Below are 72089 nucleotides of genomic sequence, written 5' to 3'. Positions count from 1 at the left end.
ACAGAGAAGCATCAGCGAACTTTAAGCCAGACCTGCTGTTTAGGACCATAAGATGGAACATAGAATCATAGAATGTCCTGAGTTGAAAGGGGCCCACAAGGGCAATCGAGTCCATTGAACACTACAAGTACAAACCTGATGGACAGGTTAAGTTTAAGTAGTGCAGAACAAAGGCTAAAAAAATGGTGATTTGATTATAACCTGTTGCACTTCCACTTACAAAAATGGTATCTGACACAAGACAAGTGTAATACAGATCCAGAGGTTTTTAACTGATTAAAAAAAAAAATGCAGCAACAAGGAATACTTATCAGCCAAAAAATTGTTATAATCTGGTAAAATATGTATGCCAAATGGTTAGTTTTGTTTTGTGAAACTCAATTGTAATTGTAGCCTTACTGGCTAGAGCAGTGATTTTCACAGATAAACTGCATGTTTCAACAGCACTTTCACCTCCCAACTTCAAACACTTCAACCCATTGTGCTGAGCTTGTAGGAAGTGATGTGAGAAGTCCTCAAAGTCAACCTGAAGTAATGGGTGGTGGCAGCAGCAAGCTTTGCTGCCATGTCCCTTGTGTAGCTGAATCTTGCAGGTCTGTGCCAGGGCTACTCTAGCAGTATTTGTGCAAAACACCAGATGTCTGTATGATGTGATGTTCTGAGAAGGTGCTGGAGCCTTATCACGATGTAAGTGATAAAAAACAGCTCCAAGACCCTGTGCTGAGGGAGTGTACTTCAAAATGTTGTTTCTGGAGTAAATTAGCCTTCCAGATGATACTTTGAGAGTCAGATGGGGTATTTCTCTGGGTGTGACAAACATTGGCTTCTCAATAAACTTATTCACAGCTAAGAAGGCTTTTACTCCATAAACAGAATATCACAGATTCAAGGTCTCACAGCACACATACATGAACTGCAAGTGTTTAGAATGGGGTGTGATCTCTAACCATTTACTGTTTTAAAAGAGGATATTAAAAAGTTGAGACAATGAGCATAAAAAAATTCACAGAACTCATTTTACAAAAGGAAAAAAATGGAGCTGCCAAAAAACAGGAAGTTCTTGAAAATGCTTGAATTTGTAACTGCTATTCAAATTTAACAATAGGCTCTATGAGAATGGCATTCTTGGTATAATAGCTGTTAGGACTATCAGATACAGAAAGGAAAATGCACTGCTGAATAAGAGATCTATCCCAATAATTTTCAACACATTAGAGGATTCAAGTGTTCACTTTTGAGCACCCCTGCTTGACATCTGCAAAAATCATTTCCTATCTTCTGACCTAAAAAACAATGAACATAGTTTCCTTGTTACTCACACCTGTGTCATATAGGAACATGCCCATTTGAAGTCATTTGAGAGAGGCTGATGTAACTGAAATGACAAACAAGTCCAGTGTGTTTGTGGCTATAACCAGAGTGTATTTATTGGCTTAACCCTGAGCACTCATATAGTGTCACTGTCATCATTTGTAACCTACTTTCTGTGTGTTTAAGCTGGGAATGCTTTTGGTACTTTCACTTATCGTATTTTCACAGCACTTCACAAAGTTTTCAGTTTCTTGATGTTTTACTACCACAGAAAGAAGAAAAATAAATATTGCATAAAGCTGCAAAAAACCCCCTACACATTTCTTAAAATGTATTTAGGTTGGTATTTTTAAAAGTTATTTTTCTCATTTTGTGCCTGTGTTCCTTGATTCACAGGTTCTGTGTCTCATTCTACTGTTGTATCCTGAGTTATCATGGGCACTTGGACCTGGGTTCAGCCTCCCTTTGCTTCCCACTGAGCAGAGATGACACGATTGGGATATCTGTACAATGGAGAGAGGTGAGGAGTGTGCTTGAGATCTCATGTCTGTCTCTGAGTAAGAATCTGATGAAGTGACTTCCATTGTCCTCTACCATAAAGTGGATGTGATAGAGTTGGTAGGATTTCTGTTGCCCAAATTTCTGTTATCAATAGGTAAGTGTAGTCATAATGAGGTCAGAAACTATGATTCTCAGAGGATTTTAACACTGGGAAATATGACACTGCTGCAAAACCTAAAAATTCTTAAATTTTTTTGCAAAAGAATGTTTTGGATCAAAGCTTATTGGAACATCGTTTTGATTTTTTTTTTTACTAGGTATAAAAAAATATTTACAAAATAAAAAGTCTTCAGAATATGTTAACCAAATATTCTATGTTGAAAGAGAAAATTAGGCTAATTGGAATGTTTTCCTTTTTACGCAAATTATTTGGTGCAAAAGCCATCTTTTTTTGAAACGTGTCCACTCACAGAAACCAAATTATCTGTTTGAAAGAGTTCCTTTGAATACCTTTAGCCTGTTCTATCTAGAAGACTATGGTTTATGCTATAGACAGGGAAGAAATTAGTTATTAGAAAGCTATGTCAGAGCCACTCTGATAAATTCATGCTACCATACTCAAATTTCAATCCATGGGAAAGATAATCAGTTGGGAAAGGATGTAAAGGAAACTAAAACCACAACTCCACTGTCATCACTTTAATGTCTGTACCTTACGCTGTTTTGCTTGGTCAAAATAATTTGCATAACTCAGGCTGTTCATCACCAAGGCCCATCTGGCTTGATTTCTACCTGTTGACAGAGGCATATCAAACACTTCTCCAGTGAACAGATTGCCTCTGCAAGCCTATAGCTTTCTGCCAGATTAATTTGTTTTGGGTAGTTTATTTGAAAGCAATGAATGTGTTTCCTGAGGCCAACGCCATATTTCCAAACCCAGGAGGCACAAACAGGTCTTATGGCACTTACAAGTAGGACCATAGACCTGATAGAAATCGTAGGGTTTTGCCAGTATTTGGGTTCACGTAGCTGATGAGGGTGGGGATCCCAGCTTCGCGTGTCTGAGAGTGTCTGGTTTGGCTGAGGCATCGTGAGAGGCATTGCCGCCGCCTCGCTTTGTACGTTTAACATTAGGAAGATGGTTCTCCAATTGTTCTGATATTCAAGGTAAGAGGAACATCCACAAAGCAAATCAGAACAAAACATCTAATGCTTTGAGGAATGTGCTACATTCTGTTACTTTTTTTTTTTTTTTAATTTTCTGGAAGTAAAACAGTGAGATAAAGCTCAAGGACTACACTCCTTTGATAATATCCATATTTCTTCAGTTCAGAATATTTAATTGAAAAAATCCTAATCAGCCCTATCGAAAATTCACAGAAGGTCAGGATAAATAAACCGTGGAACAAATTTCTGGGGCAGGTTTCTCATCATTTGTTGCCTTTAAATCAAGACAATTTTTCTTGCTAAAAGATATATGATTTTCCGTCTGCAATTTATGGGATTCGGTGCAAGAATTGCTGGGTAAAATTTGATCGCCTGTGGTGTGCAGGTCAGATTAAATGATCACAATGGCCTTTGACCTTTGCAGCTATTAATCTTTCATGAGAGCAAAGCCATAAAAGACAGATGAACTGTAATGAAAAGGAACTGGAGTCTCTGGAGGACTATTTAAAGGATCACTTGAATTAGCTAATGCAAGAAAAAGACTTCTTCTGATAGAAAAGCTTTAAAACCTCTGACGTTACACAGATTATTTTTCATTTTGGCAAAAGGAGAAATTGCATTTTGGTTTAAAAAAAATGTTTGTTTATATTCTTCTTGTTTCTCTCCATTTGGGGTGTGGTCATACAGGGGAGGAAATTTAATGAAAAATAGGAAGTTGAAAATGTTGCAGGATGTGCCGTTTCACAGGTTTAGAAAAGGTTTTTCACTGAAAAAGCCAATTTCCTTTGAGATAAAAGTAGAAACATGGTGTCTCCTCTGGTGTGGCCAGGATTTATAGCCCTGGTTAAGCCAGGGGCAGTCCCTTGGGCCTCCCCGTCTCCATCCAGGATGCTCAGCTGGGGCTTGGGCAGGAGATACACTGGCAGTGCTGTTCGGGAGTGTGACCCAAATGCTTTGCTCAGGTGTTGGTGATACTCAGCTAGGAATGCATCATGCTGTGCTCAGGGAAGGCTTGGTGCTCAGGAGGTGCTCAGATCTTTTGTCCTGTCACAGTGAGCGGGAGGAGCTGATGGAAACCCAAGGTGATGCCTGGAGCCCCGTAAGCCATGTGCTGAGGAAAGAGGGGGCCTGACCTCTGGGCCTAGGCCAGGGAGCAGAAAGACTTTCCAGAGATGCCTGTGACTTACTATGGGAGGAATCTGGATGTGAGAGGACTAAAGAAGCTTCCTTCTATTAAAGGGAATTATCAGCCAGCAGGGCCATGAATCCCTGTCCAAGATGGACTGAGAAAGGTGATGACGGAACTGAGACAAATAGGAGATGTGTGAGATGCCTTTCTGAAAGATCAGACCTTTCTTGCTAAGAAAGTGCTGGAACTCAAGACTGAGAAGGACAAAAGCATCAGAAAATGAAGGGACCCTATGAGGGCTGAATGCTGCTTGTAAATACTCTGCTGTGTATGAGCTCCAGGGAACTACCCCCAAGAAACCGATGCAGGGCTTGCAGTGCAACTTCAATGTGGTTGGGCTGAGTAAGGGAAGAGAGTAAGGATATGCAGAATGCAAAAATGAGACCCTGAAGTCATTCACTCTCATGTGATGAGGAGGGTTGGTGGAATGGAAAAAGAGGAGAGAGCACAGTGAAAATCAACACCTGTAGTTTAATGTATTTTAAGAGTGCAAATAAATAATATGAAAAAGTAATTCAGTTTTTCTGCTGAATGAAAGCAACTCAGAAAGATTGAAAAATAATGTGATAGTCTCTTCTTGCGATTGTTTTCACAGAAGAGATATAGCATTATGTGCATTTAACAACATACATTAGCGCTGACAGAATAAATTGCTGTGTAGGGCTGAGAAAGGCTGAGAAGATGATATGAATTGATCAGGGAAAGTTATACCAGCAGAGAAAGGAAAAACAGAAATAAATCTAACTGAGCAGTTTCCAAAGTACACAGGATGTCTATCACTAACTGCTAGGATGTTTCAGCCCTTAAAAATATTCCTGATACCTGCAATTAGAGACTTATTAATTAAGTTGCTACTGTTACTATTTGTCCCTTTTAGTTGTTTTCTCTGCCATGAACTACATTATAATTTGAATACATATACTGAAATTTAGTAGAGGGCATAGTACAGGGTGTTTCAAAAAGATGGATGAAATTTTAAATCACTGTTGCTTTGAAATTGGATCCACCTTTTTGAAACAACCTGTATGCTATGGTACCTGGAAAGAAACAATGCATCTCTCCCTAAAAAATATCTATTAATACTTGGCTGTTGAGATTAATTTCCATAATCTCATGGAACTTTTATAACTCTGTTGAAACTCCTTCTGAGGTAATAAATGAAACTCCTGGATCTACTGATAACTTGAAAATGAGTGCTATATCCCAAGCTGGTGCAAGTAGCAACAGTGAAACTGCAGCAGCTGGTTCTCCCTGAGGATCTCATCTGACTAACATACAACTTTGTCAAATAACCATGGTCAGCGATGAGTGCAGGAAAGGCAAGTCACCATCTCTGAGCTCACTTTCTGACAGATGAGATGGAGCTAGAAGGAAATTTTTTTATGATAATCACATCACTGGCCAGAGAGCAGAAAGGGACAGCCTGTGATGCAGTCCCACCACCAGCAGTTCAGGTCATTGCAAATCCCAAGGCTGGCTCGTAACCCATATGTTGGTTGGCAGAGCAGAACCGTTCTTTCTTTTCCAGTTCTACTTGTGGTCCTCAGCCACATAATCCCCACCATCATTCTTATAATATGCATTAAAGAATTTGTGGGTTTTTTGTTCTTTTTTTTTTTTTTTTTCTGATATCTGTGTGTATTTTTCAGTTATTACACAAATATGGCTTCTCCAGATAACTCTGGTTAAGGTGTTCTGCTGGCTCACAGGTTAAGCTGTTCCCACAGGGCTGTTTAAATTAGGTGAAATGAGCAGACCATGTCAGGTGAACAGCTTTTGTTTTCTGCCTGGTTTCAAGTCAGTCCCAGCTACAAGCGCACGCTGGTAAGTGCTCAGCTCCTCATTGCAGCTCGTGTTCCTGTTCCTGGGGTCACTGACTCACACTCTCCAGCTGAGTCAAGGTGTAGGAATGGGTAGTGGAGGCTGCCAGATGGGCTCGCAGGAAAAACACTTGGGCTTGAATTTTACAACAAATGGCAAAGCAGTTGAGCTTAGCTGGTCTGTTTTATTTCTTGTCCTCAAATAAAAGTTTTCGTTGTAGTCTCAGCTGCTGCTCTTCCCTTTTGTATGTTTATTCGTCAAGGTTTGAGTGTCTGTTGTTCTGAAACAGAACTAACCTGGGCAAGCACATGATGAAACTGGGAAAAAGTCTCCCTCCACCAAAAATCAAATAGTAATTTGAGGGTGAAGGAAAGTAAGAAAAACTATAGCTGGAATTCCCACACTGCAGCATCCTTTCCTGGCAGAATATTTACTTCCACTGTCCAAGTTGCCTCCTTTCGTTCAGCACCTCATTCTGCTCTTCCCCACACAATACGCAGGGATGGGGACATGATTGTATGCCTGGATATGTATGTCTGTCTGTGGTTTTACTCCCACTCATAGGTTATTGAAACAAAGCACATAAAGAACAAGGTTTTTCAAAGAGTGGCAAAAGACTGTCATTTTTCAGGTGGGCAGGATTTTTGTGAAGCACTTGTGACAAGGCTCATTCCTCAAGATACTCTTCATAACAGGGTGAAGGCTCTGTCATTTCATATATAATCCATCACCAGCGGTTTGTGTTTCTCCTCTGCAGGGAAAACATGTATTTTCAGACAAGCTTGTGTGAATCTTATCTTGGCTAGAATCAGCAAATAATCCCATGGCTTTTTCAGCTAAAACATGGAAGTCCTTGTCCTTTAGGTTGAAGAACTGGTAAATTCATAATTTGTCCAGGCTTACATCCTCTGTTATTTGGGAACAGTTACACACATACATACAAGCAGCTTACACAAATTTAAAAAAATATTAAAACATTATTCACATTCACTAAGAATTCTAGATTATTTCCTTAATTTTGGCATAGTAGCATCATTTAGAGTGGGCAGAGGCTGAGTACTTGTAACAGAATTTATAAACTGTACATTAATCTTCAAGACTGGCATGATGTTACTAAAGCTGAACACATGATGTAGCCAAAAGATGTTCCTTTACCTTGCAGGCCATAAATTACATGTAGATGGTCTTCTCATGCGTTTATACAATGCTTTGCACATGCAGCATTTGGGCCAATAAATTATATTGCTCCAAAATTGATGCAAGTATTTAGAGATCTTGCTGGGTTAGTGCCTTTGGAAAGTCAGGTACTTCCCAATGGCAACCTAGTTTGGTTGCAAAGAATGCGTGAAAATTTCTGTTATGCTGAAGTCGATAAGGAACAAGAAGGGCCAGCTTTAACTCTCTTTACAGTGAGCAGCTGCTCTGAAAGAAGTCTTGTCTGGCCTTTTCTTCCATGCCACACTCCCATCACTCGTCTGCCTCTTTGATCCTGGCTATTTCTATCATATAGACAGAGTTTCTGAACAGACATACTCCAACAGTCGATACTAATGCTTGCCCTGCAGAAGCCTATAACCAAGCTTCTTCCCCCAGCAGTGGTTTGCACTTGCTGAGAGTTTGTTTTCATTCTGACAGGTGCTTCTCAGAGTCAAAAGCAGAAATATGCTCAGGACCTGATCAATGTCATCAAATAGTCAAAAAAAAAAAAAAAAAAAAAAAGTAAAGCAGTCTCTTTTTTGTGCTGCTATAAGCTATAGGTGGACACATACTCGATATTTTATTAAGGATCAATTCTGCAGAAAAACAATATCAAGTAGAAAAATCATTTGGCAGGAGCCATCTCAATAATAAATAGTGATAACAACAGTAATCCATAACATTATCATATTCCATTAGTAATTGACATTGTCATAATATTATTCAAAGTTGGGTTTAATTTATTCAAAGTTGAGTTTAATTAGCTCCTCTCCTCTCCTCTCCTCTCCTCTCCTCTCCTCTCCTCTCCTCTCCTCTCCTCTCCTCTCCTCTCCTCTCCTCTCCTCTCCTCTCCTCTCCTCTCCTCTCCTCTCCTCTCCTCTCCTCTCCTCTCCTCTCCTCTCCTCTCCTCTCCTCTCCTCTCCTCTCTCCTCTTAGTTTCTTACCTTTCTTCTCTGTTCCATTTCAATTGCACAATTTCCTGACCTCGAGCATATTGAAAAAGCTAACATTACCCTCTTTCCATTTAATTTGCTTAAGCCAGGAATTTGATATGCCATGCTGTATTTTTCCCTTTCTGTCCTGTTTTCATTTGCCAAGAATCCCAAAAGAACCAACTTGACATATTGCTCAAAGGCAAGTGAGACACAAAAGCACCAAGAGTAAGAAACTTGTAGGCTTTATGCTGGCTTTATCCTTCTCCTAAGTGAGGCCAGACTGTAGGGAGGGCTGGTAACTTAGTGGGTGGTAATCACACAACACTCAGACAGCACTTTGCTCATCGACTTAGGCTGTTATATCCACAATGGCAGTACTGTGGCTGCCTCCCTGCACCTTCCCCTCTCTTAAAGAGCAGGTCTTGAAGGTAGTTCTCAAAGTTTCTACACCAGCACTGCATAGAGGTTGAAGAACATAAAAGCTTGTGACCTGTACAACCTCTCTTGGCTTGGAGAAAACCACGCACCATCAAGCAAGCATTTCACTGAGAGCAGTAGATTTTATACTATTACCCCTTCTGTTGTGAATGTTACTCCAAACTCTCCTCTCTGATCAATTCATTTTATTAAGGTTTCTGGGGCCTTGCTACATCTCATATAGAGATGTAATTTACAGTTCTGCAGAAAGAAGACTGTATTCCAGCAAATTCTTTTTTTTTTCCCTTTCCTATCTGTCACAGCAACCTTCTTAACCTTGATGGAAGGAAACCATCAGGCTGCTTGTATTAGTCTTTAGGCTGCTTGTCTTTGAGCCTCATAAACTGAGCTCACTCTTCAGCTTCTCTTGCTCCACAGTGCTCTCCTGCTCTTTTTGTTTGGACACTGGTTGCGTGCATTTCTTTCTATTGACTTCTTCCTGGTGGAAGGTGGAGGCCTCTCAACCACAGAAATCCAGTAGTAATCAGGTACCAAATCCATGCACATGGCTTGAAGCCCTCCAGCCTTGTGTGTTATATCTGGGCTTACAGTGCAGCTCTTTAGAACCTTACAATAGCTAAAATAAACAGTAGCCTACAATTTCTAAAATCTATACTTTATTACTCACTCTAGATAACATAAAAGCACATTGCCATTCACACAATGCTGTAAGTCTTGAGACAACCTTCTCTGTTTCTGGCATTTTGGCTCATGTCTTTTCATACTCCCAGGTCTTTTCTAAGTTCAAGTCAGATTCCTCTCCGTGTCTGTCATCTTGACTCTGCAAATGTGTCCCTCTGCCAGGCCCTGGGTTTCTCTGTCTCTCTCAGAACTGTCTCCACTGACTGATTTTCTACCACAGACTCACTCCTTCAAAGGCTCCCAGCCTTGTTATGCTCCAGCCTGCTCTTCCTGAGCAGCCCGAGACCACACATGTGTCTGTTTGGGGAGGGGGACATGGGGTGGAAAGAATTTTTAAATTTCCAAACAGACACAGAAAAATTGAGTCTAAGAGGCTGGGATCTACAAAGCAAGAACAAGATAGTGAAAAGCAGAAGTTTTCAGTTACTTCTCTTCAGGTCAGCTTCTCAGCAGTAAACCCATTGCTTAAGCCGTAGGTCATACATACATACAGCCAGGAAGATGAAATTTGAAATGCATTTAACTAGCATCATTTTATTTCAGCCAGTGAATCATTTTTATCTCCCTACTTATTTCTATGGCTCCCTTCACCATTGTATTTGTAACCCTCTCAAATAATTATGGTTTTGTCATCACAACATTTCTCCAAGGTAAGGAATTTTTATGAGTTTATTGGAACTGGAAAATAGAAGTGCAGAAAAATTAACTACTTACTCAAGGTCAGGTAAGGAGTTTCAAACAGAGACTCAGTCCCAGTTCACTGACTTTCCTTCCCCATTTGTACAGGTTTGTATATACATGTATGTACATATATATATGCTTTTTTATATTTGAGAGTTTTATAACCGTCAAATGACTTATTAATAGCATTTCACTCATTTATAAAAAAAAAAAAAATTAGAACATTTAGTACTGCTGACACACTGAATTGGAATTCCTGGCATGAGAGTCACAAATTACATGTATTATTCAGAGGCTTCATAGACAGCAATACGACTACAGTTTATAACCCTGCTCTCCCAAGGGACAAACACTAATTTGTTCTGACGGAATCACCAGGAAAAAAAAAGTATGTATTTATATACAAACCAATGCTAGGCAGACAGGTGCTTTTGGTATCTGAACTTCCTCTCTCTTTTTGTGACTGTATAGGCCAAATAGCTTACTGTGCTTCTCTCCATGTTTCTTTATATTTCATTACATATCCAATTGTCATTGTTGCAACAATGATTGAATGTGAAAGGTTGCAATTCTAATAAAAAAGTGGAATGACCTACTTTGTAAACCTATGGTTTTCCATTCTACTACAGACCAAATTATTAAAGTAAATGAGTTTTAATATGGAGTTTCTGGATTCTGTAGAAAGGTCACTCAATCCAAAGTCAGCAAACGCATGGAGCTGTGCAAATATTTTTTTTTAGTTCAAAGGTTGAATTAAAATATTTAATGAACAACCCCACTATCCTTAACATATTAATTTCTAAAATGGTAATAATAAAAGTAATTTTAAATATTCTGATCAAACATCTTGCTTGATCAGAAAAATGAATAATTTATAGCATTTTAAATAAAACCACATAAAATTCAGTAAAAAATAGTATACTATTTTACAGTTCAGCACTGGTAGCCTTACTCTCCAAATGTTATAGCATCCAATTACAGTGCAATAGGGAACACAGAAATACTTTCTCTAACCAGTTTTAAGTAGAAATTGCAACTGTTTCAATCTGAAACAGGTCAAAGCTTTTTAGATCCAGAGAGGGTCTAAAAAGCTCTGCGGGTATTCACATTCCTCCCTGTTCATGATTAAGTGTTTGAGGACAGCACCATTTTCTTTCTTTCTTTTTCTGACTGGGACATCATCACCAAAATAATTTCTAATCAGGTGATTGGAGAATTAACGTAATCTATGGTGATGTTCTAATTTTTATTTTTAATAAATAAACCCCAAATTTAGGGGCTCAGCTCCATGCTAGGTTTTGCTGCACTTGTGCTTACCTGTGAATTCACAACTGCTTTAAACTGCAGATGACTGTTATTTTTTTTCTCATTTCATATTAGTTCCCTTTAGATGACTCTTCTTCCATGTAGTTTCTGAGTATTATCCAGGGACCCTGAGCATGCATGGCTGAGGATGCAGGAGAGCTAATTCTGTGAATTAAACATAGCATTGCTGAATTAAGGAATGACAAATGTCTTCCTTATCTCTCTGAAGACAATTTCTGTTAGGTTGCAATGTGTCTTGATGGTAAAAGCTGTACTTAAAAACAGAAGTCTTGGAGCTTTAAACAGTTTTGATGAGCTACTAAAATATGCAATTAGTCGATGAGTGCATTTGGTGAATTTCTTGCTCAGTTACCTTCAACAGGAATTTTGTGATTGCAATGGACTACCAAATTCACCCATTTAAACAAAATAAATAAATGGACGATCTCCTTTTTCGTTGTTGTTATGGTAACACATTTTTCTTATATAATTTTCAAAATATTAAGGAATCATTTAATTTCATCCAACTTGCATGAGCCTCTTGGAGTATACGTTCCCCAAGAAGACCCAAATTCAAACCCTAATCTTAATCTCAAAACCCCTGTCTTTCTCTGAACTGGCCTCTCGTCATCATTCAAGTGCATGTTGCTGTCTCTAGGAAGAACCTCTGGTTACGGCACGTTCTGAAGGCAGCTCACCCAGAGCAGAGGGAGGGAGGAGATGTGGGTGTTTATTTCCATAGTGGCTAATTTCCCAAATGAAGAACCTAATTATTCAACTCCTCCACTGGGTTTATGCCTGTGAATACAGCAAATGTATGTCAGTAGCTGTGACAGAGAGGGCTCCTGGTTCTGGAGAGCAGATGCTGGCGGGGTCCCTGCTCCCCAGCAGCACCTGTTGGACCAGAGTTCGCTGTTGAGAAACCCTCCTGCAGCACAAGGGGAGGTTATGTTGTTGGGTACATTTTAATTCTTGCTGGTATTAGTCACAGCCTTGGTGACTCATCAATCTGGCTCGCAAAGTAAAAGCAGATTTACCCTTTATAGGGTTTGGCAGTTGGCAGATTATTGTTTCCCCTCTGTGAATCAGACCTTTATTTATTTAGTGTGTAATCAAGAAGGAACTGTCTGTTTTGTGACCTTCTAGGTTAGTGAAAGGGAACAAAGGATTTCTCTTTATTATTATTATTTTTTGGCATCATGCAGTTAGCAGAACAATGCAAAACTATGATAAAGGATCATACTCTGGTTGGCTGGCTGTTTGGACTGTAGCTGCATGTCATTATTAATCCAGTTGGTCTGATGAGTTCTTTTGCGTTAGCAGGAACAAATATTTTACTATAAATAAAGCAGAATCCATACTCTTTATATTCAGTCAGGAAAAATTACTCCCTTCCAGCAGATACCTGGATAACCATTTAATGTGAAGGGCACTGAAATTTCCTCGAATAACTTTGCTAAGCTGGACAAAAATAATAAGAGAGTTTTGCAGCTAGCCTGGCTATTGGACAGAGCACATCATGCCTGATTACAGACATAACTCATTCAAATTACAGAAAAAAAAAAATCAGATGACAGGCAAGGACTGTGGCAAGCAGCTCAAGGACAGCAATCTTCATTACAGACCTAAAACACATACAGAGATTGCTCAATGACAGTGGAACTCAAAGAAATTATAAAAAGCTAAGAAAAATTATCTAGAAATAATTAATTGGTTACTGCTGCTTATCTGGATAAAGAGAAAATGCCATTTGTAAAGTTCATGCAGTTCCTAAACTCTGTATTTTGTTTAAAGAAAATGGCTTCACCAGCATGAAGCACACTAATTCAGTCTCTGGCACCCTGTCGGCATTTTGCTGAGACCTGTAAATGATCTGCAATATGTTCAGGGAATGCCAACAAACATCATTCATCGCTACAGCTGCATTTGTTGCATAGTTTTCAAAGCTGGTTATTTCTAAATGTTTTTCCCTTCTGTGTTTAGCTAGTAGAAAGGTTTCAAATGCGGTGAAAAATGTTGGTGCTCAGTGAAACTAAGCTAGATTGAACGACGTGGAAAGAATCATCACCAATAGTAAAGTAAGAAAGAGGGATTTTTTTTTCAAGTTTATTTCAAGAAATTTTCCTGAGTGTCCCCTGTGTTAAGCTGCAGCAGGGCCCTGTGTCCCAGTTGGGTGGGTTGGCCGCATGGGAGGTGCACCTGCCGTGTGAATCACTGGCCTCTGTGGTGGTGGTGTGTGGGCTCTGAACAGTGCACCCCTCAGGGGAGGGCTTCTTGTCCTCCTCACTGCATTTCTCGGTGGCCACACTGTGAAGATCATACATGCTCAGTTTTACTAAAAGCCTTGGTTGAGGAAGAGTATATATGGAAGAAATATTAGGAAAACTTTAGTTTGTCCGGCTACATGCTTGAGATGGTATATTGCAAAATAATCTGGGCTTTATATAAATAACCACTTTCTAGGACAATAAAGGGCTTCAACTTTGAGATGGGGAAAAATTCGTGTTAGGTATAAGTAAAGCGTGGCTACCTAATCAGTATAGCGAGATGGGGGAATTACAATGAAAAATCCTGTGTGCAGTTTCTTTTACAAGCCAGTCTTACTAAGATTAAATTACCAAATTAAGGGTCTTTCCAGCAAAGAGCATGCTTTGCTTAGCAGTCTGTGATCAATGAATTACATCAAATGATGAAGGGATCATGCAGGTTACTCTTCTTTGGGATCTATAAGGACAGAACAAAAAAATCATCTGTGGACAACGGTTTTAGTGGAAGATGGCGTAGTGATCTCTTCAGGTATCTTTCAACCTTATATTTTTATTTGTTAAAGAAAAGATAAAATGATGGAAAACAAAGTCTGTTTATGAGAATTCAGAAATGCATAATTTGACCTGAAAGAAGATCAGATCCATGTCTGTTAAAGTCAGTGGAGGAATAGACCACAATTCATGCTTTAATCTATAGTGTTTTTTTTACTTAAAAGAAGACTTAAAGAAGTGCTTATCTTGAAAAATGTACTTGAAACACATTCCCAAATTCTTTACTCTGACCCCAATAGTACTGAGACACACCACTGTGATCATTATTGTTGTGTGGCTTCACCTGAAACACTCCCAAATAAAATGTTACTGAATTTCATACTGTGGGCTACGGGATACCCTCTTGTAAATAAAATAGTCAAGTATACAACGAGACTGAGGAGAAAATTACATTTGAGACACAAAAGTGTACATTGTTCTTCCACTTTCTTTTCCTCAGAAGCATAATTCTCCAGAGACCAGTGGCTGTCAACAATTGTAAGAGTAGAAAAAATACTTGATATTAGTTACCTATTGTGCTGGGTGCTGTGTAAAGATACAGTAACTGAAGTTAGTAATATTGAGTATTTCATTACAGCCTTCAAGATTTTTAATGTTCTTCAAGCCTATTTTCTCATTTACTTGTGCTATGCAAGAGTCACAACTATTGCTTAATGATAATTAAAAAATCTAATCACATAACTGTGCAGGATAGCATTAACAGTTAAAGAACAGAAAAAAGATATTATTTTTTCTTGTTCATTTCTTAAGTGTTACAATTTTAAATTCAACCTTGAAGTTTATTTGTGCTTGCTGTGGATTTGGGGGTCTATCAATACTAAGAAAAAAGCAGACAGTCTGCCAGACAAACCATTATGTCTACATGTACAAGATAAGCAAAGGGTGAAGGAGGTTAACTATTGTTCAGAATGTGGAAATGAAGCATAAGGAGATTAAATTGCCAGTACTTTCAACCCTTGGCTGTGTAGATAAGGTCAATGCTCAAGAGAGCACAGAGGCAGCCTGCGGGAGAGCTGGGCACAGACCCTGACTGCTCCCCGGGGAGACAAGTGGCATCAGGTGTGGATGAAGCAGAACTCACCAGTGCAAACGCGGAGTCAGCTGCAAAGCTTAGTACCTTCTTAATGAGAGTCACTGTGAAAAATCTCAATTAACTGCCACAACCATCCATATTATTGTCTTTAGGTTAAGGGAGGTAGGTGTGAAACAAAGAAGAGCACAATTTTTGTTCTTCACAGAATAGTTCAGCTTTGGAACTGCTTGTCACAGGATGCTGTGAATGTTGGAAGTTTACACAGTGTTACTGGAGAACTGGAAAAGCCCATGGGTAAGAAATCAGTAAATATTACCAAATAAAACCAAAACCAAACCAAACCTAACAACTGGCACGTATCGATTTCAGGAAAATGAGTTTAGTTTTATCTGAATATGACTCAAGGGTGAGAATGCATTTCATTGAAATATCTTCTTTTTCCCTGTTCTCACACTCTTCCTTGGACACTGACTTGTGGTAACTGCTGGAGACAGGATGTTGGTCTAACTGGGTTTTTGATGTGACCTGCTACAAATGTCCCAAGGCTATGGTGGTATGAGGGACACTTCCTGACAGAACCTGAAGATCTAACCCATCAGCTGTTGAAAGTTCTCTTAGATGTTATGCGGTTTTTGTGGCTACCAAGTAATTTCCAGAGACGCCTTTTCCCAGAATCTCTTGGCCCTACAAATAAAGCAATTCTGCATGGTTCTAACTACTTTAGGCTGTTTGTGAGTCACTTGTTGGGATTGCAGCTCATGGAAGGGGTCAAATGCTCCATTAGCAAGGATAGGCTCTGTCATACTGGAAAACCCTTTTTTTCCTCACTATACCCTTGATAGCTCTAAAATGGAAGAAATAGGTTTCTACAAATAAACAACATCTGTGTGTTATCAGTGTTATCCATCTTCAGAATGTAACACATTCATCTGGGTAGAGCCTGAAAGCCCTCCCAGGAATATTTTAAATCCATTTCCTAGGTAAGGCAAACAGATATTTATGCTCCAGCCCTACATCCCACATCGGCTCCTGCATTCACAAGGAAACCCGGTGACCTCTTTGGGTCCACACAGGCTAATCATAACGTAGGACAGTTCATTACCTTTTATAATTAGTACAGTATGTTTTTTTGATGAGTATACCTCAATTTTGTCACTCCTTCTTAATGAGAAAATTAAATTTAAATTGGTATTAATTAAAATGCGCAAAGGGTCTTAAATGAAAAAGTGTTAAGTTTCCATGAAAGCTTAAATCAGCTATCTAAACTGTCAGATGAGAAATGCAGCTTTTGAAAACAAAGGCAAATCAGTAGATTTATTTAAAAAAAAACATTTTGGTGTGGTTGAAAGAAAGATCTGGAACTGATATAAATAGTTTGGAAGCAAAATAAACCATACTGTAATAATGTACTAAGAAGAAATATGTGTGAATCTCAATGACTTGTAGAAATATAGTCCAAATTTGTGAAAAAATATCAATTTTGCTAGAAATGATATTTTTTCTTTTTAATAGCATGTTTAGGGAAAATACAAGAAAGAAAAGGTAAGTGGTACTTCTATTTTCAGTATTCATTCAGCAGACGAAAGTCTATGATAAAATAAAAACCTAGAGAATGCAAATCAATTGGTTTCCTGAAGCCTTTTAACTCAGGTAGGAGTTACTCTTCCAAGAAACTATCCATGTGTGAATTATTTCTTCAGCAGACTGGCTGGTGGATTTAATTTAATCAAACTGTGGCTCAAACTCTAGGGCATGCTTACATTGTGAAATAATTATTTGCCAGCTAAAAGAAAAGGAAATGTAGTAAATGGGAAAAATCTTACCTTTTTATTCCTCCCCACCCACCGATCAATTGGCAAAAGACTCAGTAGTTCTTCAGATTGCCATTTCTAATTCCCTTTGCCTTTGTGACTGCAAGATGGTACCAGCTTGCAATTATCTGGTAGTGATTGACTGCTCCAGGCACACTCCTAGCCTGTTGCAAATGTGAAGTAAAATAGGTTTATAAAAAGTCACCCATGAAGACTGGTGAAGCTGCCTGTTTGACTGTGTGTTTGCAATGGGCCAGTCACTGTGCCCTGACTGAAAGGCAATTAAGATGTGAGAACTTGTGCTTGTGGAAGCATATCATTAAACTGCCTTATCCATTACTTCACCTCATGTATTGTCTCAAGGTTGTGACAAAAGTTATTGATACTGCATGTAAATTCAAACCATGTACCAAGGTAAATTTTCCATCTATCCGCATTTTACCCCAGTTTCTTATGATTAAGCTTTCTGTATCTTCCTTCCAGTACCAAGTGTGCTTCCAGAGAAAAAGACATCACATATTATCACTTTTTTTAGGATTTTTATTAGCATTCAGAGGATCTCAGGACCACACAAGAAGGTCTTTGGCAAACGTCAGATAGAGTTTTCCACAATGCTGGGTGGCTGCCTTTCTGAGAATGTTTAGCTGCAGTTGCGAAAACATTTTAATATGTAAAAACTGAAGTGCTGTGCTCTTCTGTCTCAACAAGATATTAATTCATTGTTAGTGGAGGCTCCATGTCTAGATAAGAGCTCCACTCCTAATATGCAGCTACATCTCCCTTCCAGAATTATTTCCATCAGAGAACTAGATATAAATTTACCTTCTCTTTCATCACTGTGGGTGTGAGAGTAATCTGCAGATTCAGTAATAGATAGGAAGAAATTGTTTCTCTCTGACAATGTGGTGGCCAAGTGGTTTCATTCCTTGTGTAATCTTAAAATAAAAGTTTAGGGGGCTGACAGCATTTATTTTCTCCTTCTGCTTACATGTGATAATGGAGAGATTCAGGCCTTGATTTTGTTGTCAAATGATTTCAATGTTTTAATCTGAAAAGGTCTAGTGTTTTAAACAGAATCCGTAAAAGATGTGGATTACGTGTTAAATCAGTACATATTCTGCAGAAATTAATAGATATTTAACCAGAATTACTTTGACTCTCTGAGTCAGGTGTCTAGTCTAAGTTAAATAGCTACCATTGAGAGAGACTGAGGAGAGGAATGTGCAGCTACAATTCAGTTCGTTCAGAGATAAATGTCTGAAAGAGAATCACCCTCTGGAGATGCTTACCTTCTCTTGTTAGTATCAGGCTTAGCTTTGATGATTAGCTTCAGTTTGACACCTTACTTTGCAATGGTTATAATTAGGGGACATGAACCTTATCTGCCATTATCTGTTTCCACCCAATACAGCAAAGCGTTTAATAGCAAGCTTATACTTCAAAGTAAGACAAGTGCCAGAAATCTTTCTAAGTTTTGCTGGAGGAGGTCCAGAGTGCTCATCAGTTTGCAGGTTCAAACACTGTATCCTTAATGGTTTTTAGCTCTTTCATGGTGTCTAGCACTTGAAATTCCTATTGATATCATTGCTCAAATGTGCAGTTACAGATTTGAAATGTGAAGGCCAGACTCATTTGTTGTCTTTACCAGAGGGAAGTGAAGGTGTAGAAAAAGAGCTTGCACATCTCACATTTGTCTAAATATTGAGTATCTGAAAATTATTTTCATTTGGGATCTTCTTAAAAGGGCAGGAATAGATTTCACACACAATTATTAAATTCACTTAAGCTTACTTTAGGCATCTACTGTATGTGCAATTCACAGAATCACAGAATCACAGAATGTTAGGGATTGGAAGGGACCTCAAAAGATCATCTAGTCCAATCCCCCTGCCAGAGCAGGAACACCTGGATGGGGCTACACAGGAATGTGTCCAGGTGGGTTTTGAATGTCTCCAGAGAAGGAGACTCCACAACCCCCCTGGGCAGCCTGTTCCAGTGTTCTGTTACCCTCACTGAGAAGTTTCTTCTCAAATGTAAGTGGAAACTATTGTGTTTCAGTTTGAACCCATTACCCCTTGTCTTACCACTGGTTGTCACCGAGAAGAGCCTGGCTCCATCCTCGTGACACTCACCCTTTATATATTCATAAACATTAATGCGGTCAACCTTCAGTCTCCTCCAAGCTAAAGAGACCCAGCTCCCTCAGCCTTTCCTCATAAGGGAGATGCTCCACTCCCTTAACCATCTTTGTTGCCCTGTGCTGGACTCTCTCCAGCAGATCCCTGTCCTTCTTGAACTGAGGGGCCCAGAACTGGACACAGTATTCCAGGTGTGGATTCAACAGGGCAGAGTAGAGGGGAAGGAGAACCTCTCTGGACCTACTAACCACGCCCCTTCTAACACAGTCCAGGATGCCATTGGCCTTCCTGGCCACAAGGGCACGGTGCTGGCTCATGGTCATCCTGCTGTCCACCAGGACCCCCAGGTCCCTTTCTCCTACGCTGCTCTCTAATAGGTCATTCCCCAACTTATACTGGAACCTGGAGTTGTTCTTGCCCAGATGCAAGACTCTACACTTTCTCTTGTTATATTTCATTAGATTTTTCCCCGCCCAACTCTTCAGCCTGTCCAGCTCTCTGGATGGCAGCACAGCCTTCTGGCGTGTCAGTCACTCCTCCCAGCTCAGTGTCATCAGCAAACTTGCTGATAGTACACTCTATTCCCTCATCTCATTCGTTGATTAATATATTGAATAATACCAGCCCCAGTACTGGCCCTTGAGGCACTCTACTAGAAACAGGCCTCCAACTAGACTCTGCCCCATTGACCACGACTCTCTGGCTTCTTTCCTTCAGCCAGTTCACAGTCTACTGACATACAGGACATACAAGTTTAGGAATTCAAACTTCCTTTACAGTCCACAGGAGAAGACACTCAGAGGGCCAGTGGGAACATCAGAGTCAGCTGCCTGTAATCTCCAGTGTTACCCATTTTGCTATTTAATTGCAACAGTAATGCCTAGCTGTTTCCTGGCAAGGTATAAAGTACACATGGAAAAATAAGATATTGCAAGAACACAGAGCACCTTTTTGAGCCCATTTAACTCCCCTGTGAATTGGCAAGCAAACTCTGCTTTCACTGGAATCTTGTGTCTAAGCAGCACAAAAGTGTTTTTCACACAGTATTTACCATATTTTACAGTATTATTTCACACCAATCTAGATAAGTGGCTTGTATAAACTACGTCGCAGTTTCAGTATGGGAGGCTAAACTCCATTTGTGTACATATCATAAAGATAAAATAAAAGCAACTTAACGATGTTATGCCTTGGCTTTGAACATGTTGAGTATAGCATATTATCATCCTGCCAAAATAAACATGTTAAATTTGTGAAAAATTTCCAGAAAAATAGATTTCTACTTATTTAACCACCCAGTATAGTTTCCAAAATGACCTGAAAGAGTGAAATACTTCTCTTGCCTACATTATTGTTTTTTTAGGCCAAGGAGAAGACTGGCTTAAGTAGCCTGCTCTGACTTTTATTATACTGTTTGACTTATTACAAATCTAGTCAAAACAAAGAAAAGAAAACATTTCAGATTTTGAAGACTATTACATACTGACTTATTTACAGCTTATCTAAAACGAGACTTTGCATTTACTTCCCTGATTCCAGTTTCCACAATAGGTGTTTGGCAGTGCTGCTCATCCAAGATGACTCACATTTTTTGTGAGGTTCTGCTGCAAATAGCTTCATTTTGAGAAAGGCCTTGTCTGAGATTGTGGCCTAAATCTTTACTCTCCAACCATGGCAGGAGGTGAAATATCTGCTTAAGGTGGCAGATGTTGACTGATCAGTGTGCTAGAGAAGTGCACCACCAAAAAGGAACCAGTTTCTACACTTGTGTCACTTCCTTACACAAAGGAGGAGGGAAATTACCACCTTGATCTATTTGTTGATATGAAGTGTTGTTTATTATTTTAAAGAAGAGACCTTATCCTGCCATGCTTATTAAGGTAAAATGTGGATGTCATTATTTCTGATAATGCTTAGACTTGCCAGTTTTACAGACCACTCTGATATTGAGAACTGAGCTCTGAAATCAAACAGCTGTCTAACAAACAGCCACCTCTACCATTCTGAAGGAAAGAGTGGGAGCAAAGGAGACTTGCTGCAGTTGTCTGCAGGACCCTTCCACCACCTCAGATATGGTATTAGTAACAAAAATGTAATAAAGGAAATGTCAAAGAGGACCTGTTTGTGATACACTGTTCGTAACAAGCTCTGCATTAAGCTCTGGCCTTGCAGAGGTGCACAAGACAGCACACAAGAGAGAAAGAAGTTCTTGCTCCAGTAGGAGGGTTACAGTCCACTCTCAAAGTCGGAAATCAGTGGTTTGGGTTTTCACATCCCTTACGATGCCAGAGATATCAGAGTCCAGCATCACATAAATCTGAGCCTTTGAATCAGAGTGAAGCACAGATCTTTAGATGTCTGCTTCCATGCCTACATACCGGAAGAGATGATACCAAGTATGACCTCAGACACCTGCAGAAAAGTTCAGAGATTTCCTCTTCACCAGCCCATCATCTGCATGTGATTGTGCTGACATTGCTGAGGGACTATAAAGTCAATCTAATGTCAGGTCATGTCTAGGCTGCTAAATAAAAAAGACCAGAGGTGGAAGTAAAACACTAGTCTCCTCATCATCCACACTGTTCAACAGTTTTTGCTTTGCTCTGTTTTGGCTATCTTCTAATAGCTCTTTCTAAGTCAACACCCAGTGTAGTCTGGCAGACTAAGAGACAGTCTGTTTTGGGGACCCAGAAGCAACATTTTTCCGAAGGAAACCACTTTTGGCTTCATCCCAAAGCAGTTTTCTACTATTATTCACCAGACTTTGCATCATCACTTATCTCCAAATGGTCTCATGCTACTTTTCCAGGCATATAGTGCATTGAGCCTCAATGTCATGCTCTAAGTCAGCTGCTGCACAGTCCTGATAGTAAGACCATGCAGCAAATTGTGTTTTAACCCAAGAGAAACTGTCAGCTGCACAAAGACATTCTGAACAATGGGCTTTTCGGCCTTTTGTCCTTAGTAAAGCAAATTCTTACTCCATGACATTTTCTGATCTAAGCCCAAAATAAAGAAGTCCCTCCCAAACCTGATAGTTGTCAGGCAGTTGAATTGGCTGCAGACTGGCACAAGAATATGTGTGTGCAGCTCGTCAGGTCACGTTTCTGTGTCTTCCCTTCTGACACTTGCTCTTGTAGGGGTCAGCAATAGCAGAAGTGATGGCATTGCTTAAGAGCTGTGCTTATACAAAAGTTATACCTTCATATTTCTTGTCCACTTTATGTGAAGTGAAGAATCCTGTGAAAATAATTTGCTAGCTTAGATTACTCAGATCTACGGTTGCTTCATTTATGGATGACAACCATATCCCTGTGGATGTAAAGTGAAGGATATGTGGTAGCTAATGAGGTGGGGCTTTGACATTCCTCAGAGGCTTCTAGTTCCTGTCCTGTTACAGGAGTCTCTAGGGGACCTTTCCCACAGAACTCCCTCTTCCTATTGCCTCCACTAATAGGACTGAGACCTGCGTACCACCACGTATGACAAATTCTGGCAGGCTTCTTCGAGATGGGACTCTTAAATTCCACGCCCTATTCCGTTCCCACAGACTTCTGTCAGTAGGAACCTGTTCCTATCAATTTGAAAGATGAGGAACTTGCAAATACAACTTTTTCTGCATTAACAATATCTTCCACTCTAAAGATATTCTCTGAATGATTAGCAGTAACATTGCTGCCATAGCAAACAATGCTTAGAATCAGGCAAGCTTAATGAGACCATTTTTTATTATTTTCTATTAAAGGATGCTTTTAAAAAAATTATTTAATATTAAAAAATTATTTAAAATGTTGGCTTACGTAAAGTAAATAAATAGTTGTACTTAACTCAGTGCACAAGTTCAATTGACTGAACTAAACAGTGAAAGTTACCTGCAGTAACAGCATCAGGGTATTTCTGAAACATGAGAAACTGGACCTTGAGCCAAGATTCAAAGCATGGGAGTTGAGATGCATGAGACAAGAGCCTCAAAGCCCATGTCTAATGGTCAGACTGTGCAGGCCAAGAAAGCTTCCATACTGAGTTTGGTGCAACTGGTATGCTGAGAATGCAGGCCATCACCTAGAGTAAAACATTTACCACCTTCCACCTTCACATTATTTTAAAGTTATTAATTGACCCCAGAAGATTCCAAAACATTAGTGCTGCCATTCTCATTTAAAAAAACAAAAACGAAACATGACCATGGAATTAGAAAAGGCAATGGCTTTCTACAGGTGATTAGCAGTAAAGGAAGAAACGCCAGCCCCAAAATGATACCTCAGGAGCTCTGGTCCTGCATGAACACCATTAATTTTGTAACTATCACTGGAAGTAAGGGTGGTATTATTATCTTGCTCCAGAAGTGCATTACTGGAATTCTAATTAAACTAATTAATTAATGAACTGATTAACTAGCATAAGCATTCTTGAAATTCAGAATTTCCTATCCTCTGAGATCTTCCCACTTTATACTACAAAATTGCTTTTCTGACATAACCAAAGCTGACAAAAGTGTTACTGAATTTGATCCTACAATTTTGTTTTTCCCTCTACGTATTCCACCATAAGTAGTTTCCAGTAAAAAATCGTATTTCCTCCAAACCACTCACAACACAGCTGATACTGCACCTTTTCTTGCTAAGTGAAACAAATCCTCAGTGTAGGGTATCACTTTGGGTCAGGTTGGATGCAGCACAGCCCCGTCCCGCTCTGGAACAGCGTGTGCCTTCCAAGTCTGGTCAGATGCATGTTGTGCAACTGCGCCTGAGGCAAGTGGCAGCCGTTTACATTAAGAGCAGAACTGGGCTTGGGACAGTGAGTTCAACAAGCATGAGAATAATGCTGCTTTCTTTAGCCATCTCCAGGCTCCACCCCGTTTCTCAAAATTGCTGAACTATTTACAAATGTTTAAGAGAACCTCTGTGTTATTAGAAGAACATTTACACTGCCATGCATTTCAGATACAGGCAGAGCTATACAACCAAGGCCCACCCCAAAGACCAGAGCTGGGCTGTATTATCAAAATATGTACTGGTTCTAGTCTCCACCACCATACAAGGCAGCTCTGCATTCCTGCTGGTAACCTTTTATTACCTCCTAAGTTTTCCAGATCACTGCCAGATTTCTTGAACTTCATGGAATGATTACAGGCCTCATAAATATAAACCTCAATTCTGTTTGGCAGTTTCATATGGGAATGCCAAAATGAAGAAAATAAAAAGTATTTCAGAAAAGCCTGTTAAGACCTTTTGTATTGTAATGGCTGCAGTTATAAAGTTTATAGTTCCAATAAACTTCACCAGTTAGAGTGAACCAAGCCTCAAACTTCACTGTGATGTTGCCATTACACCCATCTTCCGTAGGATGGTAGCTGAGGTGCAGAATGCCCAAGGAATTTAGGCAATGTCCCATTGCATTCAGCAGAGGAATTAGATGTCAGATGTTTCTGCTTTGTAGTCATAGTCTGCCATCTACTAAATCATGCTGACTCCTCATGCCTTTAGACAGGAAGAAAGTATTACATAAAAAGGATTCCAAACAGCTTATATTGATACTCTCAGTACATTATGGCTAAATTAGAAGGGGCCAAGAGTCCATTTGTTTGTTGTAAATAAGGAATCCGTAGAGGAATATTCAGTTTTAGCGACAATTCCCCCAACATACTGAAAAAAAAAAAAAAAGCAGCAATAGAATAGAGGCAAGTCCACAAAAGCAGTCTGAAAAACTTCTGAATGCATATCATACAGAGAAGTTTTGAATTGAAATGTGTGCATTGAATCACTGGAATGAGAGACATTTTGTTTGTATTCTGCCCACAGTGTTCTGGCTTCTTATTCTGGAAGGTCATTTAAATGTTTTGTAATAACTGATGAACTGTTTACTGATTTTATGCTTACTGATTATTCCTGATTTCTGTCCTGAATACACTTTCAAAGTTATTCATTAAAAATGCCTCCCAGCTTGTTTCATCTGGAACTTCAAGCTATGTTGTTTTTTCCCATGTTTTCTTTGATTAAGGTCTGTGTCCAACTGACACAGGTTAAGCCCCAACAGCTTCCATAGAGTCCAATTCCTACACAGATTAATTCTTTTCTTTGCACCTGCAGACCACATAAAGGCGTAGATATCCCAAACTTAGCTGTCAGAATGTGTCATTTTCGGGTCCAGAATCTGCAACATGGAAAAGGTTAGTGCTAAAATAACCAGCATGCTGAACAGACAGTCAACCCACCAAAATACAGCAGTAGTAAATGTTGGACACTGACTTTTCAGCCCGTTCTGAAGCTCACTAGCATGAGGTAGAAATGGTTGCAGATCACACCAAAGTGCCAGCCAAGGCACTTTTGGAAAGACACTTCAGACTGAGTCATGTGTGGATGCATTTTCCAAGGGGGGTGTGTGTGAGCGAGAGACAGAAACAGCAAGACCAGGAGACAGAGGAGTCTCTCTCCTGTAACCTCAGCCAGACTTGGCAGAGGGATAGTGATCTAACACCTATTAAGTTCCTACAAGTTTTGGGAAACTTGAGAAACAAGTTTTGTTTGTTAATGCTGAGCCTCTGCTGTGCTTCAGCCTCTGAAAAAAGAAAGAGGGCAAATGAGATCTAATGAATTTGCTAACCATGGGAAATGCTTTAGTCAGAGTTTATGTATTAAATAGGAAAAAAACCTCAGACTGGACTTCTCGCCTGTATGGAGTCTCTGCTGCCTAGTAAAATGCAGACAAGGATAGAAGTCAGGAATACATTTATAAGTATGTTTTCCCAATTATATTCTTGGAATCCTGTAAGGGATAAACTCCTGCTGCAGCTTCATATAATACAGTTAGGTTGTCAATTAATCACCAAACCACTGGGAGCTAGGCTGCTTTAGTTTAAGTACTTGGGAAAGCTTGTTCTGAGTCCCAGAATCTAGCTGCATCTCTTTACTGGGGGCTTTGGGCTTAATTAGGGAAGACACTATGGAGCAATGATCTCAGCTGGAGGGAGAAATAGCACCTGGTGGGAACCTTCTTGTGATGTGCAATAGTGAAAGCCAGAGCAGGCCAGGAGATGCAAAGAGCTATATTGTGCCCGTTGTTGGAATAGGCAGGTTAGTGACAATAACTTGGCTGGGCAAGACCCTGAGCAACCTGATAGACCCACGAAGTTTGCTCTGCTTTGGGCAGGGGATTGGACCATATGAACCCCAGAGATCCTTTCAGCTCAAATCTTTCTGTGATGTTATGAGCCCTCAAACCATGAATTCACAGCTAAAATAAATTTGTTTTGCCATTATTTTGCTAAAGTGTTACCAGTGCATTACCAGGCAACTAACATGAACATTTGGCCTGGGTGCTATCAGCTTTTGGAAGATTTAAATAGACACTAGTGTCCTGCTTGTTTGGGAACATAGGAATCTACTTGGACTTCAACGTTTTCTGTCACTATCCTTGTGTTTCACTCCTGATTCCTCAGAATTAGATCTGCTTTCTAGGAAGTGTCATAAAGTTAACCTCACACAGCAGACTTCAGCACAGAACATGAACCTGTTATAACACAAAAAACATTTTGCTTTTTTCATTTAAATGGGGCGTGTATATTAACATACAAGTGTAACTGACTAGATTTTAGATGTATCATATGCATGCAGCATTAGGAGTGCAGATTACTACTGAAGAACAACCTTTCCTTACCATCTATCCTCTTAATGTCCTCTATCTCATAACCTTGATTATTGAAAGCTGTTCCCTAAGCTCATGGTCTCTGTTTTCTACCCATGGCAATTAAACAGTATCATCGACTTCCCTTGCTTAGAGCAATTGCCCTTCGCCACCTTAAGTTTTCTACCTTTTCATAATAAGTCAAAATCATTCCAGAGTGCCTTCGTGATTCAGCATTATCTCCCCTTACTTATTTCACCTTTTTCCCCCCTTTTTCTACTTTGATGATATTCGCCCTAAAATACCACCCCCGTGCCTCCTCTCCCTGTCTGAATTCATGATCATGCTGTTTTCTGCTCCTGCACAGCCTCCTGGACTTCCAGCCCCCTCCCCAGCTTATACCTTTCTGAAAATCTTCAGAACATCTCTTCTCTTTCAGTTCAAAACTTTTTCTTTTTTTCCTGCTGAGTATTTCACAGGGTCATTCTTGCCTTGTGGGTGCAGCACGTTTGCTCAGCGTAGCAGGGACGGCATCTGCTGGGTAACTGAAGAATATCATGTGGCTGCTGTTAATATTTCAATTCAACTCATCCAGGGCAACCAATGAAAACACTTGTTTTTTTATTGTGATGCTACATTTTTTTAACAAATGAAAATTTAACAAATGAATGAAGTTTGACTAGTTCCTCATAAACTGGGTGCAAAAGTTTTCTACAACAATGCTAGGCTTGAAGACAAATCTGAGCAATGCTGAGCTTAATCTGTAGCAGAAACATCCTCTTACTTGGGTAATTTTTCAATTGTTTGGGGAGGAATAGCAATGGAGGAAACTGATCTTCTGCATTTTGTTGTGATTGCTCACAGCAACAACAAAACTCAGCCCTGTTGCTCTGGTGGTGTCACAGTGAAGCAGGTACTGCCCAGGTACTCACCAGCATGAAAAGTAAAAAACCTCAGGCTTTTTTCTGTGATTTAAGCAGTGAATACAGGATGGCAGCCTACAACCTGAGCCTAGTCCTGGCTCAGATGGTTACAGACTTTTGCTCCCTAAAGCTCCTTTATTGATTGTTTTGTTAATAAGGACACTGAAAAAAACAAATGTTATTTTCAGTACTTTGAATATTTTTCTCTCAATTTCTCTTGGATTGTTGATGATCTTTCGATGATTTGTTTGCCTTTTAACACCTACTTCTGGGACCTCTTTTGCAGTACACCTCATTTTATTAAGTACCATTCTCAAGCCTTATACTTAATAAAATCAATTTACTTATTTACTGAAGGAGTGAGCAATGACAGACTCAAAAGGTTCTGGGCGTCAGGCTTTTTTGGTCTCAGCACTTTGAAGCAGTAGAGTAATACGTGTTATATATGAAAGCGGATGACCATTTACAGTCTCTGTAAGTGTGGAGAGTCTCCAGCTTTATACCATTAGCACACAGCTATTTGCAAGACAAAATCACTGAATCTTGCTCTGTGTGATCCTACTCACTGCTGACTGCTAATGACACAGCGATGCAATTTTAACAGCATATTTTGGCTAACATTCACAACCAGATGTCAGTTGCTTCATATGCAGTTTAGGTTGACTATGACAGTCTTAATAGCCAGGGCCTGCCTCCAACAGCTGGCATGAAGAGTGGCTGCCTGGAGGTGACACTACAGCTCAATGGTTGGGACATTCTCTCAGAAGGTGTGAGGCAAAATTCAGAGCTGAAATGCTTGAGGACAACCTCACATCCAGACTTCCCACTTCTGGAAGCAAATGCTTCACTCATTCAGACATATAACAGAAGGCGAACATACCCTCCCTGTATCTCACACAGAAAACTACAGTAAAAATAATGTTTGTGCCCAATGGTGTATGGCGGGTATGTGGGCAGCAAGCTTTCCAGCAGCAGCTAGAGTGGGTTCCCATCAGTTCTAGGATAAAACAGGTCACTCTACAGCCCTAACAGATGAAGAGGTATGTATGGCCTAGCAGAAGGTTTTCTGTTGGCCTGTCATATGTTTTTCCATGCGCAAAAACATTTATACATATTGGTGCCAATCAGACTGGAATCTTCTGATAGTGCTTTGCTTGGGCTGGGAAAGAAGACCACATTGGTCCCAGTGAACTGCTCTTGCGGAGGTGATTTTTATGATGGCTTTCCACTGAGAGGCCTCAGGGTACTGGGCTCTGCTGTGGTGGAAGAGCACACCCAGGATGAGATGACATCATACAGGAGTTCTCAAATCTTTGGAGCAAGTCCCTGCTCTTGAACTGCTGTATCCTCACACCTGCTCCCTTCATCTTGTTCTAACAGGGCAATCATTGTGGCCCCGTTCCCCTGGAGCCCCACTGCTAGTTGAATTGTTGATCCTTCCTAGACTGCCAACCTCCTCTCTGCTGCTCACTGACAGCTCTAGCATCCCAAAACCTGCCCAACTTGGCAGAGGTTATTGAACCAAGCGTTAACACCCTTTCACCCCTACCTCAACAGCTCTCTGGGAATGGATGGTCTAGTGCTTCTAGGCACATCGAGTTCCTCCTGAATGTAAACAGTTTTGTGCTAATGGTCATTACTCCAACAAAGCCAGCTGATTTTGCGGCACAGCATCGTGTTCTGTAACGCTCAATACCTAGGATTCTACAGGAAAAGAGAAAGTTACTGTGTTGCTTTTGCTCATTAACGTGTAATTTTAAGAGATAGAAACATTACATCTCCAAAGGTTAAACAGAAAAAGCTGCAAAAAGTACATTTTCATTTTCTTTGTAGCATATGCATAACCATAATAAATTTGTGAGGCAATCTTAATCTCAATAAAAGTTACAGGATATTCCTACCATGTATAAATATCTGTTCCTAATTCAAAGATGCATTTATTAAGCTTTGTTCTTTTAAAGTTATAGATGTCAGGGTTTTGACAAAGCCTTTGCCACGCTGGACTTTACAGATCCTCAGGATAACACTTGCTTAAATAAAAGGCAATATGGGATTCTAACTATATAATGGTAGTTGCAGTCCCATGAAATCCAAAGTTAACTGCATCTGTATGCTAAGGTGCCCTCCAAAATACCATCCTATATAGCACTGACTCAGCCTTGGCTTTGCCTTATCCCAGAAACAAGGAAATGGTCTGCCTAGAAGTTACATAACATGTTTTTGTAGCAGTGAGCCATAACAATAAAGAAAACCTTGTTCTTTGTACTGCAAGAGTGAAAATGGCATTATCATTTTTCTTCTTTCACACTGTAAAAACCCCAGTTGATGCACAAATGTTTGGAACGACACACACAAGAAAACTTTACTATATAAACTGGTTAAAGAAAGATTAAAATATCTCTGTCTCCTGAAGAGCAGCAGGAGTTACACGTGCTCAGAGCACCACAGGCCTCCTTTGCTCTTGGGCCACCAAAGATGCTGTGCTGCAATGCCTGTTGTGCTGACAAAGGCTCCTGGCCTCTGTGGTCAACCTACAAGTAATATCTAAATGCTCCAGCAAAGGTTACAAACAGCTTAAGTGAAACAGGACTTAACTATAATCTCAATGGCGTTTCACCTTGGCTGTCATTTTTGAGCACTATGTAAATTTCAAAATGTCAGGATGTTAGAAGTATAAATGGACAGAAACCTGGCTATTTAAGGGGCTCTTTAAAAACACTGAGTGCTACTGGTATACCAAATAGAAAAAACAAGTTCCCAGGTGTCCCAGTTCGGTCCAGGACAGAATAGTCTCTCTGGTGCCCTCTGCAATGGCTTAAGCTACTTTCGTTTAATATTAATTTTGAAAGTTGTTTTTCTACTGCACAGTTGTACTTGCTCTCCACAGCTAGTTGCCAAAAACACTTCTCTAAAAACTTGAACTTGGAGTCATAACAACTTACATTATTACAGTAACCACATATCATAGAATAAACAAAATAAAGTTAAGACAGAGAGAATTGCATCCTGAAGGTAAATCTGGGCTTTTCATTCTCACACATACTGATAGTGACAAGGCCAAACTTGTCTTCTGCTATGAATCTTTGTCTTTGTTTGGTACTTATCATGTGAAGAATTAAAATCAAGTAAGATAGTGGCAGGGACATGATAAAAAGAGTTGGTTTAGTGCCTCTTCAGGCTGCTTCTTGCAGCCAAGTAACTATTTCTGAAAGGACTACATTGTTATAGTGGGTGCTTACAAAGCTTAAGGCTAGAATTTCAACTTTCATACTTCAAGTTCAAAAATTCATCTGTAAAGTATGTACTTCTATTACTGCAGTATGCAAAAGCTTCCAGATTCTATTCTTAGCTAAGATAAACAGATCCAAAGGGATCTCCATGATAAAATAGCCAAAATATTAAAAAAAAATCCAACAACAAACAACCCAACCACACCCACAAAACCAAACACTTAACTGTCAATATTTTTATTATGGCAGTGACAGAATGAAATCTCCTTAATGCTTATTTTCAGGCTCCAGCATGTTGACATATCTTTCCACTAACACTAGAAGCATTATCTTCAGGAACATAAATTTCTTCCTAGCTCATTACAAGAGCTGTTCAGCAGTCCTAGTCATCTCCTGATCTATTGTGTAGTCACACAGGAACATTTTTGTCTCCCCTCTGGTATCATGAGCACATTACACTTGACCTGCCTATGACATGATCCTTTACAGTTATTGCATAGATATAGATTAAACTTTGGCTACCCCATAGCAGAAACACCTAGATACATCAGGATCCATGGAAGAGAGCCAGAAGGGATCAAGCAGGCAAGGGAAGATTAAGCTGCTCAAGACAGCAAGCCAGCATGCTTCAGAAGAGGCATGGAAAAAGCCAGTCCCAGAAGATAATGGACGATTGAGATGTTTGGTTCTACATGAATTTCCCTAGCAATTCTGTCTTGACAGGATGAGTAAGTCATCCTTTTAAATGAAGATTACACAATAACAAAGTTTAATAAACAAAACGGCACAGAACAAGATTTGAAGTGAAAAGTAAGACTGCCATCAGTGCAAGGAATCGCATTAAGGAAAAATAAAGCTGTTAAACTGGGTGGCAAGGGAAGGGCAGAGAAAGTTGCACAACAGCTTGTCAGAAAGCGTTCTTTATAAAGATCAGCTGCATCTTCTAGAAGAGGTGTTAGTGAGTGGGTAAGGACAGATGCGCTCAAGACAAGTAAAACCCAGACCCATCCTTATAGATAATAATTAAATAAGACCTTATCCTACCCCAAGTGGCATTTTCACAGCATATCCTGCTACACATTAAGGAGCACTTACATGGAAAAATGAAAATACCTCCTCTTACTGAGGCACTCCGCTTTTCCTTAGCTTACTGAAAAACTGGCAAGAACACAGCCCCATTGGTATGAGCTGAAAGACATACACTTTTTGATACATCCTAACGATCTCTGAGAAAAAGCTGTGCAGGCTTTCAGAACATGGAACTAAAGCTTACATCTCAATTTAGACAACATACCAAGTAGGTGTCTCACACTAGTATCTTATTTTCGGAGTACCCAAAGGATCACAATACACTTCATTTTCTCAGCACATTAGCTCACCTGTGTGAATTCAAAACTTCCCATGCTATGTCTCAAAATATTAAGGCCATAGTTTACGTGAACAAAACGTAAATTCATGTTAAGTTCTCAAGTTGTGTATTTGTAGAAATAGTAGAAATATACAAGACAGTAAGCACTTACAGTAATACAGGTCTTTAGTTTGTTGGCTTTTTTTAAATAATATCAAAGCTAAAGAGAAGTATGGAAACATCTGCCCTCCTTTTTGCCTCCCCTGAAGGGGATTCAACAAGAACAGAATCAGTAGACAATTCCAGTGAACAACACTAATTTTTATTTGTAAGTGTTACAATACAGCCACCATAAAAAAAAAGAGCTGAACATTAGACTTGCATAGATTTTTTTTATTTTTAGGCCAAAGACTCTCCATTCGCTGTTTGGCACAATAATAGCTAACAAGTTTTACTGTACATCTGTAATTCTCAAGAAAAGAAAGAGAACCACACATCTGGTTTATCTGGTAAGCAAAGCTAATACAGAGTTGTGATTTTATTTTCACTCAAATACTGGATGTCTTCTGGGAAAGACTTCTTTGTACTTTGGTTAAAAACTTACAAATCAAAAGCCTAAGTACGATCCTTTTGCAGAATTACATTCTTGGAAATGCGTACGGTATTGTGTGCTGTGTCCCTCTGATAGAAGGCACAATTTTTGATAAGAACATTCATGAAAAAACAGAACCCAGTTCTGAAAGGATAAGAGTAACACCCACTAACTGTATGAACTAGATGTGGGAATAGTCACTACCCCAAGAACCCCTGTGTCAACAACAAGCAAATGATTACAGGCATCTTTTTTAAGCTTCATTCTCCCTGAATCCTTGAGGTCTAGTGAAGAAAACTGTATGTGACAGTAAAGCTGATCATTTCATCTAAAGTGCTTGATGAAAGCAGGGAAACTATAAAAATGATACATTAGTGAAACTGAAAGTGGAAGAGATAACATTTATCATACAAAACAAGATAAACTGGAATATTTCAATTTTTTCTTCTTCCATTAAGCAAGATACAACAGAAAGATCCTTCACGGTGAAGAGCTCCCTTAAAGTCTATATAGTTCATACCACATTTTTTCTTACATTTCTGGGATATGAAATCATATGACATAAGACTCAGGAATAATATTCCAAAAAAGAAAGTATTATTATGGCTAAGAAACAAAGATTAAGTAGCAAGTTTTAGTCACTCAAAACAAATCTTTGGGAAAATGCTATTTAATACTTCCAATAACTTTAAATGCCCCAACACTATATATTTTACAGTAGAAATGCAAGAGCCTTTGGAATGCAGCAACACCTGGTTGTGTGCACATCTTATCTTAAGACATCATCTTTTTCTTACATTCCACTGAGCAGAACACCATCCCTTCCACCGGCATGAACTTCTGGCCAATTAGGCACTTGCTGCAACAGGAGCACAAGAAGCATTCCTGAGTGGCGTGCCAGTTGAAGTTGTTGTACGTCACACGCTGAACTTCCGGATCTATAGCGTTATGACAACCTTGGCAGATCTGTTTAGAAACAAAATGACACTGAAATGAAGCATACCCATCCTCTCTACAAGTCCAATAAAAGCTGGAATTCTTAAATGTTTTCTGAGGAGACAGATGTTAAAAGAAGCCTTGGAAATAAGCCTCCAGCTTTTGATTTTCCTTTATTTTTAAAGCAGAGTTTCCAAACAAAATACAGCTGAGGACACAAAACAAAACAATAAAATGCACACGAGATGTTAATTGCTTCTGGGATTAAACTTAAATGATAAAATCTCGTTATGCCAAACAGCACAGGTTTTCATATATTAACCCATACATTTGAATAGATGTTATAAATTTTCCTGGGCATTGACAGCTGTAAAGCAATGTCAAATAATTAAAGATTACTAGAAAGTTTTGCATTTAATTAAGCTTAAAATCTGGTTATCAAAAGTTAGATCTGAGGGAAGCTACTGTTTTAAGAGAAAAAAGAAAGCTTCTCCAAAAGGCAATTTGTCACACCTACCTCAGAAGATTATTAACTGCCAGCTAGAGATCTTAGTTTGCCCCTCCATTCAGAGTATAGATGCACATTGGACTGAACTCCCAACTAATAGGTAGTTAATTGGTAGACATGAATGGGCCATTATCTCAGATTAGAGACAACTACCATCCTTTCCCAAACTTCTAGCTTTATCCTGTCAGTCACTCTCCTTTATAACTCATGCGGTTAGAAATACAAAGAAACAAAGTACCTAGATTGCAGTTGCCACTACAGGCTTTTAGCAGACCAGCTGAAGGCGAATCCCACTGGTCTCAATGAACTGTGATTGACACAAACAAAACATTTGGCAGCATTATTCATGTTCACTTACTTTACTACTCCACTTACAAAATCCCACTTCACCACTGGCAAAGCTAAAGGTATTTTCAGAACAGCCTCACCCCTGCCAGTGGTTTTTTTTCAAGTTTATGAACTGACAAAATACTTGTCTGTTTCTAAGGTTTTATTCAAAGGGGAAAAAGAAGATTGACTTGAGCCTAAACTTGCATCCAATTTATACTCTGCAGATACTCCCACACTGGGAGAAAGGAGGAGTTTCAAGCTCCACAGATTTATGTTCCCTTCCTTCACAGCACCGGCATGTGTGGAAGGACCTTACCGCAGCGTGGTTCTTCACATAGCAGGGTTTGCAGACTGGCTTGTCATTCACCATCACATAGATTTCCCCAGCCAAAACGCAATCACAATCAAAACAGCAGAAGTGTTTCAGATGCCAGTTTTGACCTTCCGCTTGGGTATATTCATTGCTGAATATGAGCTATAAGGAAGACACAAACCAATATTAACATATGCATTTGAATGGTACTTATTTAAAGAAAGATAGCCTCAGGAGGTTTTGTAATTTCCAAGGAACTCCTGGTGATTTCACTGTTTCAAATGATGTCAACAACAAAAATAGATGCATTCATTTGTTAGAGTGTTTTATTAAGAGCCAGTAGACTCAAAAGAAGCCAGGCAGGCTGTTCTCTGTATGCTGCACAAAGTGTTACTTAGTAAGGCGCTCCCCCTAGTGCCCTTCATGCGGAAAGAGCTGCATAACTGGACTTCATAGAAGAATTTGCACTCACATATTCTATCTTATGTCCCCGTAGATTGCCCCAAAGCCCCACTAAATCCAAAGCAAGCTATGGATCTTCCTGAATGTGAAGTGTCCATATTAGTTTTAGCTTCTTGCAACCACAATCAGCTAAAGCTGGTGAAGGCACATCATCTCCCTGCACTGAAATATTTCACTAAAAATCATATTCACTTCTCAGGGGAGCAAACTTGTGTGCTAAAACAAAGGACTAGGATATTTCCTACCTCGTCACATCCAGCACAGCGGGGCTTCTCGCTATCACAATAATGTCTTCCACAGTACAGGTTACCATTCTTCCAAAAATAGATCATATCTACTAGAAGTTCACTGCAGATACAACAGACAAAACAAGCTGGGTGCCACAATTTGTCATATCCAGCACGTTCTGCATAGACAGCTGGGTCACCTTCTTTCATGTTCAGTTTGCAGCGATAGCAGGACTGGAAAGAGGTTATTGCCAAGTTAAATAAGTCTTTGAAGAGGTACATTTATAGCAATTACATATTATTTACATATTTAATAAATCCCACCTTCCCAGACTGAAATTGAAGCATAAGTTTAGCCCCATGATCAGATAGTAGTGTGACATGATGCCACAGTACAGGTTTATCCAAGTAAGTTACAATGACATACATTCTACTGGCATTGTACTAATGGATTATAGTATTTTGCCATATTCACATTCTTACAGCTACAGCCCAGTTCTTAAAAAAACCCCTCAACACCACACAATTAAAATTCATGTTATGTTCTATTAGCCCTGCATACTCAAGAATAAAGAAAGAGTAATAAGAAGCCTTTCAAGCTGACTAGACTATCACTAGAATGTATGACAAGAAAATGGCTGTACTTATAGGCCATGAAAAGATCAAGCCATATCTGCATCACTAGTGAGAAAAAGAAAGTGTTAATATTGCAAACTCATTCTGTTTAAAGCTGTGTTCTAGCGATACCAGTCACTCATGGCTGTTGTCCAATAGTCGGTGACTAACCACTTTAGGATAGGGACAGTGATTATAGAAAAGGGACAACAGAGTATATGAATACACTACACTGCAAGTAGTTTGAAAATGTCCATAGTCAGTCTTTTGCCTTCTACCTGCTTACACAGAGGGCTTTGTCATCAAGTCAAAAAAAACACAGGTGGCTTATGTTACTGAAACAAAAATTTTAATCTACAGTTTAATCACCAGCTTGGCATTTCCTGCAATCCAGTTGGTCTGTGCACTGGGCTGAACATCCTGGGAGGGTTTTCTCTATGATTCACATCACTACAAGCCCAGCCACAAATAGCCTCAGTTTTCAATTGTGTTTGTTCATATATATATACACACACACACACACACACACACGCATCTATATGTATTTTAGTTTTTTAAAAATGTCTTAACTTCAGGTATACTGATCAGATCCCCACACTTATTTCAGATAAGCATATTTCATGATAAACAAAGACAGACATCAAAAGGGGAGGAAGAACAACTTGGAAGAGAATGAAAGGGGAAGTATAAATATACATATTTATATATTTTTTGACTTTTCTTTCTACTTTAGACCTCCTATTCCAAGAGGAGTAAACTGGAAGGTTTAGTAGTTTTATAGACCCAGAATAGGACAAGACAGCTTACCTACCATTTGCAACACCCCCAGTCTAGGTGCTTAAAAGGGACATAAAGAGATTTGTTTCTTTACAAAATGAAATATGTTGGATATCCATTTTTCTGTTATTCAGCTTTTAATCATGGTGAAATAGATTTAATTTTTTAAAACACAATCAATTAGTATTGGAATATTTCTACTAATAGTGAAGACCTAGTTGTATAGGTGTTGGGTATTTTTAAAGCCATGTTCAGAAGAATTGCAATCCATTCCTGTAATGAAAATAAATTTTTCAAGAGATTCTATTTGCCACAGCTACAGGAAAACATGCTTGCAGACTCAGTCTGAAAGCCAGTGAAGAAAATTTGGAGAAAAAAAGATTCAGCACTAGCAGATAGAAAAAAAGCATAGACAAGGACAACAATTCTTCTGCAAGGTATTTAAGAGCTCTTCTCTGGTTTATTTTGAACTGTTAAAAAAAATAAAAAAAGAAACAAGTTGAGATAATGTTACAGCATATAGCCAAAATTCAGTCACATTGCAGAAATCAGAAAAAAAAAGTCAAAATGGTATATCTAAATCCTGATTATTTAGTACCAACAATAGATAAGCAACTCAAATGTTCACTTACCCTATTAAACATTTCTAAGTCTCTTTCTAAATCACTGCACACAGTGATGAGATGCCTGGCTTTAACGCTAGGAGGCATATCCAGCTGCTCAAGCAGAGAAAACTTTGGAAGTACTAAACAGGTATAGTATAAAAATGAAGTGCCTTTTGATACAATTACTCAAGAGGACAGAGTAACTTCTGCCCTTGACTGAATAGAGTCGAAGTCAGTTGGCCAGTGAGGTACAATGCAGGGTCAACAATTCTGCATGTCCTTCTTGAGGAAGTAAGAGAAGAATTGGTGTGGTGAATCTGCAGTAACCCAGCAGAAGCAGCTCGGTTACACAAAATGACAGCAACCTAATCAAGCCACAATAAAATAACTTCAGTATGTTAGAATGTCCATGGCAAGATAATGGCAAAAATAATTCAATAATTAATTTTAGAAAGTAGCTACAGGTAAACAAATGGCACAGTGTATGACAGATTAAGGTAAATGGGCATGTTCAAAACTAAAATGTAAACATTAATTTTATATTCCATATGAATTAAACCAGAAGTAATATCCTTTGTCAATTTAAAAAAAAAAAGAAAAAACCAAACAAACAACAAAACCAGCACACCACATCCCTCAATAATACTGAAAACCAGACTTCAACTACGTTAAACTTTTATCTCTATCTAGAACTTGAATATGCATTTTCTTTAAGTAACCTGGAGATTAATAACTTTGGGGACTCATACCTACAATAGCAACATTTCTGGAAATCAAGTTACAGTAGCTTTTGCCACTCGGAAGGTCTGCCTTACTAAACTAATATTATTTCAGTAATACTACCTCTATTTTGTATTCAGAATAGGTAGCAGAGACATGCATAGTAGAAGTTAGCAAGTTACGTCAGAAATACTTTATTAAGGCTATAGGTTTAGAAACATCAATGAAAGTGAGGTTATTACAGATCTTATTTTTTGTTGAGCTATTACAAAGCATAAAACAGATACCAAAGAAAAAAATTAGATCAAAGAAGAAAGATCCAAATATGAAAAGAAGGCTCATCAAAACACCGTTATACGGCTTGGCTTGTTGGAGATGCGAGGGAGAGGCATTAATGGATTAGTTTCATTTAATTTTAAATGCAATTTGTTAATAGGTAATTCTGGTGCTCTTCCAAGAAAGAGAAGAAAATTTGCTTCTAAAATTAAACTAAACTATTCCAGGGGAAAAAAGTGTAGCAATTACTCCATAAAACTACACAAGTTTCTTGATTGTTATTCTGCAAAACCCACCCTGCTACACTATATCTTTGAGCTAACATGTTTTTGCAATAAGGATGAAAAGGTCACTTAGTTATTTGCTGCAATGCACTAAATACAGACAAAAAACAGGGTTTTGTGCAAACAATGTTTTCCAGTTCCCCTTCTTTCTTTCCCTCCCCAGATTTTCACCATTCCAAATTCACAAACAGGTTAATTGGGCTAAAATGACTAAAGAAAGGACTCAGATGGTACTATATGTTCTTGTTTTATCTTTCCTTTATTATACTTACATACTGAGATGCCTTCTGATCTGGGGACTTGTCCTCCATCACTCCTACAGCAGCCGAAGTGCTTCTGTCACCATTGCTCACGTTATTCTTGTTGGCAGCTCTCGTTTCCGCCTCACCAGGGAGTTTGACATCTCCTACGCCAAGTGCCTCGTTTTTGTACTTCTTCACAAATTGTTCCATCTGCTTAACTTCGTTGGGGGAGAGCTCGTGGCATTTTGAAGGATCCTGATCGTGAGCAGGCAGCTGCTTGGCCAACTGCTTCTTCCTGTACTGGGCACCTTCCGAGCCAGCAACAGGCTGCTTCTCCTTGGGCAGCATCTGCATGTACTGCCTAGCCTGAACCAGGAGGAATAAGATATCAGATGCTGCTTCAACTACAGACCCATCCTTTTAAGCAAACACCCAATTAAAATCATTTCTACTGTTGTTAGCGACAGACAAATTTGTCAAAAATAAGGGGTTTTTTTTCCATAAACATTAAGGTCCTGAAACACAGTAGATGGAGATAAAATACAGCAGATGCATTAATTGGCTTCTTCCCAGGGTAAAAGACAGGCTTCCTTTTAAGCCTTTTACAGAACAGAATTATTACTTCTCAGAATAAACAATAATTAACATTTACACAGCACCTTGTCTCTTCAAAGCTATCTTAAACTGCTGATCATCAGTAAAGGTTTAAAAAGTAGAGGCTGAAATAGTTTGCCTGGGACACACAGCCCACTGCAGAAATAATTCTAGTTGAATAAATAAGAAAGCTCTAGTTCTAATAAAGCAAGTACAAGCCTAAAAATCAAAGCGATAACTGAATATTATCTACCAATTGATTTAGACACACAAAGCTTGATTAATTCACTGAAAAAAGATATTTTGAGAGGTAGATCAGAGATAATGTGACTCCAGCATGGATGACACAACACTGCAGTACAGTAAATTAGCAATCAAAGTTTGAAAAGCAAAGCAAAATCCTCAGAAGGCTATCTACCATCTCATCTACTTCAGCTGAAAACATACTAGAAGAGAGCTCTTCTTTCAGATGTCAACACTGACCTTGTTCTAACCATATACAGTAAAAGCTATAAGCAAGACAGTGTTCCCCTTAACTAAACAATGACAAATTGTTGTGGGGTTGTTCAGAGGCTTTTTTATTTTTTGTTTTTAAGGGCATACTCCATGCAATTTTTTTTAAGTTTACTAAAAAAGGCAGGTTAGTGAAATCGCACTCTAGGGACTCGGCAAATAAGTCTTAATCCTATCTTTTAAAAAAAACTTCATCTCCCCAGTTCTCAAGAAGTTCCACAGAGAAGCATCCATATCTGCAAGATGACACAGGCAACACTCATTAAGCAGGTACCATCTTTTCAGTTTTAAGGAGGAAAAAAAGAAGAGGTACACACAGAATGACCACAAGAGGCAAATTTATCCTTCAGGTATGCTCTGCTTCTCTACCTCCCATCAACTCCTGCCTTGCACATAAAGAACACTTGAGTTGGACTTACAAGTGTCTGATTCTGCACAGGAGGAGCCCACTCATAAGTCACGGTATTGATGGATATGTTCTTTCTGGCTGGCACTGGATTAGTCAGTATCATTACATTACGTTTATACATGGGAATGCCATCACTCTTCAGCTTTGCAATAAGGGTCGTGTATTTTGTGTCTTCAAACAGTTTCCCCACTTTCCGATCTTCCTCATTGCTTGTGAGGACATCATGTTCTTCCTGGCCACATTTGCAGTTGCGGCATATTTTTCTGAAATTTACGGAAACAGCAAGAAAGTTACAGTCTCAGCTGAACATTACAACTCACACCAGCTGCATACATAGTAACAACACCACTGGAAACCCAAAAACTTGTTTTCAGTGCTTTGATTAGGGAATATGCAAATTATCCTGCAATACATCAAACACCTCTTGAGAAGATTATTTCTTCTGTTGTATTACTTACATTATTTGTTCACAGAGATTGTAGTCAGACAGATATCAGTCAACTACACTAATGCATTTTGAATATGATGCTATATCATTCCTTCAGTTACATCTCAGTTGTGATCACACACATACACGTCCATTATCATCCACCTACCAGATTTAGTATGGGTAGTCACCCATGAGTTAACTTAAACGCATCCACTTGATCCCCCCAGCAACCATTTACTTGGGCTTTTAGTTTTTCAGGTTCTCTTTATACACCCAAAAATTACACACACATTCCATACTATTCTCTTCATATGCACTTCAGAGTTGCTCTCAAGTGGAAACAAATATCTCCTAGAATGGAAAAAAAATGCGTACAGACAGATATACAGTGTAATTGCACCAAGCGCTGTTCAAAGTTCAGCATCTAAAAGAGAAGATGAAAGAAAAGCAAAAGGCTTATATGGACATAGCCTTTCAAACAGCTCTGAACCAAGTTAGAGGTACTCTGGCACATGCTGTACGGAAAATTCTCCCAGATATCACCCTTACAAGGTAGAAGGCCTTCCTTAGATATAAATGGTATTCTTTGATATACAACACATTGGAGCTCCTTTTATTAAGGGCTATTAGATAGTAATTTATTACCTTAATCATAATTAAACAATTCACATACAATAAACAGAACTTTGAATTAGACAAGCTAGCTTACTATTTATTAATGGCTCTCCCAGAGCTTCAGTTCAAAGCAGTCAACCACAGTATAAGGAAATTAGTGAAGAGTTCTGGATCTCTAGAGCTTGAAAAGGAATAAGTAATATTTTACCCGATTATTTATTTTTCACATAGGAAATAGCATGAAACTACTATCTATAAAATACTTCTCAACTCTGCTTGCCAAAACCCTCATATTGTTCTGCATCTTGCCTTCTAAAGTCTAGAAGGCAAGACACATACCTTATGGCATTTAATAGGTACATGACAAGAACACACAGACCCATTGGGTGGTGGGAAAGGAAGGAAGGAGGACCTGCACAGAACATGGCATGTGAAGTGATGCACAGCCAGCCCAAAGATACACACTACACACATATACCGGTTTTCTGTGTGGGGTACAATCATTTCAGTGAGTGATGAATGCTGCCTGGTCATGTGATCATACAGCAACCATAATTCATGGAAACCTAAGCTATGAAGCCCACTCAAAATTAAAAATAGCTAACTCTGCAATAGAAATGAGCCACTCCACTCTAAAAATAACAATGAAATTATGAACCTTAAGCAGAATAGACTTTGCTTTGCAACACATAAAAACACAAAGAGTCAATAACTGAAGTGCAGGCTGTCTGACAGCTTGCATGACTTCCAACTCATTTCCACAACAGGAAAGATGCACAGAATTTCAAAGCTGGTACTCATTTGGACACCTAGTAAACACTGAGCACTTTGCAACCTCTCAACTTAGCAAAACATGAATTAGCATCACCCATTATGTCTAAACGCTGTACTATCCATCTCAAGCACTTGCAACATAAAATTTTGTAAGGTCTTAGCACCAATCTACATGAGTCCTTTACTTAACTAATACTTAGAGGCTATTTAATATATTAATAAAGCAATTTATACTTCACTCTGCTCACCTTTTAAGGTGTGCATGTGATCATACCTTATTACCAACTCTCAATCATGTAATCTTTGAGATCCAACACTAGGTCACAGAAACAGACCTTATTTTTAGCAGGTTTAATTAATTATTGCATGGTGATCATCATGCAGCTATATGCCTCACAGCACACATGAAACTTATATTCAAGTAGTTAATCTATTTGAATAATATTATAGCTTAGCAGATGTTTTCTTCACTTTTTCAACTTAAGCAACAGTATGTCCCAGTTTTATCCTTGCCTCTTTACAGGATGTAATCTAATAACATTGGTGAACAAACAGACACGCTCAGTCAACCTGCACACTAATGCAAGTATAGTCTCACTGCCCAGAACTGCTCTGCTTGCAAAACAGAATTCAGTAAGGAAAATTCATATTGCTGTACTGCCTGCATGGTCATGATAGCAGCGTGACAGACTGTGCAGCTCTCTCCACTCTGTACAGTGTCCAACCACAGCAAAGCAGCATCAACAGCCTGCAGAGAACAGACAATCCCCAACAAGCTAGAAGAACACCCTGACTCAATTGCTTTTATCTTCCTCAGTTTCACCTTGAAGGCTTAACTTGTTTCGCTAATTTCAGGATCCTTGAGATTTTCTGTCTTCCTGAAAAACAGATTAACAGATATTTGCAAAGAAGTGAAAGCACACAGCTTGTCCTCAGGTCCTTGCTGGGTCTCATTGTGAAAACCAGCATAGAACTACTGTGCTTTATACTTGCATTGAAAAGAATGAGATACTCAGTAATCTCCCCCACCCCAGCCTTACTTAGATGGAGAATTCGATTGTGTACATTTCAGTGTAATGTTACCTACTTGCTCTTCCAAAGATAAAGTGATTGACTCTTTGCCTACATGGAATTTGTAGGAAGCTGTTATAGGGGCTATGTTACAAAATTACAAGTCTAGTGGCCCTGGCTTGTGGATACTTAAGTCTCCAAATGCAGAAAACAATCCATAAAGAATGCAGAGACTGCTGAGTCATAGCTGATGTCACCATAACTCAGTAAATCAAAGGAAAATCCCTGAGGCTGTTGCCATTTCCCCCGGTTCTCAAGGCTCCCCTGGATCTCAGCCACATGAAGATATCTGTACACCGCTAACAGCCAAAAAAAGTTTCCTGTCCTGATTTATAATCCCTTTTCTTGAATAGTTTCCAGTCCTAAAAGATATCCACTTGACATTTACACACATAACTCTTCCTGCAGAGTACTATTTACAATTCAGTCATACCTTCTTCCACTGAGTTGCCACATCAGAGCCCTGTTCATTAGTCACTGTCCCTTCTGCAAAAGGGATGTGGTCAATTACTTAGAATAGATCATCTGGTCATTTCTTTCACTACAATACAGCTGTTATCACTGAAGTGACTAACTTACACTTCACAAGTCTGTCTGAAAACTGATGCTTTTTCTTTGTTGTTGTTAAAGCAAACACCTGACATGTGCCAGCAAAACCAGTTGTTGTTATATGTTTGTCTGTGTGTATATACACATGTATTTTTGTAGACTTTATCTCCTTTGGCTCTATCGAGAAGACAGGCAGTGACAATTTCTTGTTCTCTCCATCTGAACTGCTGAAAAGATTTTCCCTTCACTTGATGACATTCAGCAAGAATTTACTGAAGGAGATACTAAGGACTCCAACTTATGTGTTCATAGCCCTCAGGACTTCAAAGGAGAAAAATGTTCCTCCAGACAAATCTCAGCAGTTTGGGAAGCTTTTCCCATTCAAAACATGGAAGATGGGGAGAAAGCTTCAAAAATCTACGGAACTAAAAGTTGCATATCACTATAAAAGACCGATCTAGTAGATTGTACCTTGCTTCCAGGTCTTGGGTGGTTTGAAAGAGGAAGAAGGAAGGTAAACAGATTGCACCCTCTCTCCCAAGCTGGTGAATTCCTGTGTCCTGGATGTCTACTGGCGGCAAGGATCAGAGACTTCCAGTTCCTTCTCCAAAACCAAATGCCAACCATCCTCCTACTTTATCTTTTGGTGTATGGAAAAGAAAAATAATTCTGATCATGACTTTTCCTACACTGGCTTTGCAGTGGCTCTTTGTGACAAGAGGTGGCAGCCACAAGCACAGAAAAGCCCTCAACAAATACCTGGCGAATCCTAACTGTGCCTCAGTACTTGTCCATCAGCTGTAATATCAGAAAATGTAAAATCAGAAATGTATCAGCCCTTCCTGCCTTCAAGAGATTGTACCTGTGCAGAGAAAGTGAAAAAGGTCACTCCCAAGCTTAAGATTATTGTCTTCAGAAGCTTTCCAGTACCTTGGCAAGCCCCACCTGTGACAATTTTTTCTTTCCAGTATATACATGAACAGGATAAACCAGAACATTCCTTCCCGCTTTTCGCAGCTTCTAGCTTTGCTGTCCCACACCTCCCTCTAGTGAGAGATTCCCAAAGAGCAAACACATACCCTAACAGCAGCCTCTTAGAGCCAGCCTGCCCTGCTAATTTTGTGAAGGCTGTTCGCAGACTGAAAGAAGTCTAACACCCAAACTGAGAAGACCCTGCCTGCTGCCACTGCTACACAGGTAATTGTTCACCATTCAGCTACTGTTATAGACCACGGCTCTCATCATATTCATTTTGTGTTCAGCTCACAACACCGAGGCTTTCAGAACTTCAAAATTTAGGAACAAATTTTAAAAAAGGCTTTGTTTACCACCATTTCTGTACTAGCCCAAATTAATGGTCCTGCATCTATATAACCATCCCACACACTGTGTCAAGAATTATAGCAAAAAGTGCTGGGCACTTGCCACCCCAGAAGAGGCATTTTTCCAAACACTCCCATTATAGAGAACAGTGTAGGAACTCCACATAAAACCCTACTACAAGATTGGTATACTTGGATTTCTTTGTGCATTTTCCAATTTGACTCCCCCAAAGGCAGAATAGAGGCTCTTTTGTGCAGAAACACACAGAAATAACAACTAGCTCTTTGAGGTAGTACCAGAACTTTCCTATATCAGACCAGGGAACAAGAATTACATGATCTGCTGAAGCTCCTCAGCACCTCCCAGGAGAGGGCAGTGTCACCCTTACACAGAGCACAGCAAGGGCTGCAGCCTGGCCCTGCTGCAAACACAACTGCTGACTCACTTACCCTGCTGGGTCCAGTGGCACCCAGGTACCTTTCTCCATAGTGGCCATATGGTGCATGCCTTGGACAAATAGCTAAACCAGCACTGATAGCACTTGCTATTGCTGAGCGGTGCTTGCACAGTGTCAGGGCTCCTTTTAGGACTCTGCTCTTACTTCAGCAAGTAAGCTGGGGTGGGCAAGAAGGTAGTAGGAAGCACAACTGACTCTTAATTGGCCAGAGGGATACTCCATACCATTCAATGTCATACTCAGCAATAAGACAGGGTAGAGGATGAAGAGGTAGGGTTTCCAACTTCCAATGTGGCCATTGCTTGGAGACTGGCTGAGCACCAGTCTGCTGGTGGGATGTGGCAAGTGAATGCTTTTGCAACACTTCCCTTCCCGCCAGCTTTTTCCTTCACCTGTTCAACTATTTCAACCCGTGAGGTGTCTCACTTTTGTTCTTCCCTTTTGCTCCTCCACCCTGCTGTAAGGGGATGGAGAACAAATAGCTGCCATGTGTGCTTGGCTGCTGGCTGTGGTCAATGCACCACAGTGATCCCTCCCAACTTGTGACAGCTTCTCTAACTACAATTCCTATTTCAATACCTATTACCTACAGAGAAGAAAAAGCGAAATTGGTGATTTAACTTGCAGTACTGATCATTCATGTTATAAAAACAATATTCAGTCTACTTCTGCGAGTTTCCTCTATTTAAGAGTTTCAGATTTTAAGGCTAACATGACTAGGTGAACAGCTATTTAGGATCCATTCCTTTCTGTTCAAGAGGCAGAATCCTGAAATCTTGGTATCATGCAAAGCATATTATTTTTTCCTTTGAAAACTGTTAAAAAAATATATTTCAGACTTCAGATTCATACCCTTCCTACCCCCAGCAGAAACAGCTGTTTTCTGACCCATGTTTGAATTGCCTCAAATGGCTAACTTTTCCTCTATTTCAAATGTATGTGCTACATTTGTGTGACAGCTAGAAGATGCTTCTCAGACTACTTTCAGCCATCCTCTATATCAAGGTTTAATTTGAAAAGGTAATTAACTAAACAGCCACTGGTATTATGCCTTTTTCTTTCTTGCTATTTAATCCACTGCCATCTACAGGCTCTTACTTTCCAGGACAGACAGTGTTTAAGACCTGGCACAATGAGCTCTAACTGCAGGAGCACTGTGAAATGTGTCTGAAGAAAAATACACACACAAACCTCCTAATATGCATACCAAAGCAGACACATTCCAGCCTGCTAAATATGCAATTATGTGACTAAATAACTTTAGACATTTTATATCTTCTCATTGCAAATTCTTCCCTGTCAAAGAATAAGCTAGTAATTACAAGGTCTCTTAATAACCAGAACTAAGAAAAAGACAACAAAAAGGAAGAGTTAAGAAAAAGTTAACTGGCTTAGTCTTTTTTTCTCCCCCCACTTGTGATTTCCTTATTTATCACACTGGCCCTAAGCAAAGATCTTTCTCTCAAGTAGGAAGTGACATAATTTCTCATATAACCATGGATAAACAAGACTATTTACTCCTGCAAAAAATCTTATCCTGTTTTATCAAATCACCCACACATGTTAAGTATGTTCTGGTTTTGTAGTATCTTGTAGTATCTCTGTAGTATCTCCTCAGGGACTATCTGTACACTGAAAAAAAATATCTTTTCATAATCTAATAATTTCTTCCATCTTTAGATGATCAAGTTTGGTTATTAGTGTACTACCATTTCATGCCTCTTTCATAATTTATAAGTTGTTTTTATAGTTATGTATTACAGATATGTAACTGAAGCTATATCTTAACCAACTATAGCAAATGTTTGCTGTGGTCTGTTTGTCTGGTTATTCTCTAAACTGAGTCCCAGCTGCAGTCAAATCCTTAGGTAAAGACGTAAAAATCTCCTAGGCCTTATCAGATACTCTGTCTGGGAGGTAAAGACTACCTTAAAGAACCTCACAAAAAAAACCCTACTGCAGATACAGGTATGACTGTAGCTAAATAGCATTGTTGAAACATCACTTTCATTGCTAGCGTGTGCTTGTGCACATGTATGCCCTGTGCAGGCTGCTACCTTTAAGAGTAATTTTTTTTTTTTTTCCTAGTAAGTCAGAATCACTAGGCTGTACCTTAAAGCACAACCAGTATAATCAGTGAACTGAGCTGTTAAGGTTTCAGTAAGACAAGAAAAGTCTTAATGGAATATAAAATTTCTGCAAAAGTAACAAAGACTACAGCATATTTACTGCAAATATCATCAGCTCTTACTGGTTTAGGAACAGTGCGTCACCCAAGGCCAAGTACTATCTAACTTGCTTGAATTATGGCACCTCTTTCCCCTCCAAGTAATTTGTAGGTTTCAGTATCTTTGCAACATAGTGTTACCTAAAATCTGAGATCAAAGTGTACGCCTTTGGTCAGGAGCTGAGAAAGCATTTTATTACTGAGATAAAACACACTTCTTCCCCATCATCTCTCTTACTGTAGGGACAGAGATGTTTTCACAAACCTGCTTCAACTGTTCATTAAGCTAAAGCAAATGCTTCGGTAGAAGTACTAGCATTTACTTCAGTGCAAATGAAAGGTACGTTCGCAAGTGATGGCATACCTAAACACTCTGTTGTGCAGCTGAGAAGCTCTGGCCCTGAATCTAGACACAGTCTCTTTAAAGCATCTGAATAGTTTAATTGAAGAGAGAATAAAATCAGTTACTTATACATTTGCATACACGCCCAGATCTGTAGTGCTGAGTCACAGCTTAAGGGACACCTGGTGCCACTTACCTCCAGAAATGAAGCTCAAATCCTTCACACTTATCCTTGCATTTTAAACAGGGGGCACCAAATCCTTGCTCATGGCCCAAGCCCATCTATGTAAAAAAGCAAGAAGAAAACTACAGTCAGCTTCAAGAAATATGTTGCATGAATGATGTTACTGCCGCCCTTATGATCTGCAATCCACAACTAAAGGTAAAGATTAAGCATTTGACTAAGCTGACATCAGGACGTTATGTTAGGGTCCAATCACCTTTCCATTGTACCTACATAAGTGACAGCGTTTGCACAAACCTGTTTGCAGGGCTGAGCTAACAGACAGAAAGTTAGCCTTAGTCAAAACTAAGTATTTTTGTGGTGACTTGTCTCCCCAGCCCAGTTCTGTGCAAGTTCCACACAAGGGAGGAAGCAGATTCTTTTCAGCCCTGACTTAGGTCTGTGGCTGTAAAACCACAGCAAGTGAGGCCATAAGACCTCACGTCAAAGGACATTTAATCCAGCTGTCAGGACAAAGTGATTTGCAGAATATGTTTGGCAAGATGCAAGAGATCAAAAAATAAGCAAATGCCACATTCATATGCACTAACCTGGACATCCGACAGAAATAAAGAAAACATCTAAGTCATTAGTCTAATATTCCCAAGTCTATTTGAGACTACTCTGATAGTGACTGAGAGCAGAACATAACCTTTACAATTATGATTCAGCTGGACTAATATCAGCTTACTTTCCAAAGAGAAAGAGAAACAACACAGTTAGTGAAAGCAATGACCATAAATGATATGCAAACAGTTTTGCTATGAAAAGATTAAAAAGGCAGACGACCAATTCACAATGCAGGGGAAATATGAGAGAACATAAAAACCAGTGCAGAGTAAAGGCCAGTATTCACACAATATATCAACACATCAGCACATTTAACTGAGTAATGAAGTTCAAGGTGAAAAATAGACACCAAACTCTATAACATATGCGTCCATGTACTACAGTAAATTTTAAATGCCCTACTCCAGTTCTTTAAACCTTTAGGGAACATTGCTCTTAAATCAGGCAGATGAAGGACCATAGAATGGTAATCACAGCCTGGTGTGCAGGTTCATGCCCAACACATGGAGGGGACCCATTCCACCCTCCCACCACTGCTCCAGCAGCACGAGGAGCACTCCCAGTGAGCTGTGGGCAGATGCAGCAGGAGGGACAGTCATCACAAAGGGGACAGCTCACCTCCAGTCTGCCCTTTACCATGAATGGAAAGTGAGCTAGAGCTGACAAGTCCTGGTACGAACCTTAGTTCTCAGAACAATAATGCAATGTCAGGGTTAATTAGATTTTGTGATACAGTTTTGTTATTAGGAAGTTTCCAATATATGCCAAGAAGCCATACTGCTTTTGTTGTACATACAAGGATATAAACAGCTAAGCTTTCAACTTGTTTCTGTCCAAAATGAAGGAACACATTCACAAACCATTTGCTCAACAAACAGCACATAAGATGCAGGGAAGACTATAGCCTTAGTTATTTTATAATTTGAAGGATCATTGCTCCTCGGGATATTATAAAACCTTCCTGCAGATTATGGGCTATTTAGCGAGAGGAGATACTTCTACAGCTATTAATCCCTGCTTGCAACTGCAGGGATACATAGAGGGACGTGAAATTATTTCTTGCTTTCTTATCCAGAAGAAATACAAGCCTGATCATGGTGACATCTTGATCAGCCTAAAGGCTCAATTTCACATTCTAGAGGCATCAACTTAAAGCCAGAGCAGTAGACACCTAAAATAAACATAACTTTATGGTTCTGTTTTATCAACTACAATTTTGACTATATTGGATATATAAAGCTAACAGGTTAATAAAATCTGATCTCCACTGATGAGTGTTTACAAGGGTCTTCTCATGTGGAATCCAGAGTCTCACCATACACACACCCCCTACATCAGAAAACAACAAAACCCTCTTGTCAGGTCACACATAAACAGAGCAAAATATTGGCCAGGATGTTCTGTAAAGAGAAAGAGGAAGCCAGAGCAACACACAATTTTTTTTTTTTTCCAGACAGGTTGGTTTTTGGTTTGGGTTCCTTGTTTGGAGTTTTTTGGCTGCTCCCCGCCCCCCCCCCCCTCAACCTCCCTAGGAAGCTTTTAAAATTCAAATGTGCTTGCATTGCACCCTCCCCCCACCCCCACAAAAGCCAACATTAACCCATTCTTTCTAGCTGCCAAGTTCAGCTACAAACTGGCATTACTTAAAAAAATGCTTGGGCTCTCCCCTCCCTTGGAAAAGGAGGAAGGGAGAGAAAGAGCAATAACGATAATTTTATTAGCATCGTAATTTGAAGGGTTAGAAACTTAGGGTCATTTGTGTATAGAGCTATCACACAGTATACAGAGAAATAGCCTTAACATTTCCAGAAAGCCCAAAATAGAATCTGAAATGCAAAAAGATTATATATTAAAAAATTTAAAAAATAATTTTAATTTCCAAGCCTCTTAAATGTTAAGGGTTCAAGCTAAAAATACCTCTCCAGAAGCAAATTAAGGAGAGGAAATATGTGCTGTCTAAAAGCTCCACCCAAAACATACTCCCTTTCCAGTTAGATGGATAACAACCAGCCAGCCTACTTGGATCTTCACAACCAGCAGTCTCAGCACAGATTTCTTCAGAAACACAGGATTCCACATTCTCTTTCCAGTAATAAAGTGCACATCATTCAACAAATGCCTATGCAGTTTAAGACAAATAAACTGAATTAGCAAAGATAGACTTGTTTTGAAACATTCCTCAGTCTGCTGCAAAAGAGAAAGAAGGGGATGACCTTTCCATATGTGATGTCTGGTCACCTTATGGAAAAAGGGGCACATCGAGAATTGAATTAGACAACTCCAGATGCATGCACAGCCTCTGCCTTTGTTCTGATGGAGAAACTACGTGGTTACTTGCAAAAATCTGTATAAAATAACGATAGAGTCAAACCCAAAAGCACTGTGCGCTATCTAAAGATCAAGTCTCTGCCTGTCAAACATCCCTCCACAGTGCTGTAACAGAACCTGCTTCAGCAGCAAGGAAGTATCAGTCTCGGAAGTGACCGTTTCCTCTTCAGCAGCTGATTCTGCTGTAATTTGGGAAATTCAGAGAGCCTAAAGCCCCAGTGTGCTTCTTCATTGCTCCTGCCTACGTTTATTCCCCAAGTCTTCTGAAGGACGCAGGTCCATGCTGGCGCACCCAGGGATGCAGCACAGGCTGAGCATACCCTGGGGCAGGCATTCACACCTGGGAACAGGAGGGAATCCATTTTCCCCATAAACTGAGTTATGGGAGAAATAGCACAGACAGGTCTGCTGAAATTCTGCCAGAAGAAGGTTCCTGCCTGTCTACTGCCATTAATTTTCATTTCACAGAAAAAGCTATCCAAAACCATCTGGTATTACTAACATACCCAATAGACTTAAACAGGCTGAGTATGGAAGATGATAGCAATAAGATTGAGATCATCTGTTGCATGCTGCTTTCAAGATTAAAGAGTCTTCAAGGGCAAAGAATTTTAAATAGTTACAGTTAAAATGAGAATCAGCAGAAGACTGCCCCTTTTCAGTTCAGACTGGAACTCTGTGTCAAGAGTTGGCTGTCTTTATATTAAGGTAGAAGCTTAATGTCATCTTAAAAATCCAAATGGCCCAATTCAACTGTCTAATAGTTTGTTCAGATGTAGAATGGAAACACAGTAGTTGCTATGAAATAGTTTAAACCTGGATTATCAGAAGTGTTTATTGTTAAGTTTACTGAACATCGAGAATGAAAGTCCAACAAATGCCATTTCTTCCTCCTATTAATTTAAATCCTCTGGCAAACACTGAAATCCTGTTTTGTTGCAATTTTAGAACACTAATTTGGGAATTTGTATTCCTGCAAATACAGTAGACTTCACAGAGCACCAGACAAAACATCTTCCACATGGGATGCTATGAAAGAAATTCATTGAGGCAAATAGACTACGCACATAGAGGTAGATGGCCAGTTTAGTCTCTATGCTGATACAAATGTAATTATATTTGGTCAGCTACAGTTTCTCTTATGTGATAAATATAGATAAGTTTAACAAGTTTGCTCCTACATGGAACAGATTGTGCCACAGCTCAGAGCTCTGGCAAAAAAAAAGTATTGTGATGAATGGAGGATTAGACTTTTAATAGTGTAATGTCACAGAACTCAAGGTTATTGTTGACAGTTACAGGGAAAACAAAGATAAGCCCTAAGAAATCTTAGGTAAATTAAGACATAAGACAGAGCAGTAGTTTTTGAAGCTTGCTTATACTTGCTTTTCATGAGCACAGACTATTTTAAGTTGCAAGGGCTCTCTGGAGGTCACCCAATTGCCCACAAAGAGCAAGTACAACAAAATTAGACTTGCCCAGGGCCTTATCCAGATGCAGATTCAACATCTTATTATCATGCTGGACCACAGAGCAGAAATAAAATCTCTATGTTTAATCAGAATATCTCACATTGTGGCTTCTGCCCACTCTCATATTATGACTATACAGTGACTACAGTCCAATTCTGTATTTTCTGTTCACTCTCACGGAGCAGCTGGGTGCAAATTATACCAAGAACATCCTGGCAGTTCAACTGGAAGTCTTAATTTTAATAGTTACAATCTAATAGTCATCATACCTAGTACAAATCTAGCCCTCAAATAAAGCAACCTGCTCTGACATTCCTTCCACTTTACAAAGGTCTCCCTCCCACAACACTTTTACTTCTTCAGTCACACCAAAAGATCAGAGCTAACTTGGGTCTTGGCTTCTTTTCCTTCCTGCCCCCTGAAAGCTCTCCTGTACCACCAGACAGGTGATCTGCGTTAATCTTCCACCTTGCCATGGACAGCAAGACACAACACCAGTACGCAGCCTCTGCAGAAGATCAGTCCTTCCACTGCCCCAGGCCTCTTCAGAATTTGAAAGGTTGTGGCTATACAGTGAGAAGTTGTCATTAGTGGGCTGTGATAATTAACAAGGAGTCCCAGAATAGACTTAAATCCTTTTCACTGACCTTTTTGCAGATCTTTCTCTCATGCCCCTGAGTGCTCCAAGGCCAGAAGTGAAGAGATCGATGCTAAAGCTGGGTTTGGATTTACCATAAAGTCCCAGGGATCTTCTAGTTTGGAGATTACCTAACTTGATCCATTTGGATGTTTGCAGGGGCACATCAAATGATACTGTTTCCCATTTCCAATGTAACCTTGAGAAAAACACTTGTATAGCATAACAAAACAGATTTCTAGTATATCCTGATGTACTTTAGGAAGTTCCAAAGAAGAAGGTAAAGCCAAGTATACAAAGAACTGACCATGAGAACAAGGCACATTAGAAATCTTCTGTGCATGCTTTATTGCTGAGACCTGATCTTGTATCACTATGTTCTGTACCAGCAGGAGACTTCTCTAGTAGGGAAAGACAGCAAACTGGAAATTTAAATAGGTTACAGTATTTAAATTTTAAAAACCAGAAAAGGTATGTTATTTCTTAGGATTCCAAAATGGGGAAAAAAAGAAACAACAAAAAAAGCCAAAACACAAAGACACATTTGTATCTAGAAAATGCTCTTAAAAGACTTCTATAGACACAGTATGAAATCAGAGAAAAAGAAGTTTAATCTGTAGTGAAGAGCAGCATCCCACAGACCATTCTATATTTGTTATTATTGAACATGTCTATTTAAATTGATGGCAAGTCTGTCCTAGCTTTTTTTTTTTATTAAATATGCATTTTGATCTAGGGAAAAGTTGACTCAGATTAAGATGTAGAAGCTTGAGTAAGGAAGTCCATTTGCACAGAAGGAAGGATGCCAAAAAGTGATTGCATCCAAGAAAAATATTTGAAAGATGATCTTGGCAAGATGGGCAAAAGAATAAATCAAGGAGCTGCAACAGCCTACAATAGTACACAAGTACTAAAAATTTATTTTATTTTCATGTCTACAGCTAAATATCAAACAGTTCTGAATATAAATATTTAAGACACTTCTACACAGCCCACTGTCAAAAGGCTAACAGCTATTAAAGACATCCCAGCTGGGCTGAAAACAAGTAGTGTTTATTCACAAAGTCCAGTATGAGACCAGTTAAGTTTGAATGCAGTTGACAGGCACTATAACACTGTATATAAACCTCCAATACAGCACTATCCATCACCCAATACTGCAGATGCATTTTCACAATACATGTGTATTTTGTATTGTCATCAGTGCTCTTGTCCAGCTGCATCTTCTAGTACCAGGTTTTGAAAAGGTAATGTGGAAATCTACATACTCACTTATTATGGTCTGTAGTCATGCAAGAAAGGGCTTTTTTTTTTTTTTTTTTTCAGCTAGACAACCTCAGACTGGAAACAAGGCACAAAGGGAGGATTAGACAGACTTTAAAAAACAAAAACACCAGAAGTGCACATACAGCAGTACTAAGGTACAGTTATGTCTAACGTGATCTGAAATTACCATAATAAAAGCCTCCTTACTCCCTTGATCGTCAACCTATTCATCTGACCAAGCCTAAGACGCAAGATAACACATGCGACAGGTTTTCATCTGCATAGCTCTACTCTCCCTGCAGGTCTTCAGCACCTAGAAGAACCTCACCAACTCCTCATGTTAGTGGAAAGTGTATATTAGGTAGGGTGTTTCTTTTTTTTTAAACACATACACCCTACATAAAACATACATACACATCCCATACACGTATATATTAGTTACATACATAAACCAAACATGCATAGATAATTTACAATCTATTTTAAAAAATAATTCTTAAATACAGCACAGTATATTTACATCTACCCTATTACACCTATAAACTTTGTATTTGCTGGGAAGAAGACACTAATTTGCAAGACATGTTCAGAATACTTTCCTGAAGTAAACAAAATGTGTTTTTAAGCAACTTCTACAACTAAAATTTAATTCGCAATTGCGACTCACCATTATTATTTTACTTAGAGGAAAGGAAAAACATTTCTTTTTTTTTTTTTCCCAGGAACACTTGCAGAAACATATCTTTGTGCCTTTAATGACAGAATACTGTAACTTAAACAGTGAGATGGAAAATTAACTTACTTTAATACTGGGCTTATAATTATGCCATATTAAAGAAAACTTCACCTAATCTTAGAAACCATGCAGTTCTGCATCCAAAGAGTTTCTTGGCCTGGTATTTTGTATCATTGCATGATGTTTTATGGTCAAATACCTGGTGATTACTTCTACAACAGGAAAAGAAAAAAAGTTTAATTTACCCTTGTTGTCTCTGCCAAGCTGATACGCAGGCACACCAAGCAAAAAGTAACTTTGGGTGTGTATTCAGACAGGTGTTCCAGAAGAAAAAGACAAAACAAAAAAAACCCACACCACTTCTTTTTTTTCCCCAAAGTCTGAGGGCAAAATAAATCCCATCGCAATGTATGCAGGAAGTAGTCAGTTTCCCTGTTAACAAAACTGAAGTAGCTCCTCTCACATCTCCACGTTTGTTTTCATACTTCTTGCAAACAAAACTCGTCCATGAGTCACCTTACACTTCCTTGATCTTACTATACCTAAGGAACAGCAAAAACCCTCTGTTATCAAGATTTCCATGGCAGTAACACCAAAACAAACAGTGACATCAACAGGAAGCGGAGCCCAGCAGATATTACTAAATCATGCTTTGCAAAACGCGAAAAAGTTGACTTTGCTCCTATGCATACTTTATTCACTGCTCATTTATCAAAGTGCATTACAGTTGTTGACTTAAGAATGTCTAAAGCACTCTGTGTTTGGTTTTCCACTATAACACAACCAACCAAGTCTCACGCCATAGGAGAAGAATCACGCAGAGATTCCACACTGGAGAAGCTGCATCTCTTCCCTCAAACTCCCCTGACCCCCAACAGTCTTTTTATAAAGCAAGTATTATACAGTGAAAGCTTATACAGAACAAATCTGCTGCCAGATTCTTATTTTCTCCAGTGAAGCACAAGACCATGCTGTCAGCAGGATCATGACCTACTGATTCATTTTACCAAGTTCAGGGAGGTGACAGACAGGGCAGCAATCCAGACTAGCAGAACTTCAGTCTAACAGACTCTTCAATAAAAAGCATTAAATCTTCATTTTCCCTATACCCTCAAAGCAAGGTTTGAGAACACAGTGTACATTGTATTCAGGATAAATAGCAGTCTGTTTGTTGCACAAGTACTTTCCAAGCCAGAGCTACTGTTTTAAGGCTCCAGCTCTGTTGTGAAATCTCTTTTCAGATACAAAGCTATCTTCATGATCCTCAGAAGCAAGAGAAAATCTGACCCATCCTGAGACAAAGGAGAAAACTGTGAAGTCAGCCTTGAACTCCCCATCCCCTTAAAAGGGAAACTATATTGGAAAATAAAGTATCAGACTTGGTATTCATATAGTAACTAAAAAGACTGTCTTGCAACTACATTTTACCACATTATTCACTGCCTAGACGTTTGTCAGTCACTTTGTGTCTCTAAGAAACATAGTGACCTGACTACAAAGAAGTTATACATATACGTTTAATAAAGTATATGTTCTACATATATTCTCAGTGCTGAAAATTCATTCTGAAATTTGTGTTTCCTGCAGGCTGAGGTTGTCCAGAAGCCAGGATTTAGACCAAAAGAGACATCTGGTTACACAGTAGATTTGCTTCCTCTGGCCAGTTGTGAAGACAGCAATATCAGTCTTAACAGCACATAAAAGAAACCAAACAGAAGAAGTTCAATGAAAAGTCTGAGCTGAAGTAATTGTGACTCCTCAAGAGGCAAACACTTAAGAAGGGTATGTTACACAGGACCGCTGCTTTTCTCTTAACAGACAGCAAACATAAGCTATTCACTGCTTAAAGGATGGGTTAGAAGTTGTTGCAGATGAGGCAGTAGTTCTTCCTGTTGAAGGACAGGTAGGTTGAGCCTTCGTGCCCTTAGAAATGGAGAGGAAGAAATTCCTGTCAGATGAACTGTGCTGGAACAGTTACATTTGGAGAAAAACAAACAAAACACCCCCAAAAAAAACCCAAACAAAGAAATCAAACCTGACATCAACAATGAAAACAGACTTTCTTGAGGCATTTCAGAAGGGTGTTTGCTCTTCTTACAAACCCAAATACATAGATATGTGTACCATTCATGTATACATGCATGCTTCTCTCCAGTACAGTACCAGTTCCTTGAAGGCTAGCAGCAGCTTTCCAAAAAAGACAATGCACAAGATCACAACTAGACTATGGACACTTGGAGAAATCTCCGAAATGTCACCTTGGAAATTTCATCTCTTGAGTTTTCTAGAAGCAGAAAGCATTCCATTATATTACCCTGTGCAGTTATACATAAGCAGCTGCGGTCAGAGGAAGAAATTTTTCTTTTACTGTATTCAGCTGGGTGTCAGAGCCTCCACACCACACGCTGCTCCACTGAACATGGCTACAGAACAGCCAACTTCTGAACTGAGACTTTGAGTTCAGAAGAGGGAGGCAACAGCAACTTATTTGGGGACAATGCAGTAATTCATGCTTCCTTCTGCCCGGTGTTATTGGAACTTTCTACTCAACAGGCAGGTCTGCCGTTCATTAGCCCCCCTAACATTTACCTTCCTTTGCCAGGCAATGAATAGGTACAAGTCACAATAAAATAAAAAGTTACATAAGGCAGCAAGCATATTTTGTGAAAGGACTCAAACTATTTCAGCCCAGGGTGCAGCACCTAATGGCAGGTGCGAGAACCACAGCATATGGTTCAGTAACTCATTACTGCTGATGGACCAAAAAAAGAAAGAAAGAAAAAAAAAATAATTAAAAAAAATCTGTCAGGGTCATCTCCATCCAGCTGAAGACAAGTTTCTCTTAAGAGCTAAGTAGTTTACTGGTGTTGACAGACTTTCTGGGAACCTTCCCAGAATGTTCTTTCCCCTTTCAAGAAACAGGAGAGTTTGCAAAAAGAAACAAGTAAAGATAAGGAAACAAACATGATAAGAATAGGAATTTAAGTGTGGAGAATGAATGCATGCAGCTATTGCTGAGTAGATGTGAACTGTTATTCATTCTTTCCAGTGTATGAAATCTGAAGAAGTTTTAATTAAGTAAATATGGGTAGTCAAAAAAAGAAGAAAAGGATTTAGTACTGAGCACACTGGCACATAGAGAAGCTTCCCAGGTCTCCCTGCATTGACTTCTCACAGATCTGTTCTCTTGGGAAAGGAGCTTCACCTAAGTAATAAAGGGAAAGAGGGTGGTGAGGAGATGCGAACAAGCAACAAGAGAAAGAGGAAGAGCAGTAGATTTCTGAACATAGGTTAAATAAAAACAGAGAAAATGTGAAGTTCTTCACATCATAAGCATCTCCTAGAAGTATTAACAGTAAAACTGAACAGAACATACAAATTAATTTCCACAGAGCTTTGCTGGTTTCTTCTGCTGCACCAGCATCCACATCTGTCTGAGTAGGTTAAAAAAAAAATATTCAGGAATCTTTGAAGTTGATGAAAGAGAAAAGTTAAAGACGACCAAAAATAGTCAAATAAAATTACAATACAAAAAACTTCCCAATAACTACAGTGCAATTTAAGGTAGGTGCCACTAAAAGTTCACTCAAACCAAGAATCCATTATCAGCAGATCTTTATCAATATTTCACAGCACATACTTATTTTCTCTTTAGATAGAGAAATTCTGAATAGGAATGCTGTATCTTCCAGAAACATGCACCTCTTCATTCCTGGAGTTTAAAAAACTTTCAGTGACCAACCTCCATGAAGCCATCAAGTTTTAAAATGGGCTTCGAAAGTATGAGTAAATCTACTAGAGAAGCTTATCTTAATCACATACAAGTTGAAGTTGGCTGAGGGATGAGATATGCAGTTTCTCTAAACTAAGACCCTCATCTAGGTGACATCATCACCTGTGGTGACATCACTTGGAGAAAGCTGTAACTCAAGGCTAACTTGCTTCAATGGGATTCAGCCTTGACTTAACTGATAGTCTTCCACATGGCACAAGTATTTCCAGACGCCACTCAGTTTCTAGACTGAAAGTACAGGTACACAAAAGGCAGATGGATACTTTAGAACAACTTACTGCCCTTAAACATAACTCAGGAATACAAACCATGTGTGTCCATACAACATGCACTTTAAAAGACTAGTTTTGATATATCAGTGAGGGTTATGTACAGATTTAAGCCATGTTCATATAAAAAGTTCCTTCTGCCTTTATCAAATAGTGTTGTAACAGATACTATGAAGTTCTTACTAAAAGAAATAATCGCTTAAGTGCTGCATCTAATTTCCAAGAGCACTAGAAACAACGATTTAGAGGTGCGTCCCACATGACATCAGTTTCACATATCAAGTTTTAAACAGCGAATTTTGGAAGAGATCGAATACAACAGGATTACCTATTGCTGTTACTTGTTACTGCTTCTTGCCAATCTGAGTCCAAACTAACTAGTTAATATGTCTTTTTTTAAAAAAAAAAAAAAATCAACCCTAAGTTTCTGTCTTGGGTAATCCATACAAATGCTGACAAGACATTTGTAATGAACTAGTCACATCAAAAGTCGGAAATTATTCTTCAGCATACCCACGAACAGCACTTTGGCTATAATTTGGATTTCACACTCACAGAGCACACACCTGAACACAGCTATTAGGTCTCAAGGGTTTTTTTGGGGAAGGACACACGTTTTTACTCGCATGACAGGACAAGGAAAACTACTCGGCTACCTAGGGATCAAATGCAGCGTCTTAATTACTGTCGGGCGCAAAGGACAAGTTCGCTGTTCCGCCTGCGGGCGAGGCCAAGGCGGCGGCAGGAGGTCGCTCCGCAGGCAGCTCCCCTGCCCCTCATCTGCTCTCCGCTTCCAGATGGGGTGACGGAGAGGGAGGAGCAGGGCGCTGGGACGGGGCACCGCTCCGCGCCCGACCCCGGCGCTCGGGGGGCGATTCCAGCGAAGAGCAACGCCGGCTGGCGCGGCAGGTAACCCGGCGGGCAGTCCCCATCTTACCTTTTTCACTCTGCTCTCCAGGTCCATGCTGCCGCCGGGCCGGGCTCTGGCGCAGGGAGGGGTGCGAGGCGGCGGCTCCTGTCCTGTCCTGTTCTGTCCCGTTCCGTCCGGGCTGCGGTGCGCGGGCGAGGTCTCACCCGCCGCCGCCGCGCTCAAACTTCCGCTGCCCTGCGGCAGTGGCTGCAGCCGAACAAAGGCAGCGCGGCAGCCAATCCCCGCCCGGCCGCCCGCCGGCCCGCCAGCCAATCACCCACCGCCGCCGCGGCCCGGCCCGGCCTGGGGCTGCGGCTCCTGAGCCGGCGAGGGTAAAGTCAGGGGGAAGGCATTTGCTGACGCAGCGCTTCACCTTGGAGCGCAAACGCCTGGAAACGCGGACTCTGATAGTTTATTGACCGGAGTAGGAGCGGGAGGTGAGGGCGGGCGAGCCCTGGCCTTGCCGGGGCTGTTCCCTCAGGCAGCGCCCTGGCGGTTCCCTCAGGCACCGCCGTAGCGGTCGGGTCCCAGGAGGGTGCCTGGTGCCGGCTGGACAGCTCTTACAGCCGGTTAGAATTTCACCGTGCTGGGGCTGAGCTCACCTTGAGGCGACGGAGGAGCGCTGGTTGTGCCCATGGCACAGGGGATGGTGACAGGGCTCTGGTTGGGACAGGACCCCACTGCCCACCTTCTGCCCAGCCCGGTCCCCCAAGACTGTGTAGAACTGCTCTTTGACTCAAGTTCCGTGGCCCAATTTTGCCCCCTTTCACCTCCACTATGTCGGGAGGGAATTGCTAGTTTTGCCCGGGTGGGTTTTCTTCCACGTGAATCCACTCAAGAGGTTTTGCAACTCTGGAACCTGATCTCATCGTGTGTTACCACACATTTTACAACAATGAGTTTTGTCTGTTCACGGAACTGAACAAATTTTTTTTTCTCGTGTTGGCATTGGACGAATATCCTGAAAAAAATATAGACTGTGATCCCAGTCTTCAAAATCATATGCACTTGATCAGTCCTGGGATGCCACTGATAATGTAAAATATATTTTATACATAACATATATTTAATATAAAATGACAGAATAATTTAAGCATTTGCAAGATTGAATACTTCCATAAATATTTTCTTCTTTCGTATTTCTTTTGATCTTTAGAAAAAGTAACAGATGTTCATACAGACTTTATAGCTACCCTGTGGCCATGAATAATTTGGTAGATTATTTTGTCATTCATCTGCAGAATCTAATCCTTTCTCTCCACACATACCAACTTTTCTCAAGGAGGTTTTAGGTCATTTTGCTTTTTCCCCAGAGGCCAAATATACTTCTCTTTCAGTGTTTCATTTTTTTGTCTGCCATCACTTGTTGAAAGATGTTTGCAACAAAGCAAAAATGAGACTAGGTCTGTTTGTTGTCTGTTAACAGGCAAAAGCAAAATTCTGTTTGATTTTCTGCTGAGACAGGCATCATGGTGTATGGCATGGGCCAGCTGCTCCTACAAATGAATCTATGCAGCAGACCTTGGCCAAGAAGTTCAACACAAAACTAAGAGGATGATCTCAAGCCATAACAACAGAAAAAATGAGACAATATAGACCATCAGATAAAGCAGCTGAGCTCAGTGTGTGTCTGTTCCAAAGAGAGGTGAATAATAATGGCTGTTGCATGATTTTTGTTTGGTTGGTTTTCAAATTTTGTTTTTCATTTCTTGTTCTCATTCTGTCTGGTTTGGTTTAGTGGTTTCTTTCTGTTGGTTTTGAGAGTGAAAAACAAGGGGAAGTTAGAGTGCCTGAAATGTTGGTGTGCCTGGCACCAATATAGTTTGAATACCATCCAGGCTCATAATTTCTTCAGACTAAGATCAAAGGACTAAGCAGGACATTATTCTTGTTCATTGAATGCACTGCTGAGTGATATAATGTAATAGTAAAAAATGTGAGCAATTACAAAGACTTGCAAGGTAACTTTGACTGTGTTAAGCAGAGAAATGAAAGTATCATACTCCTCATTATATGCTTTTCACATGGAAATAGACATAGAAGTATATTTTCATTTTAGAAAGCTAGAAAAGTAAAGCAAAATCTTGCATTATATAACTGCATTTTGCTTATTCTTATCTACCTAGGAATAACAGCCTAATCATAGTTTTGATCATTATGAGTAGTTGTTGTTTTCCTAAATAAGCTATGACACTGCTGGGTTAATAATAATTTCTTTTGCTTATATTTTTCTTGAACCTCTTGAATTTGAGATGCTCTGGCTGTGATTTGAGCATCTTCCAGTTGTGTGACTTAGTGCCAAAATACAATAAACTTCAATAACTTTTCTGCCCAGGAATTTGTATATGAAGCCTACAAATTCATATATGTAATGGAAAATGCAAACAGAAATATAAGACTTCTGTTTTGCAAACCAGCAGATTGCTGTTGGAACACTCTTCCTCTGAGACCTGGATCAATAAAGAATGCACTTTAAGATTCTGACTATTTTCCGTGTTTTCTATGAGCTTAATTAGTTTGGCAGAAGTAACTTTGTATCCTGTGAATGTGATCCTGTATAGCTTTTCCCCTTAAGGATTCTGAAGTTGCCAGGTGCACAGCATTGAAATGTGCCAGGGCACAGAGCTGGGCTTTCTCATAACTGTCTAGGAAATATCAAATTCCTGTTTTAAATATTACTATTTTTTGAAGAAAGATCAAGGCGCATTCCAGCATCAACAATCCCACAATAACCTTCATGGAGACAACAGACGAAAGATGGAAAAAAGCTAAGCTTCTACCATACACACTTTGGGGAATATGGACAGTGGAGGTTGGACAATCTGTCAGATTGCTGTCCTGGTTTTGCGATTTTCTTTGCACTCAGATGCCATAACAATGAATGCATTTGGAGTAACTATGTACCTCCAAACACTGGATATGTAGATTATATGGATGATTTATAAGCCCATTCTTGAATGAAAGGATAGTATTATAATGACTGAGCAATGCTGAAAATTTGTCTCTGTAATAGTAAAGCTGCTATTTAATGAACAGTTCTTTATTTAAACTAGAAGCAAATACTTCAAACTAGCTTCCAGCTAAATTCTTCCAGTTGTGCAGTTTACTCAGTGCTTTGTATATTATAACAAATGATACTGTGTGCTTTCAAGATTTTTTTTTGTTAAGTATAATCTTAAGTGTATTATAAATACAAGTTTCTGTCTTGCCTCAAAGTGGTTTAATACACTAATTTAATTTTTTAAAAAAAAACATTTCAGTTTGAGAAAGGAATAACATTTACCTTTTTGTATCCATTTGAGTAAAACAACGGAATGTTACATGTAATGTCTTAGGCTAGGCCAAATAAAAAACCCAGAAGGGAACTTGGGTGCTTAAATCAAAAGTTGCAAATCTTACTGCATTACTTAGCTTCCCAGCTAAGCATATACTTAGTTCTCCGTTTTACATTAGTTGTTTTGCTTTTTGCTTTCTTAGGTTCACCTGAAAGTTAGTATTGATAAAATAATGTGATACCTGACTCATGCTTGGTCTATTAAAGATCTAGAGACTAAACTTAATTGGTTTTGACTCTTCAGAGAGGCTTAATGTGTTAGGAAGTTTCAGACAATCCATGAAATAGAGACAGATTTAAGATCCTTACAAAATTCAGTAATAGCTATTGCTTTTTGAAAATAATATCCTGAGAAGGGGCTCTGCCCCACTCTTTCTGTAATGTCCTGGTAGTTTTTTTCCACCTTGTGGACAGTATTAGAGGCAGAAAGAGAAGGAGAGGGAAGATGATAAAAGGAAAACATCTTCTGAAAGGAATGGGCTGTGCTTTATTCTTTGAAAGATCTGGGCTAGGAGGAGGCTCTGTTTCCCAACAGGCAGCGATGTTTTCTATCAAGTGTGGATGATTCCGATAAGTTGAGAAGCAGCTGCTTGCTGCCTGTGGTTCCTTTCTTGCTCAGAGCACTTTATAGCTTGGAATCTGTTCTGAATTATGGAACTGCTCCATGAATTCTATGTGCTTTAAGTGCCCTAGCATAGAAACCAGGCATTTTAGTGTGTGACTTTTAGGGTTTTAAGTAATTTATTAGATATAACTCAGAAATTATGTAGTGGATTTTTTAATCCATCTCTGCTTTTAGTCACAGTCACAAAGTCAGTAGTTACAAACATGGCAATGTGAAGGAGGTTCCTGCATTACTAAATCTCTAGTCGAAGGAAATTTGCTTTGGCCAAAAAACCCCAACACTTACTCAAAGTGTATCACGAATTTCATTTAAACATAAATTATAAACTTAGTAACAGAAAAATACTAATGCCAGAGATACACTTCTTGTTCTTTGAAAAGTTTATTGTACAGTAAGGTTCCATAAATATTAATTCATGGATGAATAAGGAGCTCCTGGCAAAACTCAAACATAAAAAGGGTGTGTACAGAAGATGGCAGCAGGGACATGTAACCTGGGAAGTATATGGCAGCACTGTCTGAGCATGCAAATACATGTTTATGAAAGCCAAAGCTTACCTGAAGTTGAATCTGACAAGTGATGTCAAAAGCAACAAGGAAGAATTTTTAAGTACACAAGCAGCAAAAGGTGTGGACCTGCTGCTGAATGAGGCTGGGGCCCTGGTGACGCAGGACATACCAAGGGCTGAAGTACTGACAGCCATCTTCACCTCAGTCTTTACTAATGGCTTGCTAGGTGAGAGCGGTGTCTTCATTAGTGGATGATGGGGCAGAGTGTATCCACAGCAAGCTTGCTCAAGACACAAAACTGGTAGGTGTGACCAGAGGCATCTTGACAGGCTGTAGGAATGGGCTGATTGGAACCTCATGAAGTTCAACAAGGGAAACTGCAAAGTCCTGCATCTGGAGAGGAAAAACCCAGGCACCAGTACATGCTGGGCGCTGACCAGCTGGAAAACAGCTTTGCAGAAAAGAACCCGGGGATCTTGGTGGACATCAGGTTGACCATGAGCCAGCAATGTGCCCTTGCAGCCAAGACAGCAATGGTATCCTGAGCTGCATTAGGAGGAGGGTTGCCAGCAGGTTGAGGGAGGTGATCCTTCCCCTCTCCCCAGCACTGTTAAGGCCATATTTGGACTGTCCACTTCTGGGCTTCGTGGTCCAAGAGAGACACAGAGTATACTGGAGAGAGTTCAGTGAAAGCCAACATGTATGATTAAGGAACTGGAACACCTCTTAGATGAGGAGAAGCTGAAAGAGCTGGGGCTGTCAGGGGGAATTTCATCAATGTTTGTAAAAATCTGAAGGGAGTGTGCCAAGAGGACAGAGCCAGGCTGTTTTCAGTGGTGCACAGTGACAGGAACAGAGGCAATGGGCATAAACTGAAACATAGGAGTCTCTGTCTGAACATCAGGAAACAGTTTGTTACTGCGAGGATGACCAAGCATTGGCATAGGTTGTCCAGGGAGATTGTGGAGTCTCCCTCCTTGGAGATACTCAGAAGCCATCTGGACATGGTCCTGTGTAATGTGGTGTAGGTGGCCCTACTTGAGCCAGGGGGGGTTGAACCAGGTCACTGTTTTCTCGATGTCCAGTAGCAAAAATTTGAAACTAGAATTATTGCAAAATTTCATGCAAAACAGTTGAGGTTTTATATATATATAAAACGAAATCAGGGCAGTTCTATGAAATAAAAACTTTCTACAGGAGTTCAAACACTAGAAGTGGAATTTCTGGTCACACTGAGAGAACACAGGAAAAAGATTTCCATATCCCCTAGGATTAAGGTATTTACATGAGTTACAGAAGACCAATATCTGATCCTGCTCTGCCTGGTTCACACTAGAATAATGTAACCATGGTGAATGCTTTCACTATGGGAGTAGTTCTAATAGTTCAGTAAAGGGCAAAAGGTGTTTCTGTCAGGTTTCTCACTTTGAACATTCTTGGTTTCATTCCAATGCAATGTAAGACAATTTTTGTTCCCTCAAAAATCTATGGGATGGGAAATAATTTCCTGTACAGCTCTGCTAACAATATAATGTTATGAGCAATGAGCACTTGCTTGGCTTCTTTCCCAAGCAAGAGAGCTCCAGCAAATGTTCTGTGGTTCTCAGATTTTCCATTAGTAATAATTTACATAAAGATTGTATATAAAGTCTAGAAAGGGATAACATAAGTACCAGCTGGATAGAAACATAATGACTCTTTTGCTATAATGTATATTTAATAACTTCAGCATAGGTTTGCAGAGATGATGTCTAACACTATTGAAAGAAAGGAGTTACAGTATATGAGATCATGCTTTTAGGGCTACAAATGCCAAAGAACATTAACAGATAATTGAATTCTTCATGTGTCCGTTCATAATTACAGACTTTTACGATACTTGCCACCCACATCTGAGAAAAGCAAGCCTGTTAATTCTTAGGAAATAGTCACTGATCATCAGCTTTCCTGCATACCAGACTCCTTTTATAGCTATTGAAAAATCTCCTGGCTTGGCTTTGCGAGGAGAAATTTTTCTCTCAAGTGGGCTGAGGTTGTCATTAGGGTCATACATCTCCAAGCTACCATTTTGATAGATGAAATGCTCTTGCTTTTTCTGTCACTGATCAAACCCATTCTTAGCCCAACCAAAGAGGTACCCATTCGAGATCTTGCCCTGTAACTTACAGCTTGTCAAAGGACTAGCCTCAGTGGGGACGATTTATAGTTTCTGGTGCTATGTGAGGTATACAGTAAGAAAAATTAGGACAATTATCTAAACTACAGTAAGTAAGTTTCCTGCTTGGGCTTGCTGCTTATATTTTTTGTTTGTTTGTTTTTTGTTTGTTTGTTTGTTGTTTGTTTTGGTTTGTTTTGCTTTACATTCCTAGATCTTCTACTGGATTCTAATCCTTCTTCAGACTTAAGTGGTGTCAAGTAATATGATATGACTCTGCTATGAGTCTAGCACTTGCTGCCTCTATTAAAACACAAGTTTAGGCCCTAATCTAGCAGGTGGGAATGCTAGTTGAGTTACCCATTGAGAGCATTTCCCTACATTTGTATCTTCATTTAAATTGAAAAGGTGTCATTTAGATCTGTGGCAGCTCTGGAGTCTGTCATGTGCAATTTGCTTTGGCCATTGTATTCTGATGTTTGATTTGGAGGCCTTTGGTGTAGACGTTTTCTACCTCTGAAACAGATGAAAAGCATGTCTCCAGAGGACTGATCTGCAGGAGTGGTATTCACTAGAAGAAAAGGTGACATTGTCTCAAGACCAGATCAAGAATCAGAGCAAAATGCATTTTCAGAAAATGAAAGAAATTTTCAGAAGCTTTCAGGAAGCTTACGAAGGTAGTTCAGTAAAGGTACCTATGTAGATGAGGAGCAATTAGAGAAGAGAACTGACCATATCTAACAGGCATTTCTGACCGAACCAGCAGTTCTGGTTTTGCCTCCTTCCCTCCCTGTGGCCTTTTGAGCAGTCTCATGACCTTCCTTGGGCCACTTCTGGTACTTCTCTGATGCCTTGAGTAGCCAGTTCAACTCAGCAGACCAGAAGAAATTGATTCATATTTTGATTGATTAGTTTCCTGTCATCTCAGTGAGCTGAATTGGTTGTGAAGAATATCAAACACCAGAGAGGGCATAAGTAAAGGGGCAGGATGGCATAGCTGGGAGATGGAAGTTATAAAGAGGGAAGTAATTGCAGAAGCAGAAGTGGTAGGACTATTAAATACAATCATAAGGCAGCTTTTCTACAAAATGGTGTTCTGAGGGGATTAGGGATTTGGCCTTGAAGATGGGACAGGCAGAGTCGAGCATGGATGGCTGGTTGTTCAGGAAACACTCTGCAATTCTTGTCTTCTATACTGTATCACTGGGAAACCAGATGTTGTGCATACCACAGAGCAAGAAACAGATCTGTGAGGCCCAAATATTGTCCCCATGTTTGCACACCTTGAAGTACAGTACTGTCTAGATTCTGGCTTATTCAATGGGCAGTAAAATAATTACAGTATATAAGCTAAGGACTGAAATCACTGTTCTAATGAACAATGGGTGTGTTGCTGTCTCAGAGCTGCTGAACTGAATGTGGTACATAAATGCTGAAGAAAACAGATGTGGTTGAAATGGTATCCCATATTGTGTTTTCCCTTCTTCATTGGTGTATTTCTTCTTTTCTGTGTGTATTAGGCATGAAAAATTGCAGCAGAATTTCTGACAGCTGTTTTATGTATGCACCAGCTGTACTCCTTTATTGGTAAAGACTAAGGGATTCACAAGACATTGATGAAAAGAAACAGTGAGAACAATATGGTTCATCAGATTAGAGCTTTTCATATATTTTCCTTGTGTTTTTTGTTTTTTTGTTTTTTTTCCTATGTTACATTCTCTTACCTTTTGCTGCTCTGTTATTTGGTTTTCATCTTCTTCCCACTCCCTTATACGGAGTGACTGAAGTCTTAGTTTACTTTTCTCATCCATGTTTTGCCTTCCTTTCTCAAAAAAGTATTTTAATATAGCCTGATAGCATCTTGTATTTATCTGTTACTAAGGAAATATATACAAAAAGGTACACAAGAAAAGAAGGTCAGCAGTCAGTGTGCCCACGTAAATGTCTACCTCTCAATGTTTTTTTCTTTTTTTCTTTCTTTACTTATTTTTCCATGAATAACAAAATATAGTACCAATAGTCAAGGCTATCCAACACTTCCCAGTACTGGGTGTCTTTTCAGTTTCTTATAACTTTGTCAAACGTAAACCATTTGAGATGAAAGCTTCCCTGCCTCAAATCCTACCCAGCATATTTTTGATGTGTTTATTTTTGTTTCTTTATTGTTTTATTTGCTTGTGGAGGTGGAACAATAGAGGAGAGATATAAGTCGATTTATTGTTAATGCCTGATAATTAAAGTGTTTCCTATAACCTCAATTGAGGAGAATGTTTTTGTAAGAGTTAAAAATTCTTGTGCCTCTTTCACTGGAAATTTTACTGACATCAGGAGGCTCATTTTTGGAGGCATTTTAAATAGAAGTTAATGGCTACATACAGCAAACAAGCTAAGTGGATGTACTGATCTCTTGGATAGTCTTGTGGTTAGGGCCTTCAACTGTAGAAGAATGGGAGTTCCTTGTCTAATACTTTGTCTTTTTATACTGAATCTCCCACACAAATCCTGTACCTGTAAGGTAAGGAAACATTCTGTCTCACCAAGTATGTACTTAAAATATATTTTACTGAGCAGAACAGCTTTGACAAGAAACATTATTTTTCTGATATCTCTCTCTTTGTGCAGTGTCTCTGCTGAGAAGGAACAACCCCTGCTTCTGGATACTTAACCCATTCCATTTAATGTGGGACAGTTCCAAGTGTAGTCACATGTAGAATATATATATACCAGGCAATTTATATGATCCCTGGAAACTTGATTATGCACTATCAGATCAGGTTTGAGAAGAAAATATGCCCATCTTTCTTGGTTTTGTAAGTGTTCCATGTAAATGGCCTTTTTTGTGCAGCCCAGCTGTACAAATGTTATCAGATTAAATAAAACTGCCTTTTGGTGAAGCCAATTATTCCCTCCAAAATGTAAGTCTAATATTTCTAAACTATGCAATAAATACTTGATTTTTTGCAGAAAGTAAGTCTGAATTTTCTCTTTTCATGTTTTTTAAAGAATAGGTAAATTTGATTCTAGCTTTGCCATATTAGAAACTTCTAAAAAATTGTGTTCTCAAAAGCTTGTTACAATTTGGTAGCTCAGTTTGAAAACTGTCAATGCCATATAGCTCAGCAATCATTCACCATGGGCTCAGTAACCTGAAATGGTTACATAACTCTCAATAATGTATTGGAGATTAAAAATATCAGCTAACATTTTAAAAATCTTACTGATTTCTCTTTTGAAAAATCAGATGTTTCTGTATCTCAGTATTTGTGTATAAAATATGAATAATGAATCTTCCTTACACCCATATGACATTTAAAAAAAATAATTCAAGAATCCAAGAGTTTCATATGCAGCAAGGGAATAACTTCATAAATACCAAAAATAGATTCATCACTCTAGAGTAATCAAATAGAGACTCAGTTCCAACTTTTTACAATTTCCTGATGTTAGTTAAGTCAAATAACATATGTCTGTCTATTTCTTCTGGACTAGCTTATCTTTCCTGTTGAGAGGATGCCTTTTTTAAATGAGATAATTCACTCAGATTTTTAAGAGTTTTTCTGTCATCAGTGTGCTATGCATAGGATGGCCAGCTACATCAAATAAAGACAAATTACAGACTTCTTTTATCAAGTGCTGCTACACTTTTAAAGCCCTGCTTAGCACTGCAAATAAAAATTCTACTCCCTCTGGTAGAAGAATGCTGCATTTTCCATTGAATTCAATTTGCAATTCAAATCATGTCTTCAAAACAGGATTATCAAACATCAGGTCTATGCAGGATTCCTAAAACATCTTAATGCAAGTTGGCAGTCACTCATCAAGCATTATTAAACAGTCTTCAAAAATCACAATGTTGTCACTGTAATTAGAAGCCTCTTTATATTGTACTACATAAGTGGCTTGTTAATCTGAAAAGAAAGTTATTAATAGAAGGGTCTTAATTGCTATAATTACATTAAAAGTAGTCTTGTTGTGAAGGCTGAAAATGCTCTGGTTGCTTTACAGAATTTCACGTCTTTGGATGATCATTATAAAATGCCAGTGATTTTGAATTAGCTTTCACAGATAATTACAATTTAAATTGTAAACCTTGTTTTAGTACAGTATAGCACAAATGTACTTTCTCCTTTGAAATTCTAATATAACTAAGGATGAAATTCTACCACGGCTGCCATCACAATTTTGGTATCTTTTTTTTTTGTGTGGGAAAAATAATTAATGATTTTCTTTTCTCTTTCGAAGGCAAAGTGAATTTAGTGAGAAGCAGATTACCAAACTACACTGGGATTTTAGAATAGCACAGGTAGTATCTTGGCATACTTCAGGGTTGAGTGAAGGGAAGGTGACGGTGTTCTCAAAATATCATTTTTTGTAAGTATTTTTAAAGTTCCCACCTATTGAATTGAATTTAGAAAGCCAGATGGGATTTCCAGAGTAGCCGCTGCATGGGTGGGAGTGGGATCCTGACCGTTCTCAGTTATGTTCACTCTCATTCACAGGGTTACCCACGATTTGCCACTACATACAAATGATGGAGGGGAAAAAGAATATTTCACAGAATCATTCAGATTGGAAGGGTGCTCAGAGAAGGATCAACACTGAGAATATATTGCTCAGGGCTTTGTCCTCTTGGGTCTTGAAAACCTCCAAGGACAGAGTTTATGCAACTTCTCTGGGCAACCTGCTCTAGTACTTAATTAAACTGATAGTGGAAAATGTTTTCCTTATTTGAAGTGAAGACATCCCCTCTTTTGGTTTACGGGCATTGTTTCTCATTTCTGCTAACAATTACTAGCCTCTGTTCCTTCACTTAACTGCAAGCTCTTATTACCTCTTTACTGAGGTGCATTGCCAAGTTGGACACCTCATCTTTTGCCAGGAGTCTGAATTTCTGAAACAGAGATGCATGGTTTTCATAA

The 72089-nt window shown here is 39.3% G+C and overlaps 1 protein-coding gene across 1 annotated transcript; it reads right to left on the bottom strand.

Moving 5' to 3' along the window:
• Positions 1-32451: 32451 nt before the first annotated feature.
• On the bottom strand, positions 32452-60770 carry TES (testin LIM domain protein). Its single transcript, XM_065850277.2, has 7 exons — positions 60575-60770; positions 48540-48625; positions 40565-40817; positions 39069-39404; positions 35538-35753; positions 34834-34992; positions 32452-33709 (listed from the first exon to the last, which is right to left on the bottom strand). Exons 1-7 carry the CDS (start codon positions 60599-60601, stop codon positions 33518-33520), a joined length of 1269 nt encoding a protein of 422 aa, XP_065706349.1. The 5' UTR covers positions 60602-60770; the 3' UTR covers positions 32452-33517.
• Between the last annotated feature and the right edge of the window lie 11319 nt (positions 60771-72089).

This window comes from Patagioenas fasciata, chromosome 1 (genome assembly GCF_037038585.1).
Source record: "Patagioenas fasciata isolate bPatFas1 chromosome 1, bPatFas1.hap1, whole genome shotgun sequence".
Taxonomy (NCBI): domain Eukaryota; kingdom Metazoa; phylum Chordata; class Aves; order Columbiformes; family Columbidae; genus Patagioenas; species Patagioenas fasciata.
This window is presented reverse-complemented; position numbering and strand designations above follow the sequence as displayed.

What these genes read in the sequence shown, in the direction of transcription:
- TES (XM_065850277.2), bottom strand. Translation starts at nt 60,601, where the DNA reads ATGGACCTGGAGAGCAGAGTGAAAAAG. An exon ending in TGGAGAGCAGAGTGAAAAAG is followed by an intron (nt 48,626 to 60,574) that starts GTAAGATGGGGA and finishes TTTTTTACATAG; the next exon opens with ATGGGCTTGGGCCATGAGCA. An exon ending in ATGTGAAGAACCACGCTGCG is followed by an intron (nt 33,710 to 34,833) that starts GTAAGGTCCTTC and finishes GTTTCTAAACAG; the next exon opens with ATCTGCCAAGGTTGTCATAA.